The following is a 69,148-nucleotide window of genomic DNA, read 5'->3' as shown; positions in this document are numbered from 1 at the left end:
TGCTCTCAAAACCTGTTTCTTGTACCAACTCTGTCGACGATCAGGCCAGAGTAAGTTACACCAAGATTACCCTTTGTTACTTATTTGTACCATTCAGTAAACATAGAAACACATGAAGGTGTAAAAACCACAATAGGCCTATAAAAGTCTGCATTGTGTCAGTCGGTTACGTAAACCACAGAGCGCTTTAGGGCCTCGGCCTTTACGGCTTCACATCCTGCTGCCGCTCGGCTGGAAGCAGAGGGTGTCGGCTATTAGCGGAGTTCATCTGCAAAACACAGCAGTACCACAGTTTCACTATGTTGCATAATGTTTCCAAGTACTTGTTTAGTTTACAGTTCGATTATTCAACTCTACAAGGTAACATAAACTTGTGTTCGCCACAGAGTTTACTGGTCCTTGCTAGTTGCCCGTAGATCTCGGTGACCAGACGTCTAGGATTGTCCTGGTTTTAAGCTGACAAATATCTGTAATACCTTAAAATGTCCCGTTTTTTTAACATTTGCAACCAAATTGTCCCTATTTCCACCACGATTCACATAATAATATTCAAATTGTTTTCAGCACTTACATAGATAGTTTATGTTCTGTTCTACTCATTATTACCAAATAAAAACAAACAATTCACCACGCAGCTGAATTCAACACTGTTTTGTCAGCGAGGCAAACGCCAGTGACAGCCGTCTGAAACATGCTGCTCAGGAGGGGAAGTCATTTTAATGTTGCAGCCTACTGTTATTTATAGTCCACAAAGAGATTTGTACCGTTTTGTTTAAAAGAAAAAAAGAGCTGGCAGATGTGGTAGAGGTGGGGGGGGGGGGGTTAAAGTTTAAACTTTAGGTCCGAACCTGGAGGTAAACTGTTCTTTCAGGGAGAAATGCGAAGGCGTGCCAGACACATCTCCATATATGGTCCCTATTTAGATAAGCGCTGACTCCACTGCTTCAACCATATACACTTGTGTGTCCAGTTACAGAGTTAATTTGTGAATACCAGAGTGTGTGTAATTTTACAACAAAAGACTAAATATGTACTAATATATTGCTATAATATTGCATACAATGTTATCAATCCTAACTAATATACTAAACTAATATAAGAAAAATATCACAAAGGTACATTTTTCGCTATTGGTAATTTCTTTACCTAATCCACTCATTTTCATATATTTTTTTTTTGTTGCAATATTGCTTACGGAGCGGCCACTTGATAAAACAATGTTTATCATTATTATCAAATGCATTTTTTTAATGTCCTGTATGTGTTTGTTTTTTTTTTAGTCCCCAGACAAAAACTGAACGATGTGGAGAAGGCCCCTGTGACAGACAATGGTCAGAAAAACAGCAGGATGATGGAGGAGCGTTTGGAAACGACGAGTCAGAAATCTACAGACAACAGTGAGACGACACTGAAAGAGACTGTAGAAGTTGGTGCTGAAGTCACTGATGCATGCCGTCTGAAAAGTGGAGAAAATGCAGAAAGGGGAAACGACACGGAGGCTCCGACATCAAGTGAAAAAGAATCGGAGAAGAGAAGAGAGGCGTTTTCGGAAGCAAGTTCAGAGGAGAAAAAGCAAAGTGAGACAAGCCAGGAGATAAAGGAGATAAAGGAGAAGATGGAAAAGCCTACAGCGAGCAAACCAAGTGAGGACGCTACAGAAAACTGCCAGAACACCGACGAAAACAAGACTGGAAAAGAGAGGAGCCAAAGCAGCAAAGGTGTCTTGACGCTGAAGACGGAAATCTCACTGGACACCTGTCCTGTGGAGGACGTAGGGCAAGAAATAAAAAAGCAGCGGCTCACCTTCGAAGGAGCTCTCCAAAACCTGCCGAGTAGCGGTCAAAAGGAGGCGACCACTCCTGACAAAGGTATGTAATTGTCACATTTCATTTTTGTGGGAGATTTTTCTCAGTGTTTCTATAACAATGTCTTACTCTGTGGTTGGTGCAGCGTCCTTTAAGGTGGACCAGCAACAAGCGGATCAGTTGTGGCAGTATGTCAAAAGGAAGAGCCGGGAGCCTGTGGTTGGTCAGTGCCTTTTTTTTTTTTTATTTTAAACATTTTACCTCCAAACCAAAGAGTTGTCAAATGTATATTAATTATTGGTTGCTTGTTGCTTGTTTTAAAATGTTTTTGGAGAGTTGGCTTTTTAACTATGGCAATGAAGTGGGAAAAAAATACACTTTTAGTTGTAATAGTTTGATTCCACATAACATTTTACTAATTGTTTTGCATTTCTAGTCAGGGGAATGATTCAAACACAATATTGATAGTGAACAATGCCTCTTCTAGGCTTGGGTGCACTTCTCGAATGCAGTTGTGATGAGCGTGACCCCATCTACCTCTGTGAGTGCTGCTCCCTGACGATCCCAGAGAAGGACATCATCAGCCATGTTACCGGAGTTGACCACCAGAAGACGTATCTGGTGGTGAGTAAACGATGAAGTCTGTCTCATATGCCGCGTCTACATAGTAAGACTTATTGGTCATTGTAATCCTTCCTTCCCTCCATACTGGCCATGACGAGATCCCTTCATAGAGCGCAGAAATGGAGGGAAAACAGTCCTCATGCTGCATTCCAAGTTGGCCAAATTGATTTATGAACTCTCAAAGTTTAGTGCATTTCCCTCCTTTTTTCACCATTTCCTTATGGCAATAAGTCTTTTTAAACGTACATATACCATGTGAGGGAGGAAAAATGTATGCGTTTGCCACTATGTTATTTATCCAGGGTCACTATGACCTTAGAGTGGCTGTGATGAGGAAGCCAGATGTTTGGCTGGAGCTTAAATTAAGAAGGGGGGGGGGACAAACTGAGACATCACAGCAGCCCATAGGCCCATACATAGTAGATGCATAGATACTGGACATCGTAATGCGTTCCTGTCAATAGTTATGACGAGGAACAGGGACCAGTAGAAGCCTCTGACAGGTGGTCCGATATTGATTAATTAGTACACCAACAGTACATCTCATCCTCCCAGCTGTGCCACATGGCCCCCGGTAAAGCCCCCAGGGAACAGGATCTGAAAAACCGTTATGAATCCCTACTTTATGCATTTATACACACTGTCCAAAGTTGCCATGACCGCTGCAAGTCGGGTCTTGCAGCATTTCGACGGCGAAAGATACAGTACAGACCCGATTTTACTAGTAAATGCGCTAGCGGATGCTACCATGGAGCTAGCGGCTGCAGAAAAGGCTGGTAGTTATAGAACAAACCGAGTATTTTTCTAATATTAGCCGTCAACAATACAAAAGATATGTTTTGTATTAGTAATGGCTTCCTATGTATGTTTCTGACTTCAGGGCGTACAGAAAGTCCCACCTCCACCAGGGATGCACCAGGGGAAGACAATCAGACACTTTGCTGATTTGTTTGAACAAAAAAATGGATATGGAGTGGCTCAGGTTTGGTTCTTTTATTTGTGGACATTCTCATAATAGTCATTTAATAAACTCAAATTGAAAAGAATATAATTGTCCTTAGGCCAGTCCTGGATATTGTTGGAAAAACAACTGAGATAAAGAGTTGAAAGATTCAAACAGAACTCAGTAATACATTTACTGCTTATTTCTTATGTTCAGGTTGTTGAGCTAGATGATGCCACTTACAATAACATCTCAAAACAAGACTTCGATTCAGGTAAGGGTACATCTGCTCTTAATTTTAAGACTCAATCAACAGGTGAATGACAAAGTCAGGACTTTCACTGTACTGTATTTCTTTGTTTCTATCTTCCACACAGTCATACAGATGGTGAAAGTACTTCGGGATCAGCAGAACTGTGGCCATGAACTCCCTTCAACCTCAGCTCTGTCTGGTGTTCAACCTGTGGACTCCTCAGTCACCCTTAATGCTCAACATGAGGTCTGTTTTATGAAGGACAACTACCAGTTCAGTCGTTTTGGCATCAATTAATAATCAATAAAATCATTCAGAAGTCTGCATGCTGAGCTTATGAAATGGAAAACAGGAAAATGCTGCATTTTGTTTTCTATGGCAGCTGAAAAATGAGCAGTCTGCTAAATATGTTTTTTTGATTTCCTTTCATAGGTGGTGAAGATGGAGACTGATGATTCGGAAGACCCTGAGGCCAAGTCATCCTCAGTAACTACATCAATGTCTGTAATGACTGAAACCACCTCCAATACACCCAAAGTCCCCACTGAACCAAATGAAGCCCGCATCAAAGCGTCAAAGTCACCTGATCCGTCACTTAGTGAGGACAAAGCTGAAATCATTTCAAACACAACTGTGGGACCGTTAAAAATAGCAACCACTTCCAAAGAGGTGGTGAGATCTGAAACGGCAGCAACTTCCGAATCTACTGTAACCACCCCCACCAAATCCACGACGGCCATCTCCAAGTTTACAACCAAATCTTCCAATTCTACTCCAGACACCATCACATCGACAGCACCTGTCTCCAAACTCAAAGCCGCCACCTCCAGCTGTACTACAGCCAACACCAAATCGAGAGAAACGGCCAACAAATGTCCAGCAGCTATCCCCACCTGCACTGAAACCACCTCCACCTCGAGTGCAACCATCTCAAGGCCGACCTCCGCCACAACATCTGCAACATTGCCCAAAACACCGAAAAGCAGAACTAGAGCTGCAGCTGACGCCAGAGCGGCTTCACATAAAGCTGCCACCCGCTCGAAAACAGAATCCACAGTGGGGTGTGAAGCCGCCTGCAGAACTGCATCTGGCTTCAAAACGGAAAACGCATCCAAAAGTTCTGAGAGTGCATCCAAAACTGTGGTGAGAGCTGTTGCCACTGCTAAAATGACTGAAACATCAGTTGGATGTGAAAATACTGGCGCCTCTGTTAAGACTGCACATGTGACGAGTCCAGTGAGGTCAACTGCTTATGTTGCACCAAATATATCTAAGAGTAAGGCACCTGCCGCTCCCCATCCGACCGCGCCCCGAAATCCACCTGCAGAGCCGTCGCAAATCTGCACAAGAGAGAAGAGGTCAAGTAAAAGCTCTCCTCAAGTTGGTATGTATTATTATTTACATCGGAAAATATCTCGGTATTTGTCTCTATCAATTGGTCTGTTTTTCATGTTAATCAGAGGTTTGCATTGTTTCTTTTCTTTATAGGCTTAAACGAGCTGATTAAAGTGGCATGTGGACAGAAGAAACAAGTCTACTGTCGGCTGTGTTCAGTCAGGTTGCTGAAGTCCGACCACACCTGCAGCGCTGCCCACCAGCTTAACTATGTGGTGCGTGCTTTATAAGTCTCGTTTGTAAAGCAGGGCAGTGTTACAGATGCTGATGTGTGCTCTTGATGTTCTTACCAGAAAATGAAGTACCCAAAATGGAGTTGCATGGAGTCGGACCTGGAGAGCAAATTGCCTGAGATAGTGACCCACCTGGCTGCGATTGAGAGAAATGTGGGAACCTCGTCCTTCCCGGTGAGCTGCTCGAGTCTCTTGTTTATTTTCAATGTCGATGATCAGCTTCTATGACTTTATGACTTATATTAAAACTCAATATAAGTCATAACTGTTTGCTATCTGAGATACCTCAGCAACTCCCTAACGAACACCCACAAAACACAAGAGAGATTGGATTTTCTTCAGTTCACGCAGGTTTATTTGCATCACACAGAGTACAAATAAACCGAGCTGTCCGGATTCAACTGACTAAAACAAAGAAATGTACATTACTTTATACCCTCGTTTCCCCTCCTTCATGATCGTCCCCTCTTCACACACATCCCCGCTCTCTACTTTCCCCTAGATAGTCATCGTCTTCATCCTACATCCAGTTAAGATTCATGGTGTACGTTTGACCCGTTACACAGGGGACCTTTGGTTTGTTTGACACATGAGAAGTACCAGTTATCTGTTCATTGCACTATATTCCTATGTACACCTGGCTGTGGCTTGTCATGGAGACGGTTTAACAGCGTACATATTTACATTGACAATTTCGGTGCGTGCGTTGTTTGGATTCAGCTAAACCGGTTCCAGGCTTCGTACTATTCAACCTCTTTTTATCACTGTGAATCTAACCTCCTGACCTGAAATAGACCCAATATGACCCCAAACTGGCAATCGGTGTGTGTGGTTGTTAATCTGCTTAACGTTGTGATGCAGTATGTACAACAATGACGCATACATGAGAGCATACATCAGCAAAGTAAGATGTCACAGGCTTGAAAATGTGTTTAACTGAGTAGCTTGGTATAGTTTTTCATTACCAATGTTCGTTTCTTTTTGCTAGATCGTGAAAGTGTCGATGGATGAGTACAAAGAGTTCGCTGATCTCTCACCAGAAAAAGGTAAAGATATCCTAATAACGCCGCAAAAATCGAATTCTATGTGACTTACATACTTAGGTTTTAGTTTTGACACTAATCTACCTTGATACGTTTTGATATGTTGTGTTAATGAGGTGTAAGCTTTGATGTATTTAGTTCAGGTGGGCGCTCACTTAAAGGTGCAGTGTGTAGGGTTTGGTGGCACGTTACGGAGAACTGAAACTTCTCCCGAGTGCCAAGCGTGTAGGAGAACTGCGTTGGGCGACGGTTAAAAGCGACTGGAGCCAGCGTTTTCGTTTGTTCGTCCTGGGCGACTGTAGAAACATTGACGGCCGACTTCATGAAGAGTGTCGATATAAACGTCTCATCCGAGTGTAACAAAAACACAACAACTTTCCGGGAACATTGCTCACAGATCTTTTATTCATTCTCATCGTTCTATGCATACTGTATGGTCATTGTCTTGGTTTCAGTATCAGTCGGCACTTTGACAATATTCTACGGATGTTGGTCCCCAAGGTTAGAATGGAATAATGTCCAGTAGGACCTGAAACTGTGAGATCTGATTATAGTGGTGGAATTTAAGTCTATTTTAAAGGATCGAGGAAAAGGCTTGTTTGGTCAATGGGATTGGTCTTAAATCTTTCACTAAAATATTTTATATACAGTGGGTACGGAAAGTATTCAGACCCCTTTACATTTTTCACTCTTTGTTTCATTGCAGCCATTTGCTAAAATAAAAAAAGTTCATTTTATTTCTCATTAATGTACACTCAGCACCCCATCTTGACAGAAAAAAACAGAAATGTAGAAATTTTTGCAAATTTATTAAAAAAGAAAAACTGAAATATCACATGGTCATAAGTATTCAGACCCTTTGCTCAATATTGAGTAGAAGCACCCTTTTGAGCTAGTACAGCCATGAGTCTTCTTGAGAATGATGAAACAAGTTTTTCATGTACATTAATGAGAAATAAAATTAACTTTTTTTTATTTTAGCAAATGGCTGCAATGAAACAAAGAGTGAAAAATGTAAAGGGGTCTGAATACTTTCCGTACCCACTGTATATAAATATACTTGTTGTTTTGTTGTATATAAACGGTATTTTGTGTTTATTCACTTGTAGTAAATTGTAACTGAATGAGAAGTGTACCTGGTTAAATAAACTATATAAAATTCTCTGTTTATTCTCAGCTCTAGAAAAACTGAAAGTAATGCTGGCAAGAGGCTTAGGGGTCTCCTCACCCTCCTCAGCCAGTCCTGTAGAGGTTTTCAGACGGCAGGTTTCCGGGGACAGTCCACTTGAAGCTTCAAGCTCAGACGATGGTAAGTTCTTGTCCTTTCTCAGCACCATGTTTGAAATGTGTCTGTGTGTAAATACATTGGAATGTTGCACGCACATAACCGGAATGAGCAGAGGTATTTTCTGTGTTTTCATTCTTGATAACTTGTGTGATGTCATTAGAAGACCTGTGAATGAGGCACAGAAGTATGGATTTATATTATACCCATTACTCTTGTCTCTCAGGGATGTGCACGCGACAGAATAAAGGACTTTCTCCAGATAACCAATCCGAGCAGGAGAACGAACATGTGCGCTGGTCATTGGTCCAGATCTCGGGTGAGAAGCCACACGCAAGATTTATTCCTGACTCTTCAGATGTGTCGTGAGGTATCTATTCTCATAAAAGTCACTGTTCTTATTTCACAAATTGAATCCGGTTCAGAAGAGGAAGGATCCCTTGCTGTGGGCCAGTTCGCCAGAGCTCAGAGCGTGGAGAGTTCAGAGCCTGAAGCCGATGACCAGATTCTAGACCAGCTACATTCGATCTTGAATCAGAATGAGCCCGTCGCAAATCCTCGCAGTCAAGACGCAGGCGTTGCAGGTACGTCTGTTTGTCGGACACATTCACCAACAGAAAAGCAGGGTTCATATATTTACAGCTGCACTAACAATGGATGGCTTTGTCAGTTAATATCAATATTTTTGTCATTAGAAGCCACTATTATATATGTGTATATTTATTGTGTGAAATGATCGGAATGCAGACATTTAAATCTTATCTTGGTCCTTGCAATGGTCTTATTGTTGGTATAAGTCCTTCTGCATCACCACTGTGGGATGTACGCATGAGCCATTATAGTCAATACTTAAAGAGTCAAGTTCATATTCTTTGCTTATATATCATTATAATCTTGCATAAAAATATTCCTAGTTCATGTATCAGTGTAATCCTGCAAACATAGGCTTTTGGGGTTAGTAATAGTTCATGTATCCTACGGACAGTCGTACATTCATAGAGCTAGGAGAGAACAAGTAGCCTCACACTCACATGTTTAAAAGCGGCTTTCTGCAGCGCCGCTGTCGCTGTGTCCAAAGAGAACAAGTCGGCCTTCGTGCATTGGCTCAGCCTGACCTTTAGAAGACTCTGGCACAATGGGTCGTAAAAACTTAAGAGAGTTGAATAGCACAAAGCCGGGGGGCAAATGGGAGTAACTTAATTAGAAGTACGCCCATGCACTCAGAGTTGATAGAGTCAAATTACGAGTTAAGGTGTGGTAGAAGTAGATGAACAGTTAGGTCCTCATGACCAGGTCGTAAAGATAGGTTAACATAAAAGATAAGACGCCAGGGGTACGGCCGAATAAAGCTGTATTAGCAGAGAAATGAAATATCTCATGTGACAATGCGTGTATCCACAAATACACAATCTCTTTCCTCCCTACCTCCCAGCAGCCAAAATGCAGAAACCTCAAACTCCTGATGGATGCAAAGAGACTCCCGAGTGCAGACCACAGCAGAAGAGAAGTCAGCCAGAGATGCAGGACACACGGAAGGTGTTTAAAGGCTCTCAGAAAACATCACCTGTACAATTCTTTAACCCGGAACAGCTCTCTTCTGCTGCTGCAGTCAATACAGAACAACAGAATCAACCAAGACAAGACGTGTCAAAACACTCGGACGTACTTCCAAGGATTTCAATAGGTAGGGGTTAAGCGTTTACGTGTCAGTGTTTTTTGCCATTTAATATACTGACAATGTTGTAAAGTAGCCGTATTACTTGTTTAACTACATTTCTCAGTAGCATCGCCATTTTCTGAATCAAATAGCTGTTCAGTAGCTTAGCTCTTTAATTGATCAAGTAGTGTCAACACAAGCTACATTTTCCCAGGCATTTCTGAAGCTCTGAAATAAAACCGCTAAAGATCAGACGGTAAGTGACTCCACGACATGTACGTGTAGCCGACAGGAGCGCGTCCATATGACGGTGAAGTCACGTACCAATACTCACGCTGATGCCTACGACTTCTTTGCTGGAATACAGATGTTCAAGCTTGTGTTTACTTGATGGAAAGGTGGCAGAGGATGAGGAAGGAGAGGAATTGATCCCCAGGAAGTTGCCACATACAGCCATACACATACACACACACACACTGTTTATTATATCAATGTGCTACAGACAGTGTAGTACACGATGTATTTGTACAAGGCCGGTGGATTTTGTGATGCTAGAATGGTGCATGTTTGTCCACGTATGTTAGAATTGAGTGTGCATTGATGGTTGAATATACATTATATTTACATTACTGTTCAAAAGTTTAGGGGCACTTAGAAATGTCCTTATTTCTCAAAGAAAAGCACTGTTTCTTTCAATGAAGATAACATTAAATTAATCAGAAATAGACTCTATACATTGTTAATGTGGTTAATGACTATTCTAGGTGGAAACGTCTGGTTTTTAATGAAATATCTACATAGGAGTATCTGGGGCGTCACATTTGTGGGTTCGATTATACTCTCAACATGGCCAGAAAAAGAGAACTTTCATGTGAAACTCGCCAGTATATTCTTGTTCTTAGAAATGAAGCTATTCCATGCGAGAAATTGCGAAGAAACAGAAAATTGACACGAAATTGTCTGGGTGACCCCAAACTTTTGAACAGTAGTGTATGTTAATTATATTATTAAATAATTGTATAATTTAGATTATGGATTTTTGTAGTATATATTTGTATATTAATAACATTTACTTAGAATTAAATTGCTTCAAAGGGAAAAAAACAAATCTTTGATGTTAAACTACTTTTTCCATGTTGCTGTATCTAAGCTTGTGGGCGTAGCTTCAGTGTAGGAAAGCTTAATTTAATGAAGAGTAACTGGTAGCTAAGTTCACCACACTTTGCATTAAGTAGCTTGCCCATAACTGTGTTATTTTGTATGGTTGTCACAGGGGAAAGCGCCGAGGGCAGCAGTAATTTGTCCAGTTACTTGAAGGTGATGGGACACGACAGTGAACCAATCATAGGTGGGTGTGTCCGTCCTGTAATGGTAAAAAATATACATCAGTATCATGAAATGGTTTAGAAACATTTTACGGCTTAGAAGAACAGAGTTAGACATTTAGCTCTGTCCAAACATGGGTTAAGAACAGATAGTTTTATGTAAACATGGTTTACGACCAGACCATATACTGAGTGTTACTTTAGAGGGCCGTAAAGACAGACACAGGAAGGTGAAGGGGTCACACTGGGGGTTCTCCCTGTTCTGGGGGATGTTTAGGGTCACGTAAATGTATTATTATTTCATTTCTCTTCACCAAAGCGCATGTTAAAGATGGCGTGTCGTCACCAGGTATGCGCTTTGTGTGGGAGTGTCGCTCTGTGTCGGAGGGTCCCGGGCCGATTAGGAACGCATTCTACCTGTGTGAGAGCTGCAGCGTGATGATCTGCCTCAAAGACATCTGTCAACACATGAACAGCTCTGTTCACCAGTACAACGTCATTGTGAGTGTTGTCTCAATAATGCATTAAGAACCCATTTGACAAATCGTTCCCACATTTGTAGATCATAATGATGCATGTGTTTCAGATGAGTCAGCAACCTGAGTTTCTGTACTTCTGGCCGGAAAGTTATGTGCTTCATCCTCCGGATGTCTATCTGGAAAAATGGATGAAATTGGAAATGCTAAATGACATCGCCCGGATGTTATCAATTGGGGAGCGTCGCTACAAGACAGATGCGCAGGTAAACTTTTAAGGGCCATGTGACGAGCATGTTTTGTCCAGGAAGTAAGTTGGACAAGATGTGGTTAATAATGTTTTTAAACATATGTTGTTGTTTTATGCACGTTACCATTTTCCAGGTAGATCATAGCAAGAGACAAACAGAATTGCATAGTGAAAGCCATTTACTGTGTCATAATAAGTTAAAGCAAACAACTTGTACATTGTGTAAATACACATCTATTATGCTCATTGTTTGTGTTTTCTCTCACAAAGAGTATACTGCTGGGACTGGAGTTGTATGAAAGGGTTCGGACTGCTTCGTTCAGTGAAGGTATCGATCAATAAGCGAAGTACACAGAGTCTATGGTACATGTGGGTATTTGATATTAACTGTGTGATTTGCTTTTTGTAGCTTTAGAAATGGTTAAAAAAATCAAGAAACAGCAGAAACTGAGCGTCTCCTTTAAAAGCATCTGTCCTCCACAACGAACGGGTGAGTCCCATTAGCCCAGTTACAGGGTCATTTCTTTCTTCTTATACACAGCTTCACTAAAGTGACTAATACAGGCACGTTATGGGTAAGAGCAATGCGTTTTGGTTTCTGTTGCACAGACCAGCTGCCTGAGGACCAACACAGTCCAGAGGAATCTGTCTCTATGGAGATGCAGCCAGCACAGGCACTTGAGACGGACTGGAGAAGTGACGACGGTAGGATTTATCATATTGTTCACTACAGTGTTGAATAAGATCCTTACTAAGTGCAATAAGTCTAGTAAAAAGTAATAGTATTACTTTACCTTTTTTGGTATCAATAGTAATTAGTAACCTACTTTTCTTTCTTTCTTTCTTAGTTTAATGTGTTGCTCAGTAACGTGTCACTTCCAAAATCTAGTAACCAGACACTGAATCATTCTAGGTTTGTCCTGATAAATACGCTTTCATTAATCAAACAATAAGTATTCATGTTTTCTAGTGCTTTTAAATGTTTAAAGTATATACAAAATTACATTTATTTATTTAAATAAATATACTTTATATTGATAAGTTACGCTTTGAAGTGTGTATCTACGGTGTACACATGACTTTGAAATGTTAAGAATAAAAATCACAAAGGGCGCTGATGTTAACAAAAAGCCAGAGGCTGGTGAATGCTGCTTCACTTTTTGAATCTGGAAATTATCTCTTAAGATTTATCGAGGACTGAGAAATGGGGGCTGATCATTTCTCTGAGCTGTAATACATTTGAGCTTCTTTTTCTTGTGTTCTCTTATTCCTTCTCCACTGTCTCTATTAGGACCAGGACAAACAACTGAGATACATCATTTCCACGAGGCTGTTGGCGATTTGGATGGAGTCAAACCAAGAAGAGTTTTGAGTCCTCTGGGTGTGACCAGTGTCTCCTCAAAGGCTGATTCTGTTGTCGCTCCATCCTCCGGTGCTGCCACATGTCTTGGTTACCAAGTGCAACCAGATCGCAGACCCCCGGTCTCTCAGCGCCAGAGGCCTATCGCAGAGGTGCACTCAGAATCCACATCTACCTCTGTTGTTTGTCCTCAAACCCTGTCGGTATCTTCCAGAGATAAACGCCTTCCAACCCTGAAAAGACCAGCTGTTGAATCTATTGAAACATTGATCAGATCTTCCACCAATTACTCCAACCTCAAGGATCCCTTGCCAGCCAAATTCAAACCCACATACAATGAGCTGCCGCCTATCATTCAGCCGAGCCCCGAATCAGTCTCCGAGTCCACTTCTGTGAACCCTGCTGCAACCTCCATCCCCCTGTATCTTCAGGACAAAGACACTGGACCTGGATGTGATGAAGAAGACATGCCCGTTGTGGACCAGACAGCATTTGATCAACTAATGGCTCTATACAGAGAGAGGATGTCTGAGATAGATGTGTCCCCTTGCACCTCCGCGCCAGGTAATGGTGAGACTACTACCTCCTGCGCTAACAGTTTGTTCGAAAGTGGGGTGCAGGGAAGAAGATGGGATCAAAGTTCTATGCAGACTACATCTAAAATGGCCATGAATGATACAAGATGGGATTTAACTTTGGAAATGGTTAAAGGGACAACAAATCCAGCCCCCGCTTACGCATTGGAGAAGTTCAACCCTTTCCTTGATGGCTCTACTTCAGCGAGGGGCGACCTTTTGTTCGGGGCGACTAAAGCCATAGAGGTCCGTACCACATTACCTTATGCCAGCACTGCTGACCCCAGTGGCCCACAACACCAGAGAAGTATCGACGCTCAGACCACCTTTGGAAACACTAGCCAGTCCAACCCTAGTCCCATTACCGGTGCAGTCATCAACAGTAACCCAGGTCACATACTACAGCCACCAGATAACACAGAGAACGACAGCACTGGGGCTCATCACTTGCCCATTAACGCCATCGTAACGGTCCGGTCAAACCAGCGTATAGGTGGCAATAATGAAGAGGACATCACCGAGGTGAACAGGGGCAATCTGGTCACTCACAGTTTCTCCTCCGTTGCAGAAATAAGCCCCAGTGACACTTTAGGAAGGTATGGTCAGTACAACCGAATGGCTTACGTCACCAATGGACAGTCAGGTTATTTTTCTTCTGAGGCTGTTGGAAGTTGCACAACACCAGGCAACCCTCCTGTACACACTGGGAGTTCATTTCATTGTGAAGCGTCCCCTACTGGGGGGCAGATTCGCCCGGAGCAGGAAACAACCCGCCAAATTCCCCCGGAATGGGTGACGCTGAGATTGCAGAGATTGCAGAGATTGCAGCAGCAGCAGCTTTTACTACAGCAGCAGCAGCAACTCATACAGCAGCAACTCTTACAGCAGCGTTACACCTCACGGACAAGTACCTCCACGGCTGCTGGAAATGGAAACACGACCAATGAGGCGGCCTACGTAGGCGCCATGTCATTCACCACTCCAGCCAACATTTCACAAAATTCGTTTTCCGATTACAATTACCGACTCACTTTAACGCAGAACAGCAACAACATAACGACACAGAACATTCCTCAGGTTTACCGCAACGCTCCCAGGTAATTACTATCCACCTGCCGCCAACACTCAAGTCCAGCCCCAGGCATATGCAAACTCCTTTTTCGCCTCTGGCGGAGGGTTTTTATCTGTAGCTCCCTCTATGATCAATAGCACTCCTCCATGAAACTACCTGTTAACCAGGTAAATAACAAGACCCAAGTTATTTCTGCAGTACACCCGTTAGATACCGCTCTGTGTCTAGAAGACATGATTAAGTTTAGATATGTGGAGTCATTAAGGTGTCAAATACCAGGTTAGGTGCTATACTGAAGTGTGTTCAGTTCACACACATTTATTTTAAATGAAGTTAAACTGATATTCTGTTGAAGTTGCAACAAGTTCAGGATATTGAAACTATTTCTTGCTTTACATGTGAAGGATGACTTTGTAAACCTTTTCAAAAAAGCTGGCGTCGCTCTTTTTTAACATTTCTAATCTGATTTTTGAAGTTTTTTTATATTCATGTTTTGTTCATTTTAATAAAATCCCTGTAAAACACTGTGTTTGAATGTGAAATATATTTGAATATTTTCTCAATACATTTTATTTTTTCTCTTTGGCTTACCTTGTTTTGTGCTTGTTTTTTTCATACACAAACGTTACTGTGGGAACAAGGATTGCATGTAATTGGGTCACTTATTGGTGCCATGTACCGAGTACAATGCCCACAAAACATCTCGACCCTTCAAATGAGACCCGGGCTGAAATGCACCAAGGCTTGAATTTTTCCATGATAGTTCTTACCAGATAAAAAAAAGGTTATATAACCTCACAGATTTGACACATTTTTTACCCCCACACGAAATCCCCCTGAGACATTGACAAATCCGAAACCTATTTAGCAGAACAGTGGAAACTTCACAGTTCCTCATTTGGCTGGAACATCTCTGGTTTCAAAATAGATCAGACTCCTTTTGAAAGAAAAACATTGTCTTTGCAGTTAACTTCTTTTAATGAAAGCTAATACTTGTCTAAGGAGTTTGGCCACCTGTAGTCTTTCTCCCACGCTGAACCAATGACTCTAAAACACTTGATTTAAACGTAGTTGTTCTCTTTCTTAACTGTTCATCTATGAAGATGAAGACTTCCCAGATGTACATCTTGGTAATAAACTAATCTCCTCATTCCTGTATGGCCCTCAATCGCCACAGGAAGGCGTGTCATTGTCAAGGATTTATGTCCCACTGATGGATAGGCCCCGACCATGTGGTTAAATTCAGTGTACGAGGATACAAATAGCATAAAGACATCTAAACATATAACTTGTGTCCCTGCAGAGTTATTAGGGTTATTATCCTCATTTAACTCTCATTTTAGAGACATTTATTCTAAGTATTTTTCACCATTTTTATATTTTTGTGACATTTTAACTATATGTATCAATACATGTTGATCTTGAGCAAAATAAACCCAAAGTGTGGTTCATTATTTTTTCCATCGAGAAATAATATTAATAATTCAAGCAAGTCACTACACTTCTTAAATTGTTTTTCATGGTTTTAACAATTTCCTCCAAATCAAGTCAAGCTGTTCATTGAGACTTGGAAGGTCTAACCTCTGGATGTAGTGTAGTCCAGAGACTATAAGATAAATAGATTCACTGTTCACCTGTGGTCTTGGGTAACATTCTGTGAATATACGTGAATGTTCCTTTTCATGTACAAAAATGTCTGTTGTTGCTGAAGGATATTTCTAAAATGCATATCAGTAATCTGGAGTAGAGGGAGGGAGGAGAGCATTTCTGCGATATGTTTTGTTTCAAGGTCAGGTTGTCAAGTTTTGTCTATGCTCCTCCACGTTTGGTATTTGCAGGCGTTTCAACATCATGCAAGAAATGGCATCAAGGCCAGACCTCTGTGGGAAATGACTGGCAACTGATGTGAGATGTGAGGGCAATTCTTCTACCTTAAAGAGAGGAGAAAGCCTCCATGTACATGCTGTGAATCAGGCCTTTATTCAAAAACTCCTGGTTTGCTAATCCGTCATAGTTACAGAATATTGTTTGCCAATGTGGTGGAAAAACTACATAATAGTACCGAGTGAGTCCTATAATACTGGATACTGAAAACAAGGAACACCGAGAAAAGAAGTTTGTCTTTTGTAGTATTTATTCTCTGCGCAGAGGTTCAATCACCCCACTGAGGGCCTGTGTGCAGTCTAAGGGACATCTTATGAAGGATTAGTGCAAAGGGAAAAGGGGAGTAAGAGGAGTCCCCACAAAGACATCTGTTTCTGTGATCAACTATCCCTGACCTACACATTCTGTGAGTTACTACCTCCAAGTGAACAATCTGTCATGCATAAACATTATACATATATCTTGTTATTGAGCAAGGCACATAAGATATATAGTCTTGTTATTGAGTAAGGCACATAGGACAAGTCACAGTAGAAAAGTACTTAGCACGGGAATTTTCGATCACACCAATTATAAAAATCCACTTACATTTTTACTGTTAGTATCTATACCCAAACTTCCACTCAGGACCATTTTAACTTGTATGTATTTGGCTACAACCTGTGGCTTGCTTAACCAATTTTAACAATCACTGAATGTGTGCTTTGCCTAATATAGAATGGATTATAGAATATGTATATAATTACAGAATGAGACCAAAAAGTGTCCACATTAAGTGTGAATGTTGATGACTGGTGGGGGGAAAAATACGAGTATAAACACCCGTTACAGAAGATATAAGAGAATAATTTAAGGCTGACTATTTTGTTCCATTTTATTTTGTGAGATGTAAAAGTACACCGTTCTCCCCAAGACTGAGTAATCTTTGTGGGTGAAGTGCAGAACAGCAAAGTAACAAACCCAACATAACAAAAATACCATTTGTCAGCCCGCTGTAGATAACATGTATCACATTGAATGTATCCTTGAGCTGAAATCAGAAAACCTGATATGGAATTGTGAGATGACGTTAATTAAATAACCAAGCAAAGTATCTGTCTTTTGTTCCTGAGAATTCTCTATTGCTCGTAACCAAGAGTCACCCCATATGCGTACTGAGGTCACTCTAAACAGTACACAGTCCAGTGACTCCTTTACCTTAGACATCCCTCATGTACGCACTAATGTTGGCAGAGCTGGTTTCAGGTACTGTGCACCTTTTTAAATGGAATGAAACTGCTCAAACTATAGAGTCTGTCTGTCATCGGGATTTTCTACCTTCCCTTGCCTTGTTCTGGTCCGACTTCAGCTGTGAAAACGAGACATAAAACAGCTTAAACAGGTAAAGTACAGGGGGGATATAATCACTAAAACACCAAAGACAACAAAAACGCAGCAATCTCCCCCCAAACAATGTCCCTGTGTGAGTCTCTAATATTCACCATTGTCTCACAGACGGTGATCAAAGGGTTTTTCTCGTGCCAGGTGGGGAGGAACTTAATGCTTTAATTTACGATAGGACTGCTTTCACACACCAGCACCCGTCTGATAGCGCCGACACCCACACATTCCAGGGTGCAGCTGTGACCTTCATCAGCACCCAGGGAACAGAGTGGTGGGAAAATGAAGTAGGCAGCGTAAATCATAAGGGTTCTGATTCTAACTCACTAATATATGTAATAATAAAGAGATATCATTTACTGCTTTATATCATTCATTCATTGCCTCCCGATGAATTAATTGATTCATTCATCATTGTATTTAGTTGATAGTTGTGTGTGTCATTAGTAGTTCAATAAACATTTCATTGATAAAGAATGAGATTAGTACATTTCTAATTACTAGTGGGTGTTGTGGAAAATTGTGACTCAGTGAAACTAATAAAACACAGATAAAGTAAGCAAAAGTATAATCATGAGACAGCATCCATGCATGGGCATAAAGATGTGGAATACTATTATAATGGTAAAAGGATAAAGCGCTACATTACTGTGTGTACTATAAAACTTTGTGCATAAAATGAACATCATGGAAGTGTGATTACCTTATCTGAGATTGTTTGTTTGGTTTTCACAACAAACTAAAAGTGTTGTGTCTGTAATGCAATAAAAAAAACATGTTTCCCAACAAAATATAAGATGAAGTGATTCCAGCATGTTTAAGTGTTATTTTAGGAGTTTTAAGCATATTTTGATTATAATTTGGATAACCATTTACCAATATTGTGAAATATAATAATTTTGGCCAGGATATCGTGACATGAAATGTTCACACGTCCCATGCCTAGTAGGGGATGTGATGGAAATCTTGTGAGCAGATTAACGTTCGATGTCTTAAACTGAAGGTTTATTGAAGCCTCAGTTTAAGGAGAGACTGAGTTCCAGCAATACAAGTGATAAAGAATGTCGTCACAATGCCCTCAATTCGGAAGTGTTGTGGTTTTCTCTGTGTCGATGATCGGTGGCTTGGACTTTAAAGTTGATTTAACCTCAATATCTAAAAGCTGGCTTAATACTTATTTGCTATCTGACCCGTGGTGAGATACCACAGGATTCTCACGAACCAGGAACTCAGTAAAGAACACCCACAGAACTCTGAGCGTTTTGGACATCTGGGCACATGAGATGTACTGTTGGTCTACTAATTAATCATTATCAGGAGACACCTGTCAGAGGATCCTACTGGTCCCTGTTCGTCGTCAGACTAACTCTCAACAGGAATGCAGTTAAATGACCAGTGTCGATGCATCTACTATGTATGGGCCTATGCGCTGTGTGGATTTAGCTTCGATCTGCAGGCTTTGTCTCAGTCCCCCCCCCCCCTCTGTCTTCCTTAATGATTCTGCCAAACTTCTGGCTTCAACAACACAGTCACATGTGTGTCACAGTGACGAGAGATAAGCCAGACATTCTGATCCAGCCGCCCCATACACAAAGGGCATCCTGTTTCCTGGGGACATTGCGTGTGTGACATTGCTGCCGATCTCAACTAGACCATACCTAGTTTTAGGAATCGTGAAATACATGAAACACGTGACTATTCATAGGTCCGTGAATATATACGCCTACGCAGATGCATGAACTGAGTTTGATCCAAAAGAGTATAAATGTAAGATTATAAAGATAACTGAGCCAACGTATAAGATAAACTCAAAATAAGGAATATAGTTGTAAACGCATACATTTTTCCTCCCTCAGACGTTTACTGCTTTTCAAGGTGTATTTAACTAGTGCTGGATGTACAGCGATAGGATATATAAAAAACTTTCATGCTATACTTCTCAACTGTCACTAAGTTGTAGATGCATACACAATTAATCAGAGGTCATGATGCAAACGCTCCAGGTCACAAGCACAACAATGAGTCAGCAGCCTCTGATGTCTGCGGCTCAAGGCTTCGCTTATCTGCCATGACAGAGTGTTGTTCCTTTAACAAGCCTCCCAATGTGTATGCATGTTATGATTTACTCTCTCTCCCTCTTTCCTAGATGAAGGATTTTAAGAAGCGAGACAGTGGAGCTACTATCACTCTATATATCTTGGAGTCAGTCAGCCTTGAAGGAGAGTCCTCCTCATACTACTCTCTACGTTAAGTACTTGTTTTTGCAAAGCAACAGTACTTTTACGATACAGTTTGTGTACAGCTTCAGAAAATGTATAAAGAGAGAGAATCGCTCTCTTAGTCGGAGTAGTCTAAGGTTGATTGAGTTTGTAAGTGCGACAAAGACTCAGAAAAGACACCTTCTCCCACAGTGCTCAGGTCCAAATTCAGATTGGGTTGATGGATTGCCTCCACGCGGCTCTCAACATGGCGACATTAAATCAAAGCTGAATACTTGCTCGGGTTAAATTGTTCACTTTGTTTGATTTGACTTGCTAAATGGAGTTAGCTCAGCTTGTTTGACGTTCTACTGGCTTGGTGTTGCTTATGACATCAAGGGTTAAACAAAGCTGTGGTGTTAAGGTGGTCGGTGATTGATCGGCATCTAAATTAGGGGCGACAGGTTGAGGGCTATGAAGCTGTCCTTCAGAACAGAGCGAGGTTCCCGACCGACGTGAGGTTCCTCCTCCAGTGATTTGTCCTGAAGGTTGTATCCACTGTGTGGAGAGAGAAGGTCACAGCAAAGCTGCAGACATCTCTCTGTACCTCTGTACAGCGTAACACAAAATAACATACGGCTAAACAAAATGTGTGAGCTCTAATTTTAGATTGAAGCTTCTGTGTCTTCTCACGTACGTTCTTCTTAAGACACAACAAAGGCTTCACTAACAGAGATCTGTAAATCAATGTAAAATAGTTTCTCTAAACTAAGCAGAACTAAGTCAGGATACAAAAAGACAATGTCAAGATTTAATTGAAAAGACTAAATCTATTTTTATCCACACATATTTCCTTGCTGGTGTTGAAGAAAAGTTTCTTTCAGGATGAATTCTGTTGCTGGTTCAGATGAGTTTTATTCACAGTGGAGACAGAAGGATTATGAACAGGTTTACAGGAAATAACAGTTAAACAAAAGGTGTGGGTCAGGCTGAGCTTCTCGGGACAGTTAAAGGAGATTGAATGTATCTGCACCCAAGATGTGTATTCGTTTTCAGTCTGTAGTGGATTTGCATGGGCTCAATACAGGTCTGATTACAATGCAAAAAAGGCGATTGATGTATTGAGGTGTGACCTCTCACAGGTCTGGTCTGGACTCTCTTCACACTTCACCAAAATGTTTCACTCACAGAGGTTTGTTAATTATTGTAAAATAGTTTCCGTCTGCACAGAGGTTACTGAGGGAAACAGCACTGGAAGGAATACACAAATACACTGAATGGAATAGAAAGTCAAACTAAAAGGTATCATTTCTTCTTCTACACTGGTATTTGCAAGTCATGCATCAACAGAGAGGAGACAGCTGGAGGAATAGTATACTTTTTACTCTATATTTAAGTTACTCCGCAGATTCTGATATAATCAACACATAAATTATGGTGTTGAGTCTTTTTAAGCTGAAATATAGAATATCGTCAAACAGAACTTGTCTTTAAAAGTATTTATTTTTGCAAGAAGAGGCACAGTTATACAGAGTCACAAAGAGTCTGTAGAGGTGTGCGCTATAGAGTTAAAGTCACACAGAGTTATAAAGAGAGGGATCAAGGGTGGGGGCCTGTGTACTGGAACATCCTGCTCCAGGCCGTGCAGGCCGTGGCAGTTAAAGAAGTAAAAGAAGTGCTTCATCTGTGTAACAACAGACACACACATGTATATGTTTTATCCTTAAGGCATAGAACATGTGAATATACAATAGGTACTTGTTATCCAACACAGAGAAGAAGAGGACATGTGTGCAGGCAGTCAGCTGCATGCATCACAAGTTACATGATGCAAACTTATGATGGTTGGTTTAACAACGATTTATAAAAAAGTTCTACTTATAAGAATATAACAGCAAGATACATTTGAGCACAACACAAAGGATGAAGGTCTACTGAGTTCAGTACAAGCACTTAAGCATTTAAACAATATACTAAGTAGAAATATATACTAAGTAGACATTTTCAATGACACAACCCTAACCATAATTATAACCTTTAAACCAAGTCTTAGCATTCAAAGAGTCATCGGAAGTAAGATGTCCTCACAGTGCAGAAATACCCTTACTATGATGGTATGTTATCCACACACACACACACACACACACACACACACACACACACACACACACACACACACACACACACACACACAGACACAGACACAGCAAGACCTGTTGATTTGATTGGACACAGATGAGGACTTTGCGCCGCTGCTCACTCCCTGCTGGTACAACCGAGGACAAACAGTTGCATAATTTTATCCACATTGTTCTTGAACACTACTTCACGGATTTCAGACTTCGTCTTCCTCGAGCTAGCGCCAAAGAGACGGACACACTAACTTTGTAACGGTAAGCTACCTACTAGCTAGCTAGTCTGTGTCTTTACCTTGTTAACTAGAATAGTTTCGATGACATATTGAACTCGAGCGTGTTAGTTTTGGTTGTTTAACGTCATCACAGCTCTACACGTGTCGGGTTAAATGACGACAGCATGTGTAACGTATGTGAATTGTGACGAAGTGTAGTTAACATGATAGATAGGTAACGTCAAGGTTTAGACTTAATTCTTATCCGTAATTGTGACTAACTTTTCTTATCTTAGGTTGTTCGCTACTGACTGGGAGTGTCGTGTACAGCGTTTAACTCTGTGACACTGAAACAATAGTGAGCCACAATAAATTAGTTAAGTCGACAGATATCTGTTTGTTGTTGGCGTTATTAAACGTTAGATTTAAACTTTTTTTGAAATCTCTTTGGCAACCCGCGAGACCATCCCGTCTGTGTATTGTGATGTCGCAGCGACATCTAGTGGTCGGTTTACTGTAGACAGTTTACGGTATTGGTGTCAGTCGTCCTCAATCTATTTGAATACAAGAGGAACCTAACGTCCAGCAGATACAAGTAGGATTGGACACAAACTAAATATTTTAAACAAATGGTCACAAGATCATTTCATTGCCATTCTGTTGCTAGGGCATCAGCTTTGGTCCAAGTTCACTTCCGGTCAGCTGTCTGCATTCACAAAAGTTTGGAACGGTCTATATAATTTCAAGAGTTTACATTATATACTTTCAAAAGGTAAATAGATGGCTATATGCACACAACATTGGCTGTTTCTCACCATGAATGATACTACTAGTAATAGTTGTACCATTAGTTAGTTGTAATTGTCTTAACTCATTATGTAAAACCCGGCAGTGTTGCCTTTGTTGCATACTAACCATACAAGTTTGTAATGTGACCATTTATGTTTTGTTTTTCACATATTTATTTTGCAAAAATTGTGGAATTCGGTAAACTTAAGGTAAGCTTTGGTAAAGAGGAATAGACTTTACATGGTATCAGTGTTTTGTATGAAGTGAAGTGAAGAGACAGTTATGATGGTGGTGTCATTGCTGACCCTAAATTAAGTATGTTTCAGGAGGTTTTTATATATTCCTGTCCGTTTCTAATTTTGCTTTTTCATGCTATTTCAGAGGGAAAACTGAAACGGTCAAGGCATCTGGACACAAGCCCACTCAAATTACATTGACTTACTGTAAACTCCAACTTCACCTGTATGCAGGTGGTGATTCTACATCTGCAGCATGCAGCCGGGTGAAGCACAGAAAGGTATGTCTTTGCCCCCCCACCCCTCCGCTTTATCCCCCTGGCCCGATTTAGAGTTGTTATCTTATCTCTAGTTGGTTTCTAGTCTGTACCTAAGTTTGTCTGGTGCATTCTCTGTGTGTAGGAGTCTCTACCAGAAGCCAGCTGTTCAATTCTCTGAGGGTGTATCTGAACAACAAGAACAGACTGCAACCCATTATTGGTCTGTTGAAACAACTCCCTATATTTGCGTGTGTATGCTGTATGTGTCGTGTGTGTGTGTGTGTATTGAAATGATTTGTCATTCTATGTACCTTCAGGCCTGGGCAGCATTATAGAATGCGTGAAGGCGGGTACACAGCACAGAGAAGTGTTATACCTGTGTGAAGTGTGTGTGTGTCGACTTAGTAAAGCCGACATGCGGAACCACATCATGGGAAGCCTCCACAGATACAACTACATCGTGAGTAGTCCGGTAAAATAAGTCCCGATTGGCACGTTTTTGCGCTGCCTCGGATTGTAGTTCATTCACAGGTGTTGTCTTTGCTTGACAGAAAGCCGGGCACCCCCACTTAGTGTCTGAATGGACGGAGACGTCGGACCTGTCTAAACTGGCCTGGCCCCTGATGGAGATGGCCACGGTGCTTGAGGGCAAAGAGGGACCTGGAGAAGTCCAGGTATGATAGTTTAACGGTGTATGTTTTGGTTTGTAGTTCCAAACAGTACAGGTGCACTCAGATCTCTTTACACCTTTTTATATTCAGTGGTTAGAGGTTGACGATGCTGTATACCAGAAGATGGCAACACACAGTGAGAGTGCGGGTCAGTGACTATTAACTTCTTTAGAACAGCGGTTCTCTATCCCTCCAATCCCACCCTCTGTCTTCTCATAACATTATTTTTCACATGTACATGTTCATCAGTCGCTTTCTCTTTTTAAACACGACAGCAGTAACTCTGATAACACTCTTAAAAGATGGACAGGGTCAGGGTGAACCTGAGAGACGTTCAGAGACCACGTCTGTGCCGCTGGAGCACTGTCCCATCCAACCGCAGAGGATGGTATTGCTCTCCCAGAACCGAGAAAGACGGTCCAAGAACTCCCTCAAGACCTCAGCGGAGACAGACAAGACTGTTATCGAGTCAGAAGGCTGGTTAACGGACACGTCGCCCGAACCCTTGGTTCTGTCAGAGAACGGCTTTCCTGGCGGCTACACGGGAACCGAGCCTCTCATTGGTGAGCACAGATGAAGAACGGCAACAGGTGCTAGAAAATGCAGAAACTTATTTACCACGATTTTAAAAGTGCACATTTCTAATCGATTGTAGGATACGACATTTCTGCACATGTGGATTTTTGTAATGCACTGAAGCTGTTGTCGTTACCAAAAATAACTGCTAAGACATCAGTAATTCACAGTGGTGAGAATTCAAGTGATGAGTGTTGCTGCATATATTATGCTTTTAGATCATTTTAAGGAGTAGTTCATATTCTAGATGAGAAGATCAATACCAACTTCATGTCTGTGTGGTTAATATGTAGTTTAGTATATCTTATTTCTTGACTGGGACTAGAGACGTACATGGGTCTGCATTGACAATTGGCGAAGTGACGTTTTTACACGAATATGTTTGTATGGATGGAACAAATCAAAGAGATATAACATGTTTATTAGTGATGCTGGTCGGTGGATATTGTTACTTGTGTGGACAGCGCCATGCCGTTTGTTTCCAGTCTTTGTGCTAAGCTAACCAGCCTAAGGCTACATATTTATTGTACAGCCCTGAGGTTGGTGTTGATCACATCTAACTCGTGGCGAGAGCGCAAAATCCAACTGTCGCTTTTAAGAGAGGCTGCTTATACATGTTTGCAACAGGTCTTTTCCGCGTGGTTGAATGTAGAAGTGAAGATGGCCACACGTACTGTTTCTTATGTCACTGCTGCCGCATCCGATCCAACAAAAAGGACATCATTGATCACCTAACCAAATCTTCCCATCTTGTGAACTACTTGGTCAGTTTTGTTTTTGAATCAGTAATTGAAATCATCAAGAACAACAATAATAACACGTCACCGCTCCGCATCCAAAGGCTGTAGAGAACATGCAAGGGTTTACTTTTAAGTTCCCTGAAAACGTCTGTGTTTAGATGGAAAGTCATCCTGAGGAGGCGGAGGTAATGATGGCAGATATTAGTGACAACTATCCGCTCCTCCAATCACTGGCCAAGAGAGTGGAGCGAGAGGAGGGCAGAGGAGAGCTGAAGGTATCCGATTTACTTTTAAGTACAGATCATCCTGCTCACCTGCGTGTAAGGGAGGAGTTCACTTGCTCTCATCTGTCCATCAAAAAAAAATAAATAATGTTCTAACGTGTCATGTTTCCAGGTGGTAAACGCACCAGAATCCCTGTGTAGACTGCTGACGGGCAAAAGTTACCACTGGTGTGAGTACCAATGCATGCCCATCCACTGTCATAAACCAATTCACCTCTTTAGCTCCAGCTCTCTGCTCACGATGAGTGATTTGTGACGCAAGTACAACACTTCATTGAGTCTCGCCGCACTGCAGTGATCACCCAAATCCAAGGTGACCGCAGCCTCTGTTCTCCACGACGGAGCAAAGTAGAAACTTTTACGGACATCTTTTATAGTATAGGGAGGCGTGAGTTTTAAGAGCAGTTTATACTTTTGAATTTAACTAATTAACTTGCATTCACAACCGTTGTATTATTCACTGCCTTCTATCTTCTCCATTCTTTGTAGTTCTCTTTATGCCGCTGTAGTCTCTTATTTTACCTGTGTTCAACCACATCAATGTTTCTTTTTCAGCATTTAAACACACTTATTTTGAACTCCTTACTTATTCTTTCATCCGGTGCATTTTTAGTGCAAAGACTTGTGGCTGTTTCGTATACCCTTTTGCATTGTTTTCTTCTTTTACAGGCATAAAGATGCTGTGTAATGGATGGGCACATACTGACATCCAAAAGCGGAAAATAGCCGTCAAAGGTTTGTGTCTTCGGAAGCAACAGTTCACTCGAAGGGGATGAAAACTCTGTTCTGTCTCTCAGCAATTCAACATTTTTTTTTTTTTTGTCATTTCTTGTTGTTGTTCAAGTTCTGCGGGTCGAATTTACACTTTGTCTTTAAAGGGCCAAGTGTGAACAAGACTTCAAATGAAGTCATGCCAGAAAAATGTGCCGCGCCGCTGAAAACGTTGCCGGCTAAGAGGAAAAAGAAAAAGAGGAAAGGGACTAATCCTGTGTTCAATGTAAGCCTGCCTCTCACCAGAGGTGCAATGCTGCTGGAGAGGACCTCTTTCAGCATGGACCGCCTCCCCGTGTCTTCTGCTTACTCCCCTTCATCCGACTTAGATCTCACTCCCTTGCCAGAGTCCCCGTCAGAGGGCTGTGAGTTGGACTATGATGCGGGATCGTTTGAAACTGACCACGCCGAACACGCCTCACAACATCAGCACGGCCTCTATGGTGGAGATGCGGATGCCGTTCAATACGTGGAACCAGAAATAAACGTCACGGTCACTCTGAATCAAGAGGTGGACGGTTATTTCAATGACAATGAACGCTTCGACCGGTCAGAAGACTCAACTGCAACGAAACACCAAAAGGTTTATGGGGAAAATAATGGCGCCGGACCACATGGTTATCAAGAAAGATCAAGTGAGAGGTTTTACAACGAAGGCCCACAGACACAAACGGAGTGGCGGCCACCTGCTGTCTCCTACACTCAGGACTTGTCCTCTTATTACTCTCGCTACGGAGGAGACGCGAGCTGCGCTGACCAGTGGTACAATTCAGCTTCACGGGGGAACATCGGCCCAAGAGCGCCGGGAGAAGGACACCAGATGAACTCGGATGTTATGATGCAACATTATTACTACCAACAGCTCCAACAAAGTCAGTCCATGGCACAAGGCCATGCAGGTCTTCTGGCCGGCGGTGCGGGACAGCACGGTTATTCTGGTGACTATGCTGCTCATTCAGGCGCTGCTTGGGTCAACGGTCATCCTTGCTTAGGAGGTCCCTTCGCTCACTGGGGCGGCGTTGCACCGCAGCCTGCCGCACCGTTTCATGAGATTGAACAGAGACGATTGCCAACATACACGGGAGTTCACCATTGGTCATGATTTGATGATTTCTGGAAGCTCAAAATTGAGCAAATCCATTTACGTCTGCAGAGCCCACATTTAATTCTGCTTATGTTGCCACACTGAAGGCACCGGTGTCCCCGTGTGATGGAGTCACGGTTTCTAATTGTGCCGTGGCATGGTTTTATGTTCCTCTAAAAGAAATGGTCTCTGTCAGAAATGGGAACCTCCTAATGGACGGATGTTTCTCCTGTAGTGATACAACCTTCATAGCCTCTGTGTGCTTTGGCCCCTTTCATTCTCAACATTATTCATATGACAAAGTATTATTATTATTTTTTTGTTTGTGTTAAACTTATGTTGATTTTGCTTTTTTTTTCCGTTCAATTTTAAAAACGGATATGAATGTGTTCATCCAAACTGAAACATGCCTAGATTGTGACATATTTTCTTGGATGTGTTTGACCATTTAGGTTTTTAAGCAAAAGTGTATCTGTCAAAATTAAGGATATTGATGATGATAGCCTATGTTTTTGTTATGTGAGAATAATATTGTATAGTTTCAGAGCAACAACAGAGACAATCCAAAGGTTTCGGGTCACACTGAGGTTCTGGTTTAGAGTTGTCACTAAATTAACTCTATATGTTAAACTACAAATAATACTAATATCTACATTTTCTATTTCTTTTGGACCATTATATCAATGTGACGGCATTATATACAAGCTGTGTCTGAATAACTTTAAATTCATTAAAGCATTGATGGCCGAATTAAGGTTTGTGCTTGAGTGTATTTTCTCAGTTTCTTTTGGATGACCTGTTTTTTGTTGACATCGTACGATTAGGTATCATATAAATATATGTACATATTATAATACAGTACATACTATAAATATGTATGTACTGTATGCTTAGGTTAGCAGCAGCTACTGTAACAATGCAGATGTCCAGAGCTGTGGTGCAAAACATGTTTTGTGAACGTCTGAGGATTTGCCGTCTCTTGATTTGAAACGTTTAATTGTAAGTTTTTAAATCCAACTTCACACTATGAAGGGTGTGGAAAGTTAACTGTAGGATAGATTGAAGCCTAAAAAATTCAACAAAGAATTTCGTTGTCAGACATGAGTGGGAACCACACACATGTACACCCAGTAGCTAGTGGGCAGTGTGCTGCAAACCAGTAGCCCACGAACTTTTAACAACGCTCATTCATATTATAAATAGCTGCCAGTTGGATTATCATAATCACATCTGTAAATTCCATCGGACTTGAACGCAGCGTGCGGAAGCAGCTCCTGCAGGCTGCGTTCAAGTGCTGTGGTTTGTCTCAAGCTGAACCCGAAAGGCAGCTTCACCTCAACGCTAACTAGTTAGCATTAACAAACCAGTCTTTGCATAGGGGAGGTAGCGTATTACATTTAATTTGGATGGGGCTAAAATGCATGTAACGTTAGTGACTGGCTAACTGACTGTAGATAACATATCTGGGAGAAACAGTAAAGCCGTAAAGCCTCTCCCAGTGTCGTAGATCTAATCGACTCTCGTCAAGATGTCAGCTTTCTCTGAGGCGGCTCTAGAAAAGAAACTGTCCGAGCTCAGCAACTCGCAGCAAAGTGTGCAGACGTTGTCGTTGTGGCTCATTCATCACAGAAAACACTCGAGGACCATTGTCGGTGTTTGGATCAACGAACTGAAGAAAGGTAAGGTCGACAAAAGCTAACAGTTTAGCTAGTTCCCCCACAATAAAGACACACAAGTTAAGTTGTGTGTAGCCTCTGGCTGCAGGAGCTGGCTAGCTGTGGCTAAAGCGTTATTGTTCATGTCCAGCTCACGTTATCATAGCTCACTTTAAAGCTGTTCGGCATGGTGTCGTTGTTAGCTCAGTTACTGCTAACGCTAGCCACGTTAGCACTGGTAAACGAGATGACAGCACATAGTTTAGCCCTGACACGAGGCCTCCAAAAGATACCTAACGGTCACAGGTGACCTTTAATTCAGATATTAAAAGCCCTTAATTCTGTTATTGCGGCACCACGTGGCAGACTGATAATGTTAGTGATTAGCTGGTGAACATGGTGGAGCATTTAGCAGCTGAAGAGCCCAAAGAGTTGGAGACCAAATCAGAGCATCCAGGTGTTCAGTATCAAGACTCCACGTTAATGCTGATGTTGCTCCACATCTGTGGGATGTGTAAGTATCTTTTGAAAGGTGATAATATATCAATGTTGTGTTTACAGCTTGTTCTACTGCCACCAAGTGTCCAACAAATCAATTCATGCAGCTTAAAGGTTATACTTGATATATTTATTGCAAGAAAATAAAAGACAGTTTGCAAACAACTACACAATTTGAAAGGTGATTGCTTGTAGTGATGCACCTGCTGAGAATCATCACGTGACTGCAGCTCCCCTCAACTCTATGAATCTTTCTAGTGCCACTGTACACCTCACAGCAGACAGACACACACACAGTTGCTGGTGAACATGATGGAGCATTTAACAGATGAGGTAGATTTCTCTCAGGACTAAAAGAGAGAGGTTATATTTGCTGGACTCCAAATGAAAGATAACGTTGCTCTGTAAACAGCTGGATGTGGGAACAGTTTGCCATATCAACTTAGACGTGGCCAGTTTTATTAGGTTCGTGTTCACCCTACGTCGACGTCATTCATCCGTGAGTTAAACACTGAACACCAGAAATAGGTCAGTCACGTGGGGATAGCTGATTGTCAATCAATGACTTCAACCTCAAATTCATGTGGCCAATGATGCTCCTTCTACTTAGTAACGTATTCTAGCTTCTGCTGTTGGTCGCTGCTGGGATGGACTTGCATTTCTTCTGGGATGTAAGACAACTTAAGCTAAACCAAAGGTGGTTTCTCAATCATTTTGTTTCCTCATTTCTTTCTCACTCGTTCTACTCTCGAGCACTGACACACACACACACATTTGACTTAAGTTTAACGTATTTCTTTGGATACCCCGAAGGCTTCAAGTGTTCCCCTGACGCTGTTAAGGATGCAAGATACACTGATACTTAAAGGCTTAGCCAGCAGTTAGCGTAAATTAAAATAAAATGATGTTTATTCATTGATTGCTGTTTGGATGTGAAGAGATATTCAACAAAAATATCAGAAATGTTTTTTAAGATTACCAACCCTACCTTTAAGGCAGCAACACGCTTTATTTTTGTTATTTCTTTGAGAGTCACTGAATAATAAACTCCTGTGATTTGCAATGTCAATTTATAATTTTATTTTTGGCTTATTGTCACTATAATTTATAAAACATCACAGAATTGAATACATTTCTTTCACTGCAGAACAAATGGCCCTGCATGTGTTGAACATTGCTGTGTAACTGTATTGTAATGGTGTCCTATGGATTTATAACACGTTATTATTATTGTTATTATTTTGCATCAAAGCGATTACTGTGATCAGACTTATCCACATCGGATCATTACAGTTGAAGTTAGCGGGCTCACAAATGTATTTAGTAGATGCAGTTACAGTAAAAGTACATGATCGTTTTTTTGTGAATATTCTTTACATTTTGTTTTCAAGAAGCATGTTGTATGGCTGTCTGGTATTACTGTAGTGGTAGCTATTACTGGCCCACTGGTCCTTTAGGGTGCTGTTCACCAGCCTAATGAAATCTCAGGAGCTTGTTGTATTTTCGGAGCGTGTCTGAGGACCTAAAGGAGTGTGCCGTGTTAATAGCAACGGGGACATTGACGGCACATTTCTCTTGAGCTTTATGCTCGGCTCAGTGTTGACCGTTCCAAAAACAACAAAGAGAAATGCACCATGATGTCGTGACTGTGCCATGAGGAACATGTTGGTGGATAAAATACATACACAACAAGCCGCGTGGTTAGAGTGAAGAAAAGACTAATTACATGTGGAATTGAATTCTTTCACAACCTCTGTGAGTTAACGGTTGCTACTGGATAGATTTTGTTCTTAGCTGTGACTGCTCGCTGTGAGGTGATGTGCTGGGTTTGATACATGGAAGAGTAACTTAAATACACAATAGTCTGGCTTGGTGGGAAAAACATGGCGTTGCATTTACAATTTGGTATTTTCTTCTTGTAATCATTTCATGAAGAATGAAATTGATAATCTATAGTTTTAGCAGGGTAATTAACCTACTGCTGTGCTTAAAGTTCAGTCGTGTAAATCATTACCAACGGCCTCACTTTAATGTGTGTGTGTGTGTGTGTGTGTGTTCATTTGAATGTATGCAGCTCAGGTATCACGCAAGCTGACCTTCGTTTACTTGGCCAATGACGTCATTCAGAACAGCAAGAAGAAAGGACCGGAGTTCACACAGGACTTTGCACCGGTCATCGTCGATGCGTTCAAACATGTGTACAGGTCAGATTTTATATTACAAATCATTTAGTCTACACTTCTATAATTGGCTCAGGAAAATGCGTTGTTGACCTACGTAATTTAGGACTGTGTAATGTGTGTTTTTCAATTTTGTCTGTTGTTTAAGTACAGGGTTAGGAGGGTTCCTTTAAAAATGTTGTAGTCAGTGACCTTGATTACTTACATCAATACCAAACATGCAAATTAAGACGAGAGAAAAGAAAAATGAGAAATATCGCCATCATTTTGAAAAGCAGAATATAATATATAACAACATCACTTTGTGATAGCTTGCGCTGTACTCTGATGATGTTCTCCCTTTCTGCTTTACATACAAAATAACGGCTAAAGTTAGAGTCCATTCTGTGAGACTCGTGTTGTAATGTGTGTGCATGGTACTAGTACAATGTTCTGTATTTTAAGATGTGTTTATAATCCCTGTTTTACTAAATGTATCGGTAATCTGATCAAACTTCGTTTCCTAATCACGTAATGCCGTTCCATGTATTCTGTTACTCCCCAAGCCTGATTTAAGTAGTGACTGTTTTTAATATATTGATGCACAACTTTGACTTCAAAATTAACAATACAAGAACTTGTAGTCAGATTTATGCGAGAGTGATTTTGTAAACACTCGAGAATTGCAGCTTAATATGTGATTATTATCTCTGGGACCACCGGATGGGAATAACCTAAACACGTTATGAATCAAGAAGAATTTATCTCATTTTCTTCTGTATTGTCCAGCCCAAATGTCAGCTGTATGCCCGGTCTTGTGTTTTCCTGTCCAGAGATGGCGAGGAGGGCTATAAGAAGCAGCTGGGTCGGGTTTTGTCTATCTGGCAGGAGAGAGCCGTGTACGAGAACAACCTGCTGGATCAGCTCTCACAAGTCCTTTGTAAGTTCACCCAATGCTAACACTACTGAAGTGCTGAAGGGATTACAGTTATTAATCCAAGTAATGCTGCTTTACTGCATTAACAGAACGCAAATTCGTTTTTTGTGCCGGGTAGGTTCACGTTACGATGACGTGAAAGCAGGTTGGTTTGCATCTTCGCATCACAAACTTCGGTGAACTCTCAGGCAAATGTGAGGCTGAGGCGTAGCCTACGTTTTCCTCATATGACATAGGCCTGTGCTTTGACAACATTGCCTGTTTTAGTGTGTGTTTTGAAATGCATCTTAGAGATAGCTCCACCTCTTTAATAAAAGATGATTCATTCATGAAGCCCAAATTCGTCTGTGCGGCACTTTCAGTAGATTTATTCATTTACTTACTGCGCAAGCGTTAAGTTCCTGCCAACGGTTCTTAACGTGTGTTGTCGTCAATTATTTTAGAAATATTTGTCAAAGACTGATGATGACGTTTTAAGTGGATGCTAGTGGTCGTAAGAAGTACATGCATAGTTCTACTTATTAGAGTAAAAAAATGAATATAATAAAGTACCTGGCTTGAGTTGAGTGAGGCTGGCAGCTGGCGCTTATGGAAAGCTCTGTTTGTCTTTTCTTTTAAACTCTAGACGGAGAAAAGAAGGCTAAGAAGAGGGCGTATGAGGAGATCCGACCAGACGATGAGGACTTCGCTTCCCAGAGTTCCCCAGCTGAGCCCCCACAGGTGATTGCCTAAACAAACAGCGTCGCCATAAATACAGGGTGTTAATGATATACACTGTGAACCTTTAGAGGCCCTTTTTAATGATGCTTCTTACAGCGGACACAGCTGCCTCTGGATGGATTTGTATCGCAGTACTTCCTTTGTCTGTTGCCTTTTAATATTGCTCATACTTGACACATACTCATGTTCACTCCTAGATTTACCATACTTCCTTATCGTCTCTCCTTCCTTCACGCCTCCTCTCACCTCCCTCCCCTGCTTCTCATCCTCCCGCTACCTCAGACGGCGGAGTTAATCCGAGCTCTTCAGGAGCTGGAAAATGCCGCCTCTGGCGACTCGGTGCTGCGTCAGCGCATCTCGTCCCTTCCTGCTGAGGTGCAAGACACGTCGCTGCTTCACAGGATCACAGGTAGAAGGCCGGACACTATTGTACACACACACACACACACACACACACACACACACGTATGTTCCACCGCTCATTAACACGGACCAGTGTTCAACAAATACCTGCCCTGCCTAAGTGTCCCTCCCAGGGAGTTTTAACGATATGATAGCTCATACCTCAAGATGATTTTTCTAAATATTCCAAAATGGTTCACTGGACCTTTTTAAAAATGTTTCAATGATCTGTATGGAAACCCGTATCTTCTGGAGGCTGAGACAACACGCCTGCGTCATTTAACCACTTTGACACACTGTACATTAAAGAGCATACCGAGCGTAGCGGCCTTGCCTTCACTTAAAAAACACAACAACCTTACAAACAAACCAAAGTGCCCTTGAGCAGGAAACTACAAAGATAAAAATGGCTACCATCTATCATAGGAAACCATGTTTGATTTGCCAGTGAGTGCACAGTAGCTCTTTATGTTGTACCAGTATTGACGGATGACTGAATGGCCTCCAGCTGAACCCTCTAGACTTGTTACGTTCTCTTTGTGCTCTCTGTGCTTCAGATAAGGAGTCGGGGGAGCGTCTCTCCCGGCTGGTGGAGGAGGCCTGCATGTTGCTGGCGGACTACAGTGGCCGCTTGGCGGCAGAGATCGACGATAGGAGGCAACTCACACGCACACTTACGGTCTTCCTGCAAAGCCAGAAGGACGGGCTGACCCAGAACGAGCAGAAACTAGAAGTGCGTAAATCACTTTCTTTCTTTGGATTACTGTGTGTCTTTTGTCCGCCTCACCTTTTGTGCCATCATTATTGTTTCTCGTGTTCATCTGTCCTGCGTAGCTGTGTGCTCAGGCTTCTTTTGAATAACCATTTGTTTTCATGTATTTCAGCATGTTGCATACTTCTGCAGAGTGCCTGTCATGTTGCTGAGTCAGACTCTAGGTTTCAGACTGTAGATACTAATGTGATTGTCAGGCCTTACAGACAGGAGAGATACACTTGAACTCACTGTCAGATTTTGCCCTCTCACAAGGAGATACTTCTTCTTTTATTCTCTGTCATTTAACCCGGTTCAATCTTTACTCAATGTATCCTTCTCTTAAGGTAAGTATCGACTAAAACTCAACGACATATTTTCTTTTTTTCTCTCTTAGCAATATTCTTTTTTTGTGGTGACAATAACTGTCCAGCCTTTTATCCACAGGATACCAAGAGGATAAAGTATTTCATATTTGTATCTTCACTCAGTCAAGTCTTTTGTAATAAAAAACAAAAAAACTGAAAATAAAAAATAAAACTGATTTTGTGAGTGCTTTTATTTTGCGGTTACATTTGCAGCTCCTGGTGGAGATGGTCTATAATAGTATTTATTGTTTTTGTAGTATTGACACAGTAAATGTTAACTTCACACTCGAGGTTAAATTGAGCTTGATTTAATAAACAATCAAATCACTCAAATAGAGGAAAACAAAACAAAGAAGGTTTTTAGGAATCTTGTTACAGGGCAGGATTATTTTGCCTGCTTTTGTCAGTATTGGTGACATGATTAGATATTAATGGAAACTAATGTCATTTTGCAGTGACTCACTATATTTGGTGAGGAAATGTATTTTCAAGCCCAACACACCTACATGCATCAGCTGTAAACGTACACAATAAACACATGTATGCAGCAGATATGACACCTTTGAGTGACACTACACGTTACTGTGTCTTTAAGGAGTAAAACACGATATATAGGTGGCTTTGCTGGCTGACCTTCTGTTACGTCACAGCCATGAATTCTCTTATAGTCTAATCGGCCACGATGGTTTCCCTGCAGATTTGTTGGTTGTCTTGAACAGAGAGTAAAATAAACCTAAACACTTGAACCCTCTTTGCTTTGTGTATTGTGGGGGGGAAGAAAGTTAGTTTCTATTTTGATGATCTTACATAAGTTTCATAGATAGAGGTGAAGGTAAACCGTCTAGCAAGTTTTCAAATCTCATAATAAATGCAGGTTTTTTTGAAAGAGTTAAATGGAAACTTAATGGCTAAAAGTAAATGTGTTTACCATGCTCACACACACTTTTGTCATTTGTGTGGTGGTGTTTTTAAATGAGACTTAACTGTGAGTGACAACACAACATGTTTGATGTATTTGGCCACAAATCCAAACTTTGTGTCATTAAACTTGAGTTAGACCTTTAACTAACACCACATTCTGTTTTACACAATGCAATACAAAGTTATATCAATGACATAACCTTATTTCTATCTTTTTCTAACAGTCTTCATATCTTTTCATTCACATTTTCTAATTACATGATGTCAATCCCTTACAACTGTCCACTTGCCACAAGCTGTTTCACCAAAGTGGCTGTTGAGACTTTGAAAAATTCAAAAATCACAATGTCACTCATTCAAGCTATGAGATATTTGAGCTCTGATGAACCTTTTCTGCTGTGCACATTTTCAGGAATACAAACGCAAACTGGCGAGGGTGACCCAGGTCCGGAAGGAGCTGCGTGCGCGTCTGAACAATCTTCCAGGAGGACTCTACAAATGACTCAAGTTTCACCTCCTGACTGGATAACCTGACCCTCCTGCTTCTGCAACATCTCAACCTGTCTCTTAGACATTTGATCAGTGACTTTGCCATATTCTTGGTTTTGGAAAGTGTCTGTGTGGTGACCTGTCGTTCTCATTCTGCCTTTAACATATTATTTATCCACATGGCTTTTATGAACAGAGTGTCTTCTTTTTCTGTCTGTGAGTTCACATCTTTGTGCGGTATGTTATCAGTACATTGAAAATTAAGATTCGTACTCATCAGACAACAAGCCCCTCTTGGTTTGGTCCCTTTAAAGTGGCATCGGTGATGCTGGTGTGATATTTTTGTATTTATAGTGACTTAAGATAATGCACCAGAGAATACTCCCCCCCCCCAAGTGTGATCATTTATAATATGTTCAGTGTTTTGGATTGTTTTCACAAGTTTATTTTACTAGTCTATATCTGTAAATTCATCTGTCTAACTTGTTGTTTTTATGCAGTGTGATAATGGCCTCTGAAGAGAACGATACAATTTAGGAAACCATATTCTGAAGCTGAGCTGTAAGCCATGTCCCTGAAAGCAAACCAAAATGTGTAATCATCATTTACGTAAAGCCTCTTTCTGCGAGGGGTTTGTAAGTCATGGTTCTATGTACATATTGAAATTTGCATGTAAATATGATGGGAGTTATACCTGTAAATGATTTGTATCATTGTCGACGGGGCTTGTGGTGAAGTGGTCATTCAGACAAATTACTGAGGAATCTCTCTCTAGGCTAATGCTGCTCAGACCTCCACTGTACTGAACTAATGACCGAAGGAGCCGGTTGTCTTGTTTACTGTATCACACACTGCTTCATAGATTTATCCTTAACTCTACTGAATGCTGTGCAGAGGCCTCACACAGCTTGATAGGTGCCCCTCGTTTCCAAAGCCAGACTTAAGCTGTTGTTTTTGTACATTTGAAGCAAATTCTTCTTAGAACCAAATAAACAGAAAATGTACAAATCTTTGCAGTCTTGTCTGCAGTGTACAGTATGTAGCCACTCGATTTGATCGCATGTGTTGGTCCTGGCCAGCAGGGAACGTGAACGGACGTCCATCAACAGTCACGGAACTAAGACGACGTCGCTCATGTTTCCGACGGAGAGATGTGCACAAACACAGGAAGTAGCCATCAGCAGCAGATTGATGAATACAGAAACAGCTGAAGATCATACAATATATGCAGTATAAACCACATAAACGCTAATTCTAAGTGGCAAGCTAAAACTGCGCGAATTGCTAGCTAACTCCCAGTAACGTCACGTTAGCTAAGCTACCAACTAGCGTTAGCTCGGTTGCATTCGCTAGCCAGTTATGATAAACGTTCGCTAAGCTAACGAAGACAACGTTAACAATAGCCGTAAAACATCCAACAATGGACAATTTTGAAACACCATACGAAGAGGAGTCTGCATTTGTTCAATGCACGGTAAGCTAGCATTACGTTACACTCAGGTCTACCTAGGTTAGCTGTAGCTAATGCAGCAGATTCACCTTAGTGGTTATTGTTGTGGCTGTAGTTTGTGTTGCTATTGACTGGTACTGCTTTGTACAAACACATGTTTCTAATATTGTATTTACCTCATTTACAGCTATAAAGATGGACTTATGCCTGCTTTAGTTGGGCTATGTGTATGGTATGATATAACTGGCTGTATATCATACCACCAGACGCAGCTGTGATACTGATTGATTTATGTTTTCTTTCTTTGAATCCAGGTCTGTGATAAATTCATGAGGGGTGAAACCTTGTACAAGATACACCAGACTACACCGGGACATAGAAAGGTACACAGCACAGTTTACTGGTCTGTGAGAAGTCTTGTTGATTTGAATGCAGCTTAAACACACAGTGATGAACTAATACGTTAATGGGCAGTAAGCACTTTGTCTGTGACTTGTGTTTGTTCCATGGCCTCTTTTTATTCAGTCACAGGTCTTCCACAGGTCCAAGATAAAACTCCCAGCAGGAAACAAGCAGCATCCAAAAGTGATATTACACTATCTTTCCAAGCCATCAGCAACATCTGGGGACTTCTTTTTTTCAAGACGGTGCTTCATTTGTCATGTATTGCCTGCTGGTTTATCCTGTGACCTTACTTACTTCTGTTCTGCCAGCCAAACACCATGCATTTTGTTATGCCAAAGTGAAATAATCTGGTCGTACAGTAAGTACCAAATCAGTGAAGGTGTTCCACATTTCTGCTCGGGCAGACTTGAAGCCGAACCATACCGTGACTGAATAAGTGTAAACGGTTCAGTCCCTTCTTTATCAACAAGCAACCGGGGAAAGTGAATGGTCACCAACATTTGTCTTTGACCATGATGAAGACTTTGTCCAGGTCATTTTGGAGGAGTGCGCTGTCTTTGTGGAGTGCACCTTGCAGAAAGTTATTGGCACATAAGAAAGCAGTCAGACTGACTTATACGACTTGATCTGCATTTCTGTTATTTTGTCTCAAATCATCACATGTGGATGATTGTGATGGAAAGCAGCAGGTTTCCTGTTTTTTGAAAAACGTGCTTTGCATCACAAAATGTCTCCTGTTTTTTTGGAGGTCATCACCTATAAATCCACCTGCGTTTTTCTTGGTCTCAGGTGGACCGTAAACACAACTTGTAGCCATGGATCTGTCTCTCAAGCCACACCACTGGAATGGTTTTGATGGTGTGCACATGGCAAACCATAAAGCCTGAACACTGGATTGATTTGAGCTTGATAACCATCTTCAGTGGAGCCATGGTCAAATGGTCTTCGTCTTCTTGGAAACGGTATTTTGTGAGAGACCTGTTGGCAGATGTCCTTTTCCGTGGCGTCACATGGAGGATGTGCTTAATCCTCTGTCTCACTGCACTGTCATACAAACATGTTCTGGCATTTTTCTTTGCCTGCTTTGTACAGAAAAACTCACTCCAGAAACTTACCAGCCTGAGGACTTTCTGTAAATCTTCTTCTTCTTCTATGGCTTTTAATTCACCAAAAGCTGCAGCACTCTCAGGCAAAACAAGTGGAAATGCCATAATGTGTCTGCATTAGACGGTTTTATGTTGCGCGAGTAGAGCCAATCACAAGCGACTCTGAAGATTCATGTGTTGTTGGGAAGCTTCGACAGCTGACCTCCGACTCAATTCTTTCACTCTGTTCACTGATGGAGTCAGGCCTGGAGTACAAATAGGAAATACAGAACAATATCTTGACAACAGATGCTAACTAATTGTCCACACGCTATCTAGCTACAGTAGCCTGTCAGCAACTTCAGTCCTTCGTCAGTGTCTACTGTCTCCACTGGATGCATTCAGACGAGAGGCTGAGATTTTTTTTTTCAAGAGTTCTGTGGGTCACGGGATTCCTGTGGGATGTCAGTTCTCTGGGACGTGAAAAAAGTCAACTGGACTGCCGGGAACAGAATCATAATAATAATACAGCAATAACGCTGGAATTTCTTTACTCTGTCATGGGAGTGAAAGTCAGCTCCCTTGTCACCCTTTTAGTTCAGACACAATACTGGCGTGTGGTCAGCGGCGCTTTGGCAGAGCTCACTGCCAAATACGCAATCACTTACGCACGTAAGCAAAGGTTGCTTGAACATTGGTCAAGCATGTGTTTTGGTCGTGTTGACGAAAACTGGATACTGCTTCTCCGCACATAGATATCCAGCTTCACGACGATGCGTAGGCCTACCTTTACTGCGCCTCAAGTGAGCCGTGGTTTTAATTGTTCGAGAATATATTCATCCAATGATATAACCCTTTCTCTGTTTGTAGCAGTGGTGAACCAGTGTCCTGTTTACTCAGCACTGATTGACTTAATTGTGTTGCTCTCCTTTCGTCCCCGGCAGAAAGAGGATGTCCTTGTTGCTTCGGGTAAGTAGACTTCATCTTCAGCATTGTCATTTTGTTCCAATCTGGCTTTGAGTATATTTGCTGTTCTATTCCGGCACAAAGGTAACCGAGGTCGCTCTGATCGTTGCCTCGATGTAATGGAGACTATTTTGGTCTCGATCCATCAACGGCTGCGATCCTCTAAGAATGACTATGAACTCAAAACAAATCAAAGGACACGTCCTTGGTTGGACTGGATCCTACTGTGAGAATCTGTGCAAGCGCTTTATTGTCAGATATAGAAACTTGAAAGTCTGGTTTTTGATACTTATGCTGTGCAGCCAAAAGAATGTCTACACGACTTGATGTGTGCTTTTTGTCCTCGGCTGTTTTCATGCTTTGGCTTAATTCCTGTTAAGGGGAATCTTGACTAACCTGCACAAAGCCCCGATCGTACCCCACTGAACACCTCCAGGATGAAAGAGAACGCAGACTACGAGCCAGGCCGCTTTGCCAAACACATCAGCGGCCGACCTCACTTATGCTCTCGTGGCTGAATTGGGGGGGGGACATTTTTTTTTTAATGGAGAGCCAGATTAATGCCAATGGTTTTGGAATAAGGTGTTCCACAATCCCACAAGTGTTAGATTGTCCATGTACATACCATGTGTATGTTCGACCGTTGTTCAGCACAGTTAGGTTGTGCAGCCTCGGATGTAGCGGCGTCAGGGACTTGGATTGCAGGAGAGCCGAGCTTTGGCCGCTTTGAGCTGGGGAGAGGCTTCTTCTTCGGTGTGGTCTGGTTTGGAGTCAGTGGGCACAACTGGTTGGCTCTGAGAATGCTCCTCACTTTCTTAAGTGGGCCTCTTGAGCAAATGTATAAAGACCCCCGTTTCCTGTTGTTGCCTGCCTGAGAGTGTGCCCTCTGCTGGTGTCCTTTTGAGTCAACAGAAATGTCACTCATTCACCCACTTGCATGCCACATCCGCGGTTCAACGCACAGAAGGGTGTTACAGGGAACTGTAGGTCGCAGAGGCCTGCAGTGAAGCTTACCCATCTAACAAGCTGATTGTTGAACCCAACTTTCGGTTGGAGGTGGGTTCAAAACGGAAAGGAAAAAGTACGTTCATGCTCGTTGCATGTATAAGAGACACGGACACAAAAAGGTTTCCAAACGACTCCTGTGCACGTTTGCTAGTGTGCCGCCTGTGGAGGCATCTTCCACTCTCAGCTGTGTGAGAATGTGGTTTATGCTCAAATACACAAAGGCGGACTTCTATTTGTTTAGACCGAGCAAAGAGCTGTGGCATGCTCATGCTTGAGGTAAATACACATTTTCTTGCCACTGTTTTTGGAGGGATTTTTTGGGGAGGTAGGAAAAATTATTTTTCCTTTTTAATGTTGGTTATGTCGGTAACATCAGCATCTAACAGATGTCACAGTAGGTCAAGGAAGTAAGTCCTCCTCAGGCATTTTTCATTTCCTGCAAAGTAAGTGTTTGTTTACCTTTTTTTAAAATCATCTTGGTCAACATGAACCTGAAGACATTCGCAAAGCAACACCAAAGAGTCACGAGAGACGACCTCTCTCCTGATGTAAGTAGAGCAGAATTTGAAGAGCGAAGCGTTGGAGATCATACAAAAAAACCCCCCATGTATGGTTACTCAGTTGCAGCATTCAGATTCCTGACGTCCGTACGTGAAGTGGAGAATTCAACACTTTGTGGCTGCAGCTGCAGTGAAACTGCATTTGCGTAGATCCTCTTTTACTCCTCTTGGCCTGTTGTATTCTGCAAACTCGATACTCGGTTCTCAACAAATCCCATTTGACTCGGCCTCCGTCTCCTTAAGGCTGCGGTATGTCTGGAACAAGGTGAACACGAAAGACGGTTAGAACTGAAATACAGCGACGGTGTTGCTACATCTTAAACAACTAAACTACATGAAAGATGATGGAAGCAGTCCACTGATGTTTGTACAGTACTGTGAGCCAACCGATAAAGTAAGTTCATCTCACAAATGATATGACGTAAGATAAACACCCAAAATGCTTTTTACACTTAAAGATACTACGAGGAGCTTTCGTTTTGGGTTGAATTTGGCGGTCCCTGTGGACGGAGGTTGTAGTGTTTACGGGCACCAGATTCCCTTTTATAAAACCTGCCAAATTACTGCAGCAGAATCTGCCCCCGCTCAGTCCTGGTTCCCCAGTAGTGTGGCGCCTGTGTCTCTGCTCCTGGTCGGAGGAGGAGGAGGAGGCGCTGCTGCAGTGCGCTGAGCTCTCCTCCTCCCCGCCGGCGTTCCGACTGCAGGTCGAAGGCGGCAGCGAAGAAGGATCTGGGTCTGTCCACAGCGGAGGCCAAGATCAAGGAGTCTCCAGGGAAATTGTCATGATTTCACACAGATGACGAGCATTAGAAATAACTAAATGGATAAAAGCCAATCTTCTCGCTGATGGTCTCGGTTAATTATGAAGATCACATTGAAGCACCACTATTAAATAGACGGTTTCATTACCAGTCAAAGGTTCCTCACAGTTACCTTTAAAGTAGACCATGCACTGTGCATATATTGTATTATCTTTAAAAGAAACACTCTTTGTTGTCATGTTTTCTTTTGCTAACTACACGTGTTTGGGTTTCTCAGGGTTTGCTGTCAGACGACCCCGCATACCGGAATTTGAGGACATAGTACAATATCTGGATTACATGAAGCTTGATGAGCCCATCATTGGTAAATAACTTGATACCATTTAAGTACAATATTTTATTTGTTTGTTTAAATCCTATTTACCCTTTTTTTCTGCTTTTATTTCTTAGGTTTGAACTATTTGGAGGAACTGCCTTGTGATGACCAGGCAAGCCCCAAATACACATGTAAGCTCTGTCATCAGAAGGCAAACCTACTGGAAATGGTCCATCATGTGATTGGACGTAAACACCGGCAGAAATATGTGGTAAAGCATTGTGAACATTGTGAAACATGTCAGTGTTTGCTTTTTACTTTTTCATTAAAAAGGCGAAACAAATTGAGGAATGCCTTACCTTTTTGTGTTTTTGTAGGAACTGAAACGGCCAGACTTGGTGACCTGGAATTCACAATCCATAATAACCCACGGAGGAAAGATCGTACGAGCCAGGGCAGAGATAATAGAGAGACAGGACGGACGAGGAGCTCCTGTGGTGGGACACACAGATCTCGGCAACCAGACATGTTGAATATTATTATGTTATATGTACTTTTTTGAGAGTAACGTGTTGTTTGTGTTTCCTTTTTTGTGTTTCAGCTGATGGCGAAAAAGGGGATAGAGGGCAGATTGAACACCTCAAGAGGTACATTCTTACTGTGAATTCTGTGTAATAATTTAACTTGCGGTATTTTGACACTATAAATGTACGGAGCACGGTGTTTTACAGAATTTCATTCAGTGCTAAACTGTGTGATTTGGGAGTTATTTTTGTTGTAATATGCTTTGAATGCTTTTCAGACAGTCCCCTAATAACAAAACAACAGCTCATACGAGCAATACTGTACCTGATATTTTGACTTTAACTCTGTTTACTCTCCTTCCCTAGTTCCCCCAAGGCAGAAGCAAAATAGAAATCGGAACATTTTACAGAGTTTGACCCAACGCAATGTGGCGTCACTCCTGCCAGGCCTCATGGACTATCGGGATGAGCACTCTCACCCAGGGAGGTGTCCCCCAGATACAGCCCCATTCCGTCCAGAAGACACGTACATGTTGGACAGAGACAGACCGATGTACCCACAGGAGGACACTCTGGAAGAGGAGCTGCAGAGGGCGGATCACAGGGAAAGTCGTATGTACAAACGAGAGTATAGGGACCCAGATTATCGTACGGAGTATAAAGAGGAATACGTTGAAGATCCACAAAGAAGAGCCGCAGCAGAGCCAGGTGGTGATCGCAGGTACGAGTCAAGGCAGGAGATGCCCCATGGCCAGGCCCAGCATGTAGAGTATTACCCAGACAAGTCTCCCCCGTACAGAAATCCCTTCCCAGAAAGAGATCCACTGAAGGAGTTCTACACTGAGGAAGTGAGGAGGCGTGGGCAAGCTCGTTCTGACTACTCGCCCTCGCAGCCGGTGCACCCCGAAGACGATGAGCGGCGGCGTTCTCTGGACAGGGAGTCTGGCAGACGTGAAAGTATGAACGGAGCAGGCAGGCAGGGGTCGAGTGAACCAGAGGCCAAGAGAAGGAGCTTTCCCACGACTGTGGAGAGTGACCAGACGCCTGACGGCCGTTTGTTTCATTTCGTCAGAGATTACCGTCACGAAATGAGAGAACCATATCAAGAGGAGGCCGTTGCCAAACCCGGGCAGAGCAGAACAGGAACCCTTACCTCCCTGAGGCAAGTGGAAGCTACCAGGGCCATGTCTGACATCCCGGAGCCATTCAGGCGTTTCCTGAAAGGGGCCGCTAACGATGAGGGACACGGTAAAAGAAAAAGAAAGAGTCGCTTCTCCGATGCCACTGCAGAGGAGGCGGAAACAACGAAGGAGATGTGAGTGATAATGTACCTCGTAGTTTTTCTGTAAAGATTGCTCTCCATGAAACCGGCTGGCTGATACCTTTTTTAAAAAAAATGTTTTATATTGTTTGACTGAATGCTTTGTGTCTTACATTATTTTTCTGGACATGTTTTGATTTATGTTTGCAGGTTCAGCGATGAGTATGGACTTCCAAATCCAAAGTTTGACGGTCGTCCTAGACCCGTCCATGGAACACAACATCCTGACCAATACATGGGATCGCAGGTAGTCAAATTAGTCTGCTTGTTTTGATAAACTAGTAACCTGCCCAAATGTTAGAATGCTAACTAATCCAGAAAATGTACTCACTTATGTAGTTTAACTGTCAAACCTGTTGTATTTTTTTAGAGCCTGCGTCATACTGAAAGCTCCCAAAGAGACGGCGCCGAGTCAGGGAATGTCTTTGATATGCTGGTAAGATTGTATATTTGTATCTGCAACGTAGCAATGACGTCACAAATCATGTGGTTGTGGTGCAGCCATTCACTAACGGGGGCATCTTAACTGTGTCTTTTTCACTTTGTCACCAGAAAAACATTGAAATTGAAAATACAGAAGAGGCGGACTTCCTGAAGATCAAACTTTGCGACCTTCTGAAAGAATTCAAGACCAAAAAATCTGAGAAAGCTGTGGTATGTGTCTCTTTCTATCTAAACGTGTAGTTTAATTCTCTGCCTGCAAAGCGCTACAAATGAATTAAAGCTAGGGTTGGTAATCTTGAGAAACTAGCAAGAGTAAGCTGGATTTAAAAGCTTTAAAGAAACATGTTTTTGTTGCTCCAGCAAAATAGCCACGGTCGAGTAGCCATCTCCAAAAACTACAACAGCTTTAGCCCGGACCCTGAGCTGTCTCCAAAACATCACTATGACACAACCCACAGAGAAGACTCGGACCTTAGACGACCAGAAGACCTGTACTTCAAAGAAGATCACAGAGGAAGAGGCTGGCGACAGCATGAGCGTACGCCTGACAAGCAGCTAAATGAATACCACCACCACCCTGTACGCGGGGAGCCCGGACAGTCCAACAGAAGACGCTATGAAGGTATACATTTATATATATATATATATAAGTCATTTGAAGCATTGGAAGGAAGAACTTCATGTTGTGTAATAACTGATTATCAATAAACTATGTTTTCCGGTTCCCTCTGTCAAAATACGTCTGCATTTTTACACTTACTTTCATACAAGTTTCTTTTCCTATTGCTTTTCTTTCAGAGGTTTTTGGGTGGCCCAGGACGCAACATGCTAGCCTTCCAGATGAGCCAGCACGGTATCCTGATAGATTTGAGGAACCCATGCACCCGCTAGACTACCCACATGCTCCCGAGGAGTTTAGGGACTCCCAATCCTCTCCACCTCCGCTCCGCATGGAACGAGGACACGGGATGGACATGGGCCTTCGGTACTCCAAGAACCTGGACAAAATCACCTCCACCCTCCTGGAACTTGTGGCAAGGAAATAATTTCCATAGAAGTTATGTAGACATAGATATCCATAGATTTGATGAGGTGCTTTGGTTTGAAGGGTTTTTTGCTTTATGCATTTGTAACGTTGGTTCTTGAAAATGTTTTGAAGTCTAAGTGTCAACATTAAAACATTTGTCTACTGCGGCTGTCATGTCTTTAAATTCTTTATATTACTGTTATCACCAGCAACAAGTTAGAATATTGTTATTGTAATATTAGTCTATAACTTTGCAGCAAATTTGATTAAATTCAACTTAATTTAACTGAACCCAATTGGTGTTTTAATATCCTGCAGACATTCCATTTTTGGTCCAATGTAAGAGTTTAATGAAAAATGATTTTGGTAAATCAGTCACAGCAGTTCTAGTTATTGTTATTATTAGCAGCAGTGGCATTCATATGTTTTATTGTATCATTGTTACACACAGGTCATGGTGTAATTTGACATTTGAGTATTACTCAACTGGATGATGTAGAAATGAGTCATTGTATTTTTTTTTATTTTGTTCACTTATGTTCCACTTTGACTAATAATACTTTAGGACTTTATATATTAACCATAAAGCCCATATCCCTTTCAATTTAGCACATTTAATGAAGTGCGGTAGGGTGACTGACGCCGTTGCCAAAGGAAACGTAACTTCGACGTCATCACGTTCGTGCGTCCAACTATTTCCGGTTCGAGGTGCAGCCATCTTGTTTCCCCCTGCTAGCTAAATAAAATAAATAATACGCTGAGCCCGGACTTCACTTCGAACCCGTTAAACAAAGTGAGTAAGAAATTAAAATTCGTTTGTGTGTCGGACGTTTACAAGAAAAGGAGCCCGGCTGGTGGAAGTTTGAGCCATTACTCGACTTCTTTATCGTGTGCTGTTCTTGACCAATAGACGATTGTTTTGGAAGATGAACATAGGCGCCATTTCCCTCCCCGCTCTCTGAGGCGCTTATTGGTGGCCCGCTGAAAGGGATCACGGGCGCTCAGGAAACTGATGTTTTGAGTCCGCCATGTTGGCTCCTGTCTACGTTCGTATCAGACGGACTGGCCATTTCAACTGGAGCCCGAATGGCGTCAGTTGCAGAACGAACTTAGCCCTAAAAACCTTGATTGGTGGAATCTAGTCCGAGGTTTGATTGGTCTGAAGGACAGCTCCAAACGTTGCCTTTATTGGTTAGACTGCTTCTTCCTAGCATCGGAAAGCCTTGCAAACTTTCACTTGATGGCAGGACTCGTTGTCCAGTGGTTATTAGAATTAAACACATAAGCTGTACAACAATCACACGTGTGCATCTCCAACAAGCTAACATAAACTTCACTAACATTATCATTCCGTTAGCTGCTTGTGCGAAATGTGTGTGTCGAGCGTTGATGTGCTGGTGCTTTAGCAGCCGATATGTCGGTGTGTTTTAACTTTCTAGTTTATTGTAACGTGCTTATTAGTCTTATTGGTAATTAACTCCTGTATTCCGTCTGCTGCCCCATGATGTAACATCGGTTAATGTCTCCTGCTAGCCGCTTTGTTCGTCCTCACCGGCTAATGTCTGCTGTAGCGACCCAGTTTAAGTGTAACATCATGACAGAAGCTAAGGCGTTAAAGCAATGGTGCTCTACTCTGTGTAAATGCAAAGTGCAATCTATATGCAAATATCAAGTGTGTCTTTACTGTTAATCAGATCAACGTAAGCTACGGTCCTGTTCTTGATGAAAATTAATTTACATACCTTTTTTATAATGCTTAAATAATGAAAGAAGACAATTTAAAAAACTAAATCACCCGTCATGCACTTTTTCATCAATGATAATTAAATAAATACTTTTAGCATCGTTTTATGTTAAATATTAAGAAGACTGTACCATCTCTGCTCCATCCTCAGTTATTATAATTATTTCTAAGGTGCCTCAGCATTTCCTATTATTGTTGGCAGAAGAGACAAATACTGTGTACAGATTACAGTTTTGTAAATGTATTAATCTGCATTCTTACTTAACTGTTTGTGCACGTTTTAATCTAGCAGGTACATTATATTTAACAAAGTCAGTCAGTTTACCATTTATTCATGCAGGTGTTTTTTGCCTGTTTATGGGTGAATGCCTGGCTACCCTCAGGTTGCTGTGTGTTTATGAAACTTATGGTCTGGCTGTATGTTTATCTCTAAACAGCGTCAGAGAGAGCAAATATGTACCCGCTACGGGCAGCACAGGTCATGGGAAGGTCTCATTTGCACGGTGACCTTGCCAGGTGTCACTACTGAGGCATTTTGGGTAGTCAGAATACATCTACAGAGAAAACCCGCTGAAGAGATTAATCTGTGCGGCTCCGCTCTAATCATTAACCGGATGGCTGTAGTACCTGCTCTAGTCCCCATGCTCCTCACAAAAATAGTAAAGGGAACATTTGGCTTTGTTTCTCTTGAGTCTCTATCTTGTTCTCTCGCCCTCTCTCCACTTGTTCTACCCCTCCCATCCTAGAACAACTCTCCTCTCTGTCCTTCTCCATCCTTCCGGTTCCCCTCCCCCTCTAGGTTTTTCATTGATAGGGCAGGTTTGCTCTCTTTTCTCTCTCTCTTAAGCCCGTTGTGCTCCTCACTACAGTCGGGATTTGCAGTAAACTGCAGCATAAAGCTTCAGGTCATACCTCTATCCTTTGCACGAGTTTTCAGTAAAAAGCACTCTGGCCCTACTTTTATTACCATCACACCTGCAATTTCTGTCACTTCTCAACGCTTTATGTCTAACATCATTGTGTCTTAATGAGTTTGCATACTCGATGTGCAATTACTGATGCAGTTGATGAGTTGGGCAAATGAGCAGCAGTGTCATGCTTTGGCACTCTAAAGTAAAGGTAATGGTGTTGAAGAAACTACGCAGCGGTGAGTTAACAAGAAGGACATTGTGTGACATTGCTGACGCGGTTTTTTGATGACGTTTAAATTGTGGAAGTTGCTGTCAGCGTAGTTTTTTTTTTTTGGGGGTCAAGACAACAATGTCTTTGTTGACAGACTTTCACCCCTATCTTATTCTTGTTTATCCACAAATAGGACGGGAATCAAATGCAATCTTCTTTCCCCTCCACCGTGGCTGCTCGCTCACCAGTCAGCGGATTCTTCTTCATCTTGTACAAAGGCTCGACAAAGATCTTTTTTGCCCTAATTAGTATTTGTGTAAATCTGACTGACACCATAATTAAAGTTTCATTGTATTAATGTTGTGGTTGCAATATAACTAATTGTTCTCGTGAGTCATGGGCATTTGTTGAATATAGTCAATTAAATTCACCTAATTCATATTCTAAACGAATAATGACGAGTGGCCATAGAGTGCCTTTAACTGATAACTTGTGCAAATGATGGTGGTGTGACCTGAATGTACAATGAATCTCATAACACGTTGGCTGGTTAGAGGCTAGATGTTTGCAGTGTGTACCTGTGACTGTGAGCAAGGATGAATGAGAAAGCAAGGACAAAGTGTGTGTGTGTGTGTGTATGTGCATGTACACCTGTGCACACGTATGAGACAGCGAGTCTGCCTCGTATGCTTTTGTACTTTAAATCATGTGGATGCAACATGCGGCATCCATTCTGGCACTTGTTTTAGCCAGTGAGGACTAGCGTGGCTGCCTGCATCACTGCGCTGTCAGCCTGTAGAGGCAGAGAGGAGGCGGGGCGGAGGGAGACATTTAGTTTGACATTGTAAATAAGCAGAGAGCAGTTGTCAGAGAGCAGCTCGCGGAACCTTTTCTCATCCGTCCAGCAGCAGGAGAGGCAACGACCGCCCGAGGACAAACAATGCCGAGGCAAGCCACCACGAGCACACCCTCACACAATCCCCGAAGAGCTTTCCACAACTTTATATAGTCTCCCCCCCCCCCCCTATTCTCTTCTCTGCTCTCTCTTCCTCTTTTCTTTTCCCTGACCCCTATCCTGCAGCTCAAGGTAACTTAGAGCAGGAAGTTGGCTGTCGGTAAAAGGGGGTTGAGCAGAGGAGAGGGGAGGAGCAGGGGATGTGTCGGAGCCGATTGATGTGTGCAGCATCCAATGACGCAAGAGGATCCCGTCTTCTCATTGGCTGCAAGTGTGAGAGTGAGGCGGGAGCCGGGTGTGAGGCGGGATTTGAGTATCAAGTAGCATGCTAGATTGATTACTCTTGAATGTTAAAGGGGAAGGAGGCTAGAGATTTTTGTCTGAGAGTCAGGAGTGCCGCTGTACTGTTTGCCTGCTGTTGCGTTGTTGCCTGCTGCTGTGCTGTGCTTTCTATTCCCTCTCTCTCTCTGCGCCGGGCCAGGGGTCAACTCAAAGACAAATGCACGGGTCACGACTAGAGAGGGGGAGAGGGGTGAGAGAGTGCAAAGGAAAGAGAGAAGGTCAGCGAGTTGAGTGGACTTGGTCCGAAGAGAAACTGGACAGACGGGGCTGCATGTTTAGGCAGGAGGAGGACGTTGGGGGGGCTGCTGAAGGATACGGGGCAATGTGTAGTGGGAGAGAGGGAGAGAGAAGGGGGAGGGGTAGAATAAGGGGGGGGGGACTTGCTCTTCTCTGTCCAGGCTGAGAGGCTTTTTTTTTTTTTTTTAGAGCCGTCCAGTGGAGCCAGAGTGCCTTTTGTCTGTTGATACGATCAGGGGACCGGAGGAAGTGAAGGAGCTTGAGAGAGTTTTTTTTTTTTCTGTCAACCTCTGTGCCTCTTCTTCCTGCTGCTGCTGTTGATCTCAAGGAGACTTGAACAGGGTTATCTGTTTCCACGTATTCTGCTCCGCTCCAGCCCGGCAGACCGTTCAACATGAAGGGCACAGGGGTAAGTTTGACTGCTGAAAACGCACCGACTGAGAGAAGACCTGTCAAGTTGGTTAGGCTTTGAGTTTCTGAATACATTTTTCACATCTGAACATCTGTTCACTTTCTGATGTCTCTCTCTCTGCTCTGCAGTGTTGAGAGACCGTCTGTCCTGTACAGCCATCCTCAACCCCCTCCCTTTCCTGTCCTGTAGTACTCTCCTTGGAACATTGAAGTTGTGTGTGTCTCTCCTCCATGTCCTTCAGTTGTCACTTCAGCAAAGCAGTGATGCTTTTTACAGAATAGACTATCTTAAAAGTATGTTTATTGTATTTTTTTAAATTCTGAAAGTAGAGAGTTGAGTCTGTCTGCCATTGACGGTCACTAGTTTTGACTTTTGACTCGCGTCAACACTTGCTTAAGTGCTTTGCTGCGAGACGCTGACTCTGTGCTCAGATGTCCTTCACTGTCTTGGTGGTGTTGATGTCCTGGGGGCCTGTGGCTGCAGTGCTCACGGTGTTGGTCCGGACTCTTTTCTTTTTTTTTACTCCCCCTCGCTGACGTCCTTGTTTACACGCCAGCGCCAGACAGTGACGCAGAGCTAGGAGCCAAAGATGGCATCCACGTTGAAAGGCGATGTTGTGCATTGTAGAACTCTGTGAGCATAGCTCTCAGTGTTGTTGTTGGTGTCGCGGGTCCCCGGGGGTGGAGATGCAGCTGGTTTCAGTGACCTCGGGACCCCCCCAGGCCCCCCGCCCCGACAGTGCCAGATGCCCAGATGGGACAGACTGTCAGGCTTGTCAGCTTCATGGACAGAGGAGGCTAATCGTTTGATCTGATCTCTTCTGATGGAGGGTGACTCTTCTCTCACTTGCCTCTCTGACTGGCTTTGTCTCCCCTTACTCGCACCCTCATTGAAAGTTTCCATTGGTGCCTTTGACAAAACAAAGTCCCAATGGGGAAAGAGAGAGAGAGAGAGAGAGAGAGAGAGAGAGCGTGAAAGATTGAGAGAGGGGAAACTAAAAATAACTCTTAAGTTGAAGCCACTGCTGCCAAATCCCATGGTTGGCTGCCGTCTGTATGCGATTTGAATATTTGTGTCACATTCTGTATCGTAGGCACACCGGGGGGGGGAAGGAAAAAGTTAACGAAACATGCAAACCCCTTAGACAATGCTAGGCCTTTTGAGCTTATCACTAAGGTGACCACTACCGCCGTGCATTCGCTCTTTTGCCCTTGCCGCCTTTTTGTTTTTACGTGTGTACACTGTCACTAAAGACGGTGTGGGCAGCCAGGGGGCGTCAGCTGTGTTCCAGCGTGTACTCTGCAGGTAGCTTTAGCCCGGCCTACTTTGACGCCACAGACGGGGCCTAGCATTGGATGAAGGTCACAGGAATGTGAGCTTGGCTCCTGCAGTCTCTCTCTGTCGACAATGACAAGGAAACAAGAAGAGGGAGATGAGAGGAAGCGAAACCCAAAGGGAGATACCGAAACATAACTAATATGTACAGTATGGGATGTTTTTATTAAGCTTCTTAGAACGTGCATAGCCCGAACCACTGGGGTCACTTAAGTGCTGCAGTGAAAGTTGAAAAGCCTGTCCTCTTTCTATCCTCCCCCTCTCCCTCCCCTTCTCTCTTTCATCTCTCTCTCCCTCTCTCCCTCCTCCCTCTCTGGTTTCTCTCTCTCCTCTGTTGAATGACCTTGGGAGATCAGTGACTAGCACTTCCTGGAGTTGGCTTGAAGCAGAACCAAGGGCAAAGTTTGCAAGGCTCGTTTGGTTGGCTGGCTCGGTCCGGCCATGCCAAAGGGATGTTGCATTGCAGGTCACAGCGAGCGCATCCACCATTATAATAACCCTGTCTGTTCTCTTTTAATCACAAAGCATTTGCACCAACATCTGTGAAAATGTCACTCTTGTGTGTGCGTGTGGTTAATCTGTAATTCCTGGCCCGGGAACTTCTTGTTTTTTTTTGTTGTTTTGCCTGAGTAGATCATTTACCCTGCATGCTGTAACCGTGCCAGTTTCTTTCTTTCATCAAGGTGAATGCTGGACTAGTTCAGGATTTGTAACCCCCTTTGATTTATTGCCGCCATTTACGTTTGTCAGTATGACATTTGTCACCCATGCTGTATTTATTCCATCTATTCAGGTATAGTAAATCACAATGAAACTGACTTACTGAGTGTTAAACATTAGGTAAAGAGTGTGAAGTGGTCCAATATGTCCTGGTTTATGTTATGTAACTTTCTGCTCGGTCCACTTAAAACCTAGTAGGCGTAAACCTTTAGTGACCTTCCTGCAGAACTGTTCTGCTTCATTGACGGTTTCACGCAGCAGCATGTGGAAGATTGACCTCTTGCTAGACATGTCGGTGGAGCAACACTCATCCAATAGCTGGCACTACGTTACACAAAAAACATGCCTTTGATTGGTTGATTTCATCGGTTATAGTGACCATGTGATGGTCCATGTGGTTACATGTTTGCTCTTTCTCCAGCCTGATGTGTTTTGACTGTTGGCAACCTTTAAATCGTAACGATGTGTAAGGTCATAGCAGTGCTTTCGGGTCATCGTATGGAAAAAGAAATCCTTTCACTTTTTTGGCTCCTCCTCTTTGTCGTCCCCTTCCCGCCTTCTGTCTTTTCTCAACACAATTTATCTTAATTTGTCTATATACGTGTTGTATACCAACAGCCATATTCACATTTTTATTATGAACTATCTGGGACACACACTAATCAATAAAGCAGACGTGTTAACAAAATGAGTACAATGGTCATTAAACTAGGTGAAAAAATCCACACTTAACTCATATTGCTTGTCACACATTCACACATTATTTTGGTACAGTACATGCCCCCTTTTATTTCTGTGTGGGTCAGGTCCTCTCAGTGCACATCTGCTCCGATGTGAAGTGTCAGCGCTGCTTCAGGGAAAGATCTGGGATGAGATGAGTTGTTCTTCAGCACAATGACAACGTGATACCGAAAGACCTCAGGGAAAGGTTCGCCTCAAATAGGCCTTCAGTTTGTCCTAAACTGCCTCGCCTCATTACCGATCAACTACACTCTCACGCCAACCGTCAGGTCATTAAGGGGGCAATTAACCGCAGAACATTTCACCTTAATCTGAGACCAATTAATTAGCTCAACTGCACTGTCTCTCTCTTTTACAACAATGTCTGACTTTGACACTGAAAACATTAAGCTTTCATTTAGTCTTTTAGTAATCTAAAAGAGCGACTGAACAGGCATAAGGCGCAGTGACGCTATCTTGATGTGGGGGTTTCCGGTCTTCTTTCGGGTTTATTTTGACAGGAATTTTGACGTCTTTTGTAAAGTGGTGTGATGTCAGAGTTGGAGCGAGTCGCTGATGCTGCTGTGAGTGGCCACTTGATGTGACGTGCCAGTTAGTGAGAGAGGGAGGGAGGGAGGGAGGAAGGGATGAGACAGAGAGATGCAGGACTCTGCTGGCAGAACAACATTAGCGCTGATTCAGCTGCAGCAAGCAGAGCAGCATTGACTTTCTCAGAGAAGTTGTGGAAGAAGGGGAATCGGGTGAAAGTAAGACAAGAACACGAGAGAGAAACCCTCACCCACGAGTGACAGAGAGCGATGGGAAGTACTGGAGAAGAGACAGGAAGAGAGACGCAGAGCCGCCGAAGGAGGAAGAGCAACTTGCTGTGTTGTCGACAAAGTACAGACATCACATTTGTCCTCAACGACACACACACGCAGCAGAGTTGGTAGGAAACCCAACACCGGCATCTCTGTGTCTCAGTGACCTGATGAAGGACAACAGAGCCGCAGAGAAGAGAGGAGAGGAGCGATGCACAATGTACACTAATACAGCATACAGGAGCAGAACAACAGGCGATGCTCGTCAGGTTCGCTACAACAGAATGATTCACGATATTAATCAGAATAACAAGCGCACATCGAAGTATAAAACATTCATTACATTTGCACCTACAGTGCTGACCATGAAAGAGTGAAAAGAGCTTAAAAGCTTTAACAGATTCTGAAGTACAGATTTCCATTAAGTAATACTTCAAAGCTTACTATAGATTAGAGACCTGATATGAAGAAGCAAAAAGTACAGATAGAATAATCAATCTCTTCTGCGTCGACCTCCAGACCTTTTGCAACTTTCATAACGTTGGCATTTATTAGCTTTCACTGAGTTTCAAAATGTATTATTCTTTGTGCGGTGGAAACTCAAGTGTTTGTTTGACTAGACTGGACACAGACCATAGAAGGTGTTGCAGAAGACATCGTGCTCTGCACATCAGCGGGGCTCCCACGCAAACTTTCCATTGATGCAAAGCCCTGGGACATATATCGGTGTACTGTAGAGCTCACTTAGCTATAGCTGGAGGAGCAACCTTAAGGCGTGTTGATACCTAGCCCTTCTCTTCATACGCACGTTGTTCTGTTTCCTGCCTCCCTCTTGTCACACTTGCTTTCTCATTTCTTTTCACATATTGACTTCCCCTCTGCTCCTCCTCTTCCTCCTCCCCCTCCTCCTGCTGTGGTTCGTGCGTGGCTGTGTATTTAGATTGACGGTCACAGGGTCAGAGAGAGAGGGGGTTGGGGTGTATGTGTGACTTAATAACAGCTCTCTCTCTCCACAAGTGTTTAAAAGAAGTGCATTATGTGTGAGAGCAGAAGGTGCTGGGGTGGCCTGTGTGTGACCTTTTGTTTAATCAATTGAATCATTTGCTATTTTAACACAGCGTTGTTACCATACCATCACCATGTAATGCTGTTAAGTGAATTGCCTAATTATTATTTCTTATCGGGCTACCAGTTGGAGAGAACCACCCGAGCTGGCAGGCAGTAGTACACAAACGGATACACAAGGTTGTCTTGTTCAAACTTATCACAAGATCAAGGGCTGATACTGGCGCTCAAATGCTGTTTAGAGAAGCTTTTTTCTTCTTCTCTCCACCCTATCAGCGTGGTCATAGTGCTGCAAAGTACACAGAGGCCATGAAAGAGCTGGCAGAGGTCAGTGTACCCATCAGGCAGAGGAGAAGAAGAAGAAGAAAAAAAACTACAACTCCCATCAGTCATTCCTGCCGCGTGGAATGCTGGGATTGTTCTAGTGACTGCAGGATTTCAATCAACCTTGAAATGCAACTGGACACTGGAGCGTCAGACAGAGAAGGGGAGACATTGTCAAGGGCAATCACTAGCATGGCATGCCATAGCTACAAGCTGCCTGATTGATTTATATAAAGCCCCGCCCCCCGCTGCCATGCTGCCTCATTGATTTAGGCTACTCTGTCGAAAAACTGAATGACAGAACAGGATGCACCAGTGCTTCTTATATTATTCAGTAACTCCCACCACTGCCAGAGAGGCAATCTTTCCTGTCAAAAATCATGTATTCTGGATTAGTGATTGGTCGGGGGTAAAATATTTTACAACTGCACTTAAGTGGTGTGAATAAAGGAACCGACGTGGAACCAAAGAGTCAAAACGATCTGGCACACCGCCGCTGTTAACAGGGGAGGCACTAGATGGAGTGCTTGAAAGTCTTTTGTTTTGTATTTGTCCGTCAGCTGGACCGGAGCTGGAGCCGTTCATGCTTGTTGGCTCAGAGTTAGAAAAGAAAGAGGTGACCCCCCCCCTTTTCTGCTAACACTCTTTTTCTTTGTTCTATCATGTCTCTCTCTCTCTCTCTTTCTGTCTGCGTCTCCCTCTTTCCGTCTTGTTTGACCCACATAGCTAGTTTGCACAGCAGTCCGACTGTGGGCCTGTTTCTCTCTTACCTCCCCCTGTTAAAGCCTCTGGCACTTTGTCTTAGCGCTGGATTAAAGCCGGACTGGACAAGGCACTACCCCTCCCTCAGCAACACACAAACACCCCCCCCGTCTCTCTTGAGTAGCTCCACACACTCATCTCTTGTTCTCCCCCCCCCCCCCCCCCCTTGTTTCTTTTTCTCTCCCTCCTGGCAAATCTTTTTCACTGAGGTCGAGGGAAAAGGGAGAGAGTGAAGGGAGTGCGATCCAGACACTCCAAGCTCTGCGTGTTCAGACAGGCGAGCCAATATTCCCCACAGCAGATTCCTGGCATGCCATAGTAACCTGCTGGATCCTCTTTCAAACCGTCAGACCCCCTCGTAGAAGCACTGGCTTTTGTGTCTACATGCATGTGTGTGTGTGTGTGTGTGTGTGTGTGTAACAGTTGGTTTACAGCTCTTGGTTTGTTTGCGTCTTGAATGCAGTTGTTGTCAGGAGACTGTTTCTCCCGTAACAAAAACACACGTGTTGTCTTCTTGATGTGTGGCTTCAGCAGTGGTCGACTTGCACATGACATGCTTTGCGTTTGCAGAGGAGCTGCAGCTTTGAGCCAACGGTGGGCCATTCATAATCGGGCAGTGTGCAGCCAGTCTGGTGGTGTGTTCTCGGGCATGTCAACGTCCCACAACGACGAGAATAGAAGCCCGTTGGGACTCTATTTTAGATTTCACTGTATTATAATGATAGGCCCCGATGGGGTGTGTGGTTCTGACACACGAGAAGAGCCCAGGCTTGGCCTGGACTGACACTGTATTTTGAGTCCTGGTGCCCTTTCAGCGAATGACCTGTCTTGAGTGTCTGAATCATCACAATAAGTCTTTTGTGTTTTGTCATAATTAACCTTTTGCTTGCACCTCTCTCCTCCTGTCTTTCCTTGATGAAGCAGATTAGAGGATGTCTGCCGACGCATTCGGAGCCGGGGGCAGCGATGCCCAGCAAACCCTGCAGTCCTTCTGGCCTCGAGTCATGGAGGAGATCAGGAACCTGACTGTGGTACGCTACTCACTGAGACAAACAGACAGACGCACGCGTATCAGCCAAATTAATACACACATGCAGATAGTAAAGCACAGCTTTCTTGTGCTGTACTCTGTACCTCTAACCGACCACCTATCCATTATTTCCAGAAGGATTTCCGCGTGCAGGAGTTACCTCTGGCTCGAATCAAAAAAATCATGAAGCTGGATGAGGATGTGAAGGTAAGAAGACCTTTATAGCACCAATTCACCATTTAGAGAAAATACCTGCTATTGTAAGAGCATAAGACACTTTTGTGAATCCCTAATAGTTTCTTTTTTATCATGATATTTCCATGTTATGGTTAAAATTGGTAAAGTCTTCCATTCATATTTAGTACATTGGTCATTTTGAATAACTTGGAGATTGCAATGTATAGTTTAAACCAGTTCTTTGAAATACATTTTTAGATTTTACGTCCATTTGAGACACAAGTGATTATCTTGATGCCTTAGAGCTTTATGGATACTGATCGCGAATGTGGTGCCTGTCAAATGTTTGGTTTGTGTTCTGTTGTTGTCAGACCGCTCGGTGCCTGTTGGACTTATTTTATAATGGAAAATATTATCAGCTCGTAGTGTCTGTTGATGAGAAGTCAATTATTTATATCAAACGGGTTTACAGCCAAACATATCAACAGTGTGCATACAGCATTAAGTGAAATTACAAAACTGATTTTATAGCGAGTAGCTGTTAAGACCACGTTGTGAAACATTGTATTTAAAAGAAGAAGCTGCTTTTATTTATAATTTGGCTCCACTTTGCAGAGATTTAAGCTGCTGGTTGACTTTTTAAAACATTGCACGTTGTGGTTTATGTTGCACAGCAATTGATAAAACTAAAATAAACTACCAATGTGAACTTAATTGGTCTTATCATAACTTAAATTCACTTAAATTTCAACTTGATACTAATACCGATCTCTCAGATCGGCTAATGACGTACCGTAGCTTCAGGGCCACATGTCCACAAACTATTCCGAGAAATCCGCTCCTCTCCCAACATTTGTCAGTTGCATTGAACTGTTCAGGCACAAGGAGAGATTATTTTACCCCCGTTACACCAGATTATAATCCAGGACTGTCCCTCGTCTCTAAAGAGAGCCTGTGTGTGTGTGTTTGGCTTGAATGTGACGTGTCAGGCGCAGTATCTTGTTAGTTAAGCTGTAGCTTAAAGTGGTAAAGAGATCAGGAGATCGGTAACGTATCTGGAGAACGCGCCCTGCTGTTTGCTCTGACACAGCAGCTTTCACTGCATGTGTACATGTGAGTGGTGTTATTACAGTCCATCTTGTACATTTAAGCCTCACATCTATGTCAATGTACTTAACCAATTACCACATGGCTTGGCCCGAGAGTTCAATGCCACTCGATATGAAGAAGTGGAGTGAGAAGCTAAGCAATTAGCCACTAGAGGCCTGCAGAGCTGACGAGGCGTTGTTAGTGACAAACAAAGGCTCGAAGGTAACTCACTGCTATGACAAGAAAAGAGGCGAATAATGACGAGCTAAGCAATATATGCCTGATTGAGTAACGTTTTTGAGATGACGCATTAGCTCTGAACTAATTATTATCTCGTCATTTCAATCAAATGAATGCATTTATTGCTTATTTTGCAGCACGTTTGTCCCCTTCGGTCCCGAGTGATTCACGTTAAAGCTGCTATGTGATTGATGTTAACTGGTCTGCGGGTGTATTGGAGCAGCTGTAACGTCATCTCTTCCGTACAGATGATCAGTGCAGAGGCTCCGGTCCTGTTCGCCAAGGCCGCTCAGATCTTCATCACAGAGCTCACCCTCAGAGCGTGGATCCACACCGAGGACAACAAGAGACGCACGCTGCAGGTCAGAGACACTCACAGAGACGCATGACACACGTATGTAGGACACATGTTTCACCTCGAACAGATTAGGCTTCAGTTGAGGACACCAAATGACCAACCTGTGTCCTCTTTCTCTTCTTCCGTCTCCATCGATTGTAATGATTACATAACCTCTGTCTTTTGAACTCCTGTCCCACACCCTTACATCATTTGGGTGTCTCTTTGGTTTGTTGCTTTCTATTCGCTGGGTGCCCATGTCTGTGTGCGTATACAAGCAGAGGCCCCCATACCAGCGTCCCCTTGAGCTCTTTCCCTCTGTGTAGTTCTTTCTCCCTCCACTGACTTTGAAAGCAAAGCCAGGCGGGTGTCCGTGACCCACTTTTCCCCTGCGGTGCCATTTTGGCTGCTCTGCCGTCCCAAAGTTGAATAAGATGGACTCTGGAATGATGTGAGGGAGGAGAAAACGTGAGAACGCTGATGGGGAACAGTTGGGGAAGATCAAGACGGGAGTCTCACCTGGATGTCAAGAGGGGAGAACGCTGGAGCAGAACACGAAAGCCCTTAAGTCTACTTTATCCATTCACATACCTCTGAGAGATTAGCAGCCCATGGATATGCGCGTGTGTGTGTGTGTGTGTGTGCCAACGCAGGTAGAAAAAGAGACGGTGTAATCGCCCTCATCGTAGCTGAGTCTTAAATTGAAGACCTACTTTGGAAGTGTGTTCACTTTGCTGTTGTTTTGGCTAATCTTAGTATCAGAGTCCTTTTTTTAGCATGAAACTCTCAGGTGTAAGAACTCCTCACTGCACGCTTTAAATAGAAACGTAATTTACTGTGCAGGTTTACATGTTAATTACATTTTACACCACGGATAACGCATTAGCTACGCGTGCCGGTTGAACCTCGTAGATGTGATGTTCTGGTCCCTAAATGAGGAAAAAAAAACGGCATCCTCCATTTAAACGCACGCGCAGAGCCTTAATCCTATTGTTAAGCGGGCCGCCAATAGGTCACCATAGCAGCGCTCATCAATAGAACAAGTGTAGATGTGACCCGGTGTTACCAGATATTAATCAAGCTTCTATTAATAGCCTTTAGTGAAGGGAGGGCCACAATGGGGGGTCCTGACAGCCAATATCCTGTGGAAAATTCCACAGAGACAGCACACTGCTGCTGTTACAGGGAAGCGTATAGCTGCAGAGCCTCGGCTCATGAGGGCAGGAAAGCGTCATTCCTGTTCATTTTCCACCCATCACACATTGTTTTTTATGAATCCATTTACCTTTCTAATGAAAAACTAACTTGTTGAACAACTAATCCCCACTCTTCAGGAGCTGGAACAGGCAGATGTTTGGCATCTTTACATGAAAGTGACAAATAATGAATCGATTTATAAAAATAGTTCGTAGTGGATTTAGCTGTAAACTCATCCTCTCTTCCTTTGAGCTCAGTCATCTCAGCTCATACCTGTTAGAATACTACCGGGAGCTTAATTTCAATCCCACAGCAGCCTCTTGTGTGGCTATTTTGGGGGAGTTGACCTTAGGCCTTGAGGCATGTTTATATATATATAGCTCGCTGCATATATTGAATTAGCATAACGTAAGTCTGACCTCATCGCTTGACCCTCTGTGTCTGTTATGTTTTCAGAGGAATGACATTGCCATGGCAATAACAAAGTTCGACCAGTTTGACTTCCTGATTGACATCGTGCCCCGGGACGACCTGAAGCCCCCCAAACGACAGGTACGAAATCACACGCGGCACAAAAGCAGATGTCTCCGAAGGGGTTTCGGAGTTGTAAAGTTGGCAGATCTTCATCTCAGGTGCTTTTCCATTGTTGGCAACCTGGAGGTGCTGTAAACATCCTTGACTGGAAGCTGGGGTTTGGACAGCAGAGGCTTTCAGTCGGATGTTTGCAGCATCTTATTGCCTCTGACAGCCAACCGTAACTCCAAACTTCATCAACACTTGAATATGTCCTCTACCTGAGGGACCGATTCAGTAAGGATTAAATCAATTCCAATCTCTGACAGAAAACATGTGCACTGAAGTTTTGCTCAAGCAAGAGATGAATGTACAGGATACCAGATGGAGGAGTGAGCTATTTAAATTAGTTGTGAAGTAGACTGTCTCCAGGCATGTAAACATCCTACACTCTCAGCTGTGTATTATGGAGCTGGGAGGAGGGTGTTTACTCTCCTGGTGATGGAGAAACCTCGTCGAGATGAAGCCCTGCTCGTTAGTCGGGTATCGCGCAGAATAACACATTTAAAATGAATGGCTGACCCAGGAAGAAGACGGAGAGAGTGTTCACATGTATGAATCTGTCACAGTCACATCATTAGTTCTACTAAACCAATAATAGTACAGCAGAGTCACAAATGGTTTAAGGTTGTTTTTGTTGGTGTAAATAGTTCTGGCCGATGCCTCCGGGCCTTCAGTCAATGGTATCGACCAGTGTGATGCTCGTAATGGATCTCACGTCCAGATTATGTTACTCTTCTCCAGCCACATCCCATCAGTTATTAATCAGACCTCTACCCTTACACCTGCAAAAATAATTCATGGAGATGTAATGGACTGATAGGCCTTCTTCGATGTGTGTGTGTGTGTGTGTGTGTGTGGTTGTTTCATCATCAGGAGGAGATGCGTCAGTCAGTAGCTCCAGCAGAGCCGGTGCAGTACTACTTCACTTTGGCCCAGCAGCCTGGAGCCGTGCAGGTGCAGAGCACACAACAGGGCCAGCAGCAAGGCGCACAAACGGCCACCACCATCCAGCCCGGACAGATCATCATCGCTCAGCCGCAGCAAGGACAGGTAGTACTAACGCCTTGTTTGAAGAGCTTAGCGCGGAGTTTGCCACTTAAGTACTCACACCAAGATTTAAATAAGCTGCAACGCCGAAATGAAACCACAGCCGGGTGGGAGGACGTTAAGCAATAATAATGGCGATGTGGAGAAGCACACAGACACGGAAAATACCAGTTAATGAAGCTTTCACTGAACTTTTTTTCTGAGGATGTGTAACACATGAAGGATTATGTAGCAAGTTCTAAACTCCACCTCGTCTTTGGAATCATGCTGCAAAAGGCTTGTTTCTCAAGTCGTCACACCCGGCTTTACTGATATTAGTCTGAGCTCGCATTCAGCAGCTGACCGCCAGCAGGATTTTCTGAACCTCAGAACACACCCAGGCCACATAACTAACGGCACACATCCTCTGAAACCCTGCAGAGGAAACATTTGACCTGAACAGTTATTTACTTATATGAATTACAATGAAAATCAAATGAAATGTTTCCAAATGTTCTGTAACTGATTAATTGAAATTTGTTTATTTGTGTTCCTTGTCTATTTTTGCAATATCATAGCTTTACACACATCATACGTACGTAGTGAGAATCATGGTTGACTTTCTGAAATCATATAGTTAGTCGTGTACGCTTTGCTTTTATAAGTGAAGCACACGGCGAAAAAGAGAAATAACTTGTAAACCATTGAAAATCACATATCAAACACACATTTTTACTGTATTTTTTCGATGTTTCTCATCCTAGCTAGTGCCATTTGTATTGGCTACAGAGAAATGAGCTAAAATAAACAAACTGAATCAATAGATGTTTCTTACGACGGCCTAATAATAGGTCTACTGTAGGTTAAAAACATTACAGAGCTTGGTGGGGTTTAATATTCCGAGAATAAAATCTGAATTTACGAGAAAAAAAGCTTGGATATTCACTTAAGTTTAAGTGGTTAATTTACGAGAAAAAAACACACAAATATATGAGAGAAAAACCAACTTGAATATTCTCTGAGACTATAAACTCACAAATTTACGAGAAAAATCTTTTCCAAGGAGCCACAACTCTTCACCTTAAACACTGCAGTAACTTGAATTATGTTCATAAAAGGACATGAAAGAAAGCTTGTTTTTGTATCTTTTGGGACCTTAACCTCTCCCTGAGGCCCTCCGTTAGAGAGGATTTATCTGATAACCCATTAAAATAAAATGTCCACCGTGGCTGGTGTTTCTACGATTTTGCCCAATTTCTTGTTTTTTTCTTGAAAATGTATGACCTAATAATCTCAGATAATCAAGTTTTCTCGTAAATTAATAACTTTAATCCTGGGATTGTTTTCTCTGAATATTACCACCCTAACCCAACTCTACAGTTGTTGTTGTTTTTACAATCTACAATGGCTCTAAAACGCCGTCGTAGTTCGTTAATGGTCTCTAGAGCACACACATACAAAATCACACACACACACACTCACTCAGACACGTGCTTATGAGTATTGGGGAGAGTGTGTTTCCAACTCTGGATCACATTTTCTCATTCTATTTTGTCGGGCCATCAGATGCTGCAAGGTGCCACCATGCAGCAGTTACAGCAATTGCAGGTGCAGTCACAGGGTACACCAATCACACCCATTTTCAACAGTCAGTAAGAGAATAAACATGCATATTTGGGGACAACTTTCAATTGTCTCTCTATCTAATTACCGTATTCCTACTTTTGCTGCTGAGTGCGCTCTCTCTCTCTCTCTCTCTCTCTCTCTCTCGCTCTCTCTCTCTCTTGCTCTCGCTCTCTCCAGCTTTGTCGCTGCATGTCATGTAGCCGTGCTGCTTCATGCTGCTTCAGCAGACTGCCTTTAGCTGAGCTGTCGTGCTCGTTTAGACCTGGCCTGATTCACTGGCACTGCTCCTGCTGCAGTCCCCGCTGAGAGCAGGGAGGTCACAGTGTGACACTCGCCTTACGTAGACTCCACTGTAGGCTATTTACAAGGTCGCACTTTAAAAGGTGGGCCTTGAGGGATTAAGTGAAAGTTGAACATTTGACTCCCCCAAAAAAGGCGTTTGGTTTGTTGATGTGCTTTTGAGATTACATTAAAAACGTCTCTTTGAAGCTTCATCACAATCCCTCTGCCATTGCAGCCTGCTTATTTTTAATTATTTCCCCCAGTTTTGCGTCTAATGCGTAGCGTATATGTTTTGTTGTACACCACCTCTCCCTCTTGGCGGTTAGGGTTTGATGGACACATTTGTGTTTTCTGGAGTAAAACAGAGCTGGTTAGATTTTCACTACCTACCAGGCACAGACACAACAGATTTGGTCTATGGAGTAAAGTGATAGCATGTTTATTTATGCCTCTGTGTGTCTGTGTGCAGAGCTTTCAATGTCACTAGTTGTCTCTGTTGTACCAATTGTCTTTTCTTATGTCACCAACTCTCTCACAATTTGCTTATGAAACCACAGCCGACATTACTTAAGCTGCTGTAAATGTCACTGTGCTGTAAATGCATTTTTCTAAATCTGTCCAAACTTCCCCTGTTATTTTTATTTTGTTTTCCCGTTTCTGACTTTCACCTCAGCTTCTATATCATTCATAAGCATGTCATTAAATGTCATTTGCCACTTGTATGTCACTGTTTGCTGCTCTTAACATTCAAAGCGTTCGACTCACACACACACACACACACACACACACACTCCACACATGCTTACAGCCACGTGTTAAGTTGTTGCAATCGCTGCTTTTCTCACTGTGTGTCTTTCTCTCATTTTCTCATTCTATTCTGTCGGGCCATCAGATGCTGCAAGGTGCGACCATGCAGCAGTTACAGCATGTGCAGGTGCAGTCACAGGGCACACCCATCACGGTAAACACACATGCACATTTGCATTTCTATGTACACACACACACACACACGCACACGCACGCGCACGCACGCACACACACACACACACACACACACACACACACACACACACACACACACACACACACACACACACACACACACACACACACACACACACACACACACACACACACACACACACACGTACGTCCTGCTCAGGTGACTGAGGCCTGTAGGGGTGAGATCAGGTGGCCTCTCCTAGATTGTGTGACAGACGGAGGACAAAGGGAGGTCTGCGTTGTCGCCTCACGTCCCCACATCTTTTGTGCCTGCCTGATAATCTTTTACAGACTCTTTTTAAAATTCAAGAATACACAAGCTTCATGGTGCTGGTTAAAGTCTTATTCCAGGGAAGTTAGTGATTTCCTGGTACTTTGCTTTGTGTCGATCATAAACTACATGCCCGTAATGCGTTACTTCTGTCTCCTTCTGTCCGTGTCTTTTCTTCTTTCCTCTTTGTTAAGAGTGCGCCCGTGGCGATGCAGGTGGGTGAGGGCCAGCAGGTACAAATTGTCCAGACTTCAGCTGGCCAGGGTCAAGCTCAGGCAGCCCAAGGCCAGACCATGCAGGTCATGCAGCAGATCATCACCAACACAGGAGAGATCCAGCAAATCCCGGTAAGAAAGAAGGTTAAACGGGGAATCGGTGGAGGGAGTTGTGACGGAGCAAAGAAGCTACAACAGGGAATGAAATGTTTGCTGCATGTTTGACATTGTGGTTACTGCACAAACACGGTGTTCTAGTGAGTTATCCATCCGTCACTGTTTGATGGGAATCAAAGAAAACAAAGTTAACAATTCCTCAGAGGAACGTGAATGATTCCCGCTGCGGTTCTCCAGAGAAGTAAAATGGCTGTGACCTCTGGGTTTGAATAACCTTTGGTCCAAACCAAACGTTGTCTCCCCCTTGTGTTGGATGGGTGTAGGTGCAGCTAAACACGGGCCAGCTCCAATACATTCGTCTAGCCCAGCCTGTGTCTGGAGCTCAAGTGGTCCAAGGACAGATCCAGACTCTCGCCAACGCTCAGCAGGTAAGCACATTGGCAACAAAAATAGCATATAACAACCATAAAACAAATGATGTAATTCCCAAGCATTTCAATTCTTTATGGGTTTCTTTCATTTAACTTTCAGATCACACAGGCAGACGTACAGCAAGGACAGCAGCAATTCAACCAGTTTACTGACGGACAGGTAACGAATGCAATGAATGTGTCCAGTGTGTCAACGCTGTTACAATGACAGTGACATTTTTAACAAAAGGTCTTTTAATTTTACTCACTGTCCTTATTTCTAGACAAATAATGTATTTAACCTCAAATTAAACCAGTAAAGCCTTATTTAGTAAAAAATGTCTTTTTCAAGACTTTACCGGCCAAGAAAGGCAGAAATAACAGTGAGTTACAGACAAATAACATCAGGCAGAAAACACTAAATGTGTCAGAAATCAGTTTATTAAATCATAAATAAAAGTTTAAAACGGTTAAAAACAACCTAAATAGCACCTTGTAACGATCCGGTGTACCCTCATGTAGTTAGATGTCTTTGCACTTAAATCCAACAACCCGCAGACCTTCAGCCTCTCTCTCTCTCTTTCTCTCTCCCTCTCTCTCTCATCTCTCCGTTTTACAGCAGTTGTATCAGATTCAGCAGGTGACGATGCCAGCAGGACAGGAGCTGACCCAACCCATGTTCATTCAGTCCACCAACCAGACAGTCGACGCACAGGTCACGCAGGTCAGCACCGAGTGAGCCCCGACCAGGAACCTTTTCTCCACACACACACACACACACACAACGCGCATACCAGCCCAACAGATGCCACCAACCATGACAAAGGACGCTTGACAAACTTCAGTTATAAACACTGCTCATCTAGACGAGGGACCTGAAATCTTAGAACACTCTTTGTAATAAATTTAGTACACTGGATTAAAAAACAACAACAAAGGGAACCGGACTGACTCTCTCTCTCAAAATTACATGTTAAGTTGCATCCATGCTTAGACACGGTTGACTTTTTGTACTTCTGTCACCGACCATTTGTAGAGAAAATATGCATCCACTGCCACAGCAGCAGTCTTTCCACAGTCCGACTCAACTATACTTCCACGTCAAAACTTCAAAGGTTTTTCAAACTTAAGTGTTTTATTCCTGGCGCCTTCCTTTCTGCTCTTTATTTGGAAGTGAATTGGGAAAGTGTCCGTCTCTCTCTACACACGACATGCTCCTGGTGTATCTGTGGTTGAAGGTAGCCGTGAGATCCTCCACCTCCTGAATCGTACCCTCTTTATTTGTTTTCCATATCGTTGATGTATGAAGTGAAGCCATATTCCTCAGATATCACTTTTTAAAGAACCGTCAATCTAAGGGATCATGAGGAAGAGGTTGTAATGATTTTGTGTAGTTTCTCTCTTGTTGTTTTTCCACATTGTCGATGGAGCATGACTTTATGTTGTAAGGGACTTCAGACTGTAGAGGTTAACTGTGTGTGTGTGTGACGATCGTCTTTACTCTTCCATGTTGTTCCTTTCATTCACTCTGTCTCCAGAGCAGCGAAGCTCGTCTCTGCCTCTATGCAGCTTCACTCAACCCTCTCTACCCGGGTGGCTTTTGAGTCTTGTGCTCTGGTTTAAGTCTCATGTTCAAAACATCTGGAGCAAAAACAAAGCCTTTTCATAGAACTCCCTTTTTTAAATAAAATTGTTTTTCTTTTGGTTTTGAGATAATGTTTGGCCTCGTATCCTCCCGCTCATTTTTTGTACAGTAATGATTATTGTCAATGTTCTTATTATTGTTGTTTTTGCATGTAGTTCAAACTGCCAGCATGACATGCAATAGATAGGTACAATTTTTATTTTTGATGTTCCTTTTTGTAAACAAACTTTGTTTGTGAGAAAAAAATAAAAAAACATAACTTGTCTAAGAGTCCTGTTTTTCTGAGTGTCTGTCCTCGAGTACTAATCTTTGTTTGTATTTGTTTTATTTTAGGTGAGTTAAGCACTGTACTAGTGTGTGGACTGTAGACAGAGAGACAGGAGAGAAATGCAACAGCACACCAAGAGATAAGAACCAACCAGTCAGCATCCTACTGTGTTTCCAGGTAGACACAACCCTCACAAGAGTCAATTAATTGTTGCTTTTATCGTAACAAGTATCTAAATAGGTACAAAAAGTATTTTAAATGTTGAAGAAAATATTGGTGGTGTTAGTGTGAGGCTTGTGTTGTTTCACCAAAAGGCCATAAGAGGGCAGCACTGATCTAACAAACCGTAAATGCCTCTGATATCCCGTGTTAGGGCGCCTGATTTATTGCCGAACAAGGGGTTAACAATTTTTCTCCAAGAGCATTGTTTAAGAAGCATAGCCACTAGCACAGATGTGCAATCAATATGTGCCCACGTTGCACCCAAACCACCAATCGCTAAACTATATGAACACCGCCACCGCCGCCGCCCTCGAGTGCAGGGAAAGCTTCATGTGCTGCAAAGGACAAGCGGTTAACAATAGAGTCACGAGTTATTGGGCTGGAGACTGCTCAGCTCCTGCGAGATCAGACTGCATTCCTTATCCGACCTAAATCTTAAAAGTAGAAGTAGTTCTGGTGAAGCAGAAAATAAGATAGGCAGGGGGATCATGATGTCCCACTTAACACCGTGTAAAATCTCACATTTAACGATGTGTCAGCTCAAAAGTTGCTAGTATCACTTTTGAAGGTATT

At 42.7% G+C, this 69,148-nt stretch overlaps 5 protein-coding genes across 18 annotated transcripts in view; all 5 read left to right on the top strand.

Moving 5' to 3' along the window:
* Positions 1 to 14,821, top strand: part of LOC306707971 (uncharacterized protein) — a 37,841-nt gene extending 23,020 nt beyond the window's left edge. For 2 of the 3 annotated variants that reach the window (XM_079175638.1, XM_079175640.1), the window contains exons 30-50: positions 1,281 to 1,868; positions 1,951 to 2,028; positions 2,293 to 2,429; positions 3,310 to 3,411; positions 3,589 to 3,646; positions 3,750 to 3,871; positions 4,058 to 5,009; positions 5,114 to 5,235; positions 5,314 to 5,427; positions 6,242 to 6,299; positions 7,474 to 7,605; positions 7,808 to 7,900; positions 8,007 to 8,165; positions 9,014 to 9,265; positions 10,512 to 10,586; positions 10,913 to 11,064; positions 11,150 to 11,305; positions 11,560 to 11,617; positions 11,699 to 11,779; positions 11,899 to 11,994; positions 12,581 to 14,821. In XM_079175638.1, coding sequence (XP_079031764.1) covers positions 1,281 to 1,868; positions 1,951 to 2,028; positions 2,293 to 2,429; positions 3,310 to 3,411; positions 3,589 to 3,646; positions 3,750 to 3,871; positions 4,058 to 5,009; positions 5,114 to 5,235; positions 5,314 to 5,427; positions 6,242 to 6,299; positions 7,474 to 7,605; positions 7,808 to 7,900; positions 8,007 to 8,165; positions 9,014 to 9,265; positions 10,512 to 10,586; positions 10,913 to 11,064; positions 11,150 to 11,305; positions 11,560 to 11,617; positions 11,699 to 11,779; positions 11,899 to 11,994; positions 12,581 to 14,325 — 5,330 coding nt within the window. In that variant the 3' untranslated portion in view covers positions 14,326 to 14,821. The remainder of the gene's footprint in view (positions 1 to 1,280; positions 1,869 to 1,950; positions 2,029 to 2,292; positions 2,430 to 3,309; positions 3,412 to 3,588; positions 3,647 to 3,749; positions 3,872 to 4,057; positions 5,010 to 5,113; positions 5,236 to 5,313; positions 5,428 to 6,241; positions 6,300 to 7,473; positions 7,606 to 7,807; positions 7,901 to 8,006; positions 8,166 to 9,013; positions 9,266 to 10,511; positions 10,587 to 10,912; positions 11,065 to 11,149; positions 11,306 to 11,559; positions 11,618 to 11,698; positions 11,780 to 11,898; positions 11,995 to 12,580) is intronic. The other variant, XM_079175639.1, reaches the window with a different exon arrangement.
* A 7,206-nt stretch (positions 14,822 to 22,027) lies between these two features.
* Positions 22,028 to 28,262, top strand: LOC306708284 (uncharacterized protein). Its single transcript, XM_079176086.1, has 12 exons — positions 22,028 to 22,151; positions 23,279 to 23,414; positions 23,536 to 23,613; positions 23,711 to 23,853; positions 23,945 to 24,067; positions 24,155 to 24,212; positions 24,367 to 24,627; positions 25,268 to 25,404; positions 25,539 to 25,655; positions 25,777 to 25,834; positions 26,334 to 26,399; positions 26,543 to 28,262. Exons 2-12 carry the CDS (start codon positions 23,390 to 23,392, stop codon positions 27,535 to 27,537), a joined length of 2,061 nt encoding a protein of 686 aa, XP_079032212.1. The 5' UTR covers positions 22,028 to 22,151; positions 23,279 to 23,389; the 3' UTR covers positions 27,538 to 28,262.
* Positions 28,263 to 28,841: 579 nt separating this feature from the next.
* LOC306708821 (regulation of nuclear pre-mRNA domain-containing protein 1A-like) lies at positions 28,842 to 37,378 on the top strand. Of its 2 annotated transcripts, XM_079176764.1 has the most exons (7): positions 28,842 to 29,198; positions 31,747 to 31,876; positions 32,665 to 32,771; positions 33,394 to 33,488; positions 33,771 to 33,897; positions 34,448 to 34,623; positions 36,343 to 37,378. In XM_079176764.1, the coding sequence occupies exons 1-7, from the start codon at positions 29,048 to 29,050 to the stop codon at positions 36,430 to 36,432; spliced, it is 876 nt and encodes a 291-aa protein (XP_079032890.1). In that variant the 5' UTR covers positions 28,842 to 29,047; the 3' UTR covers positions 36,433 to 37,378. The 2 variants fall into 2 exon arrangements, with proteins under 2 accessions (XP_079032890.1, XP_079032889.1); XM_079176763.1 differs by lacking the exon at positions 36,343 to 37,378 and having other exon boundaries at positions 34,448 to 35,118.
* A 219-nt stretch (positions 37,379 to 37,597) lies between these two features.
* On the top strand, positions 37,598 to 46,441 carry LOC306707958 (uncharacterized protein). 2 transcript variants are annotated; one of them, XM_079175624.1, is made up of 13 exons: positions 37,598 to 37,893; positions 38,184 to 38,252; positions 40,304 to 40,328; positions 42,932 to 43,018; positions 43,105 to 43,241; positions 43,348 to 43,467; positions 43,572 to 43,617; positions 43,861 to 44,809; positions 44,966 to 45,062; positions 45,186 to 45,251; positions 45,368 to 45,469; positions 45,620 to 45,881; positions 46,058 to 46,441. In XM_079175624.1, exons 1-13 carry the CDS (start codon positions 37,840 to 37,842, stop codon positions 46,303 to 46,305), a joined length of 2,262 nt encoding a protein of 753 aa, XP_079031750.1. In that variant the 5' UTR covers positions 37,598 to 37,839; the 3' UTR covers positions 46,306 to 46,441. The 2 variants fall into 2 exon arrangements, with proteins under 2 accessions (XP_079031750.1, XP_079031751.1); XM_079175625.1 differs by lacking the exon at positions 40,304 to 40,328 and having other exon boundaries at positions 37,828 to 37,893.
* Positions 46,442 to 46,987: 546 nt separating this feature from the next.
* On the top strand, positions 46,988 to 67,853 carry nfyc (nuclear transcription factor Y, gamma). Of its 10 annotated transcripts, none has more exons than XM_079175785.1 (12): positions 46,988 to 47,079; positions 57,770 to 57,876; positions 58,014 to 58,082; positions 59,630 to 59,743; positions 61,372 to 61,467; positions 62,365 to 62,541; positions 64,084 to 64,125; positions 65,318 to 65,386; positions 65,893 to 66,045; positions 66,354 to 66,458; positions 66,562 to 66,621; positions 67,060 to 67,853. In XM_079175785.1, the coding sequence occupies exons 2-12, from the start codon at positions 57,778 to 57,780 to the stop codon at positions 67,177 to 67,179; spliced, it is 1,104 nt and encodes a 367-aa protein (XP_079031911.1). In that variant the 5' UTR covers positions 46,988 to 47,079; positions 57,770 to 57,777; the 3' UTR covers positions 67,180 to 67,853. The 10 variants fall into 10 exon arrangements, with proteins under 10 accessions (XP_079031911.1, XP_079031905.1, XP_079031914.1 ...); XM_079175779.1 differs by having other exon boundaries at positions 58,011 to 58,082; XM_079175787.1 differs by having other exon boundaries at positions 47,014 to 47,079; positions 57,767 to 57,876.
* Positions 67,854 to 69,148: the final 1,295 nt, after the last annotated feature.

The sequence above is a fragment of the Pholis gunnellus genome, assembly GCF_910591455.1.
Source record: "Pholis gunnellus genome assembly, chromosome: 16".
In the NCBI taxonomy this organism is placed as follows: domain Eukaryota; kingdom Metazoa; phylum Chordata; class Actinopteri; order Perciformes; family Pholidae; genus Pholis; species Pholis gunnellus.
This window is presented reverse-complemented; position numbering and strand designations above follow the sequence as displayed.

Bases quoted from the DNA above. Each gene is read 5' to 3' on its own strand.
- LOC306708821 (XM_079176763.1), top strand. From the start codon at position 29,048: ATGTCAGCTTTCTCTGAGGCGGCTCTAGAAAAGAAACTGTCCGAGCTC. The intron at 31,877-32,664 runs GTCAGATTTTAT...TTTCCTGTCCAG, and splicing joins GCGTTCAAACATGTGTACAG to AGATGGCGAGGAGGGCTATA. The intron at 33,898-34,447 runs GTAGAAGGCCGG...TCTGTGCTTCAG, and splicing joins GCTGCTTCACAGGATCACAG to ATAAGGAGTCGGGGGAGCGT.
- LOC306708284 (XM_079176086.1), top strand. From the start codon at position 23,390: ATGCAGCCGGGTGAAGCACAGAAAG. The intron at 24,628-25,267 runs GTGAGCACAGAT...TGTTTGCAACAG, and splicing joins GGGAACCGAGCCTCTCATTG to GTCTTTTCCGCGTGGTTGAA. The intron at 26,400-26,542 runs GTTTGTGTCTTC...TTGTCTTTAAAG, and splicing joins GCGGAAAATAGCCGTCAAAG to GGCCAAGTGTGAACAAGACT.
- LOC306707958 (XM_079175624.1), top strand. From the start codon at position 37,840: ATGGACAATTTTGAAACACCATACGAAGAGGAGTCTGCATTTGTTCAA. The intron at 43,242-43,347 runs GTAAAGCATTGT...GTGTTTTTGTAG, and splicing joins AACACCGGCAGAAATATGTG to GAACTGAAACGGCCAGACTT. The intron at 45,882-46,057 runs GTATACATTTAT...CTTTTCTTTCAG, and splicing joins CAACAGAAGACGCTATGAAG to AGGTTTTTGGGTGGCCCAGG.
- nfyc (XM_079175779.1), top strand. From the start codon at position 57,778: ATGTCTGCCGACGCATTCGGAGCCGGGGGCAGCGATGCCCAGCAAACC. The intron at 58,083-59,629 runs GTAAGAAGACCT...TCTTCCGTACAG, and splicing joins AGCTGGATGAGGATGTGAAG to ATGATCAGTGCAGAGGCTCC. The intron at 66,622-67,059 runs GTAACGAATGCA...TCCGTTTTACAG, and splicing joins ACCAGTTTACTGACGGACAG to CAGTTGTATCAGATTCAGCA.